Genomic DNA, 72,089 nt, shown 5'->3' with positions numbered 1-72,089 from the left:
TACTCATAAAAGAGACGGGTTTTAATAGATGACCATGTACAACTGCATATCGTACTATGAATGACTAACTATTAATCAATTTTCCTCATCAGTTTGATTTTGTATGTCTCTTACATATGTTCTGCCGGTGTAATGACATATAGACAACTATAAATACAAATCAAACGCTAAAGGGCTTGTTTGTATTTTGATCATAACTGTTAGGTTTTAAATTAAGGCTATAGTATGACTAATGGGGGTCCTGAGTCGCATAATGATTCAACGGCTGTATTTCTCTGCTATAGTACTTGTTTAAGGCTAAAATGAGTATTAACTTCTGATCAGACTAATCTAATACTCATGATAAATGATTACTCGGCTAAGTGGGAGAATGTGAGATTAAATATAATTATTATATTTATATTTAATTGTGTAGCCATTATAATCATTTATATTATTTGGATCAAAATATATTAAAACCTATAATAAATTAGTTGGTAATTGTTGATGGGCCAGATTACCCTAACTAACTAATTGGGTTTCCCCTTGGGTGTATATAAGGAGATTACTAGAGAGGGATTAGGGTTAGACATTCATAACATCACATTCAATATCGCCCCTCCTCTCTCTCCATCACTACGAGTTCTTCAACCCTAAAGAACTCGGTACTACCATCAAGAAGATACATCCTAAAGGGGAACCAGATCAAACTGACAACTATGTCAAACTCCGTGGCTGCGTCTCTGACTGGATTCTCTGCTGGTCTGTTTGCTGTATCAGGTATTATTTACATGTTTTCCCTTATGTTTAAACAGAACTGATCAACAATTATTATATATGGGGTAAAGTTAGTTACAAAGAAAAAATGGATCGTAAGTATAAGCAACAAATAACACAATGCCAAGAAATATAATACAATGTCGAAGAAAAAAAGACACAATGACGAAAAAAAAACACAATGCCAAATAAAAAGACACAATGATTTAAACAAACATTCAAAAGTATATATGCTAAAAATATAAAAGTGAAAACTTAAATTTAAGATCGTAGAGTTCGATTGGACGGTTCCAATGCCGCTATAATTAGTTCAATAAGAGTACGTTGGATACCCTTCTTACGACTTCCTTTTTTTAGAAGATTATGATGTTGTGATGTATTTATTTTTAATCTAAGTTTACAAATAATACTCAAAACCGAGTTGTGAATAATAATATACAAATGATTGAAACACAAGCGTACATGTCATCAAAACTACCTAACGATTTAGTGTTTTTTTTTGGTATAAATGACATCGTGTACCCTTTTTGTTATTTTAATACTATAATATGTAACACCCCAAAATGGGTTAAATACCCCGACGATTTCCACTCGTTAAGACATAGAGTCCACTAAGCATATCTTGAGTTGGTGCAGAAATGGGATCTCCAATTTGATAATTTAAACTCGGTTAATATAAAGGAATCAGGTAAAATACCGTTTAGGGTAAAAGCGAAACCGTAAATTAAAGTTGACTAGGAATATTTAACCGAGTGGTGACATGTATATGAGTAACAAGATAATGAGTGTAAGTCTCATTATTAATTGAAACGAAATTTGAGGGACCAAAACCGTTAAAAAGGGAAACATGATTTATTAAATTAAAGGAAAACACACACACACACACACACACTAGGTGTGCGTGGGACGATCAGGAAGAAGAACAAGGGTTCAAACCCTTGTTCTTGATAAATCTTCAAATTGAAGGGTAGAATGAAGTCCAAATTCACAACCGAACATGAATTAACGATCACCTTCACAAGGGGATCATAAGGTATGTCTTGAAACTCAGATTTGATGATCTTGTTTGAAGTGGGTTATGATCAATCCATGAATTTGTATGAAATTAAGCATGTAGAGGTGATAGAAACACCAAATAGAACTTGTGTTATGAATAATTTTAAGTAATTGGGTGATTTAGAATAAAACCCATTGCATGAGTGTGAAGATGATGATCATGATGCATTTGAAGATGTTATAATGTGATCTTGTGATGTATAGGGTGTTGTATGATAGGCTAAGATAGATAAATTTGATGTGGAAATTATGATTTTGAGATTTTGCTTGAATGTAATAGTTCATAAGATGAAATAAGGAAGAACATGCTTAAAGAACTTGTACATTATGCTTAGGAAGTAGTACGCACGCCAAGTGTTTGATAAAATGTCTAAAAGACAATGATAAGTGAAATTGAATGCAAGTAATGGGTAAACATATATAGTTCATATGAAGATTATGTGGGGATGATGTCGAGTATGCTTTAAGCTTGTTTAAATGGATTAATGATGTTGAGTATGCTTTATGTAGGTCGTATGTTAGATGTGAATTTGATATGGTTGTTCATAAGTATAAGCATATATGCTAATAAGAATGTGAATGTAATGACATGAGTGTATAGGAATCATGTCAAGATGGATGGGAGCGTTGAAGGCAAACGGGCTACGAATACCCAATCAAATAAGCGAACGCAAATACGGGCGCGCAAGGTAAGTGAACTCCGAACTTACCCTTTTATTTGGTAACGTATTTATGATATATGTTAATTGTTGAATGTAATGTAAGAAGACATGGATCAATGCTATTACTAATTTAAGTTTTAATGGAATGGGTTGGAAGTGGTTAAGAAAGAGATTCGGTTAAGTTGGGTAAGAAATGGAACTTACATAATGAAATTATGCTTGAATGAATAAGATGAATTATTTGTATTTGAGGACATGTTCATATAAATGGAAGCTAATGTACTAATCGTTTTCTATTGAGAATTAATGTGAAGTATAGGCATGTTAACAAAGGAAGCGAAGGTTGACTCCATAATCCGATGCGAGGAATCGAATGGATGGATGAAGGGGCTAGTATAAGAGAAAGCATGATATGTTGACGCGCTATTATGCATGTGTTAAGATTTTGTATTATGTCATCGGTTGCTAATAATGTGATTGAATGTGGTGACTGCAGGTTATACATGTTTGGATGTTTCATCAAGAAGTGTACGCGGTTGAAGATCGAGTCAAGACATGGATTGTATGAGGGGGTGTACGTAGTCACTTAAATTGAGACATGTATGTTAGTTTTTGGATTAATTTATAAAGAGAGATTAATGTATTTAAATGAAAGAAAGAATATCATGAAGGAAATTTAAGTATGTATTTTCCGCTGCAAATCTTAGGTTAAAACGTGTTAGGGCGTTACATAATATAACCTTTTATAAAATTTTGAAATATCGTTGTGACATTTATTTATCTAGTTTCAATAAAAGTTTTATTCGAACGGGTCATATATATTTTATTTTTCTGTTCTTTACCATGAGCAAACGAACCGATACCGTCTAAACAACATCGTACCGGTACCATATTCGTTTGTATGGTTTTCTCGATGTGATGGTATAAAATTCTTTGAAAACGAAGCTGTATTCACAACATAGAGTTTTTTTATGTCGTAAAGCGTAAGCTATAACAAGTGCTAGTACAGTGGTACCGTGACAAACCGAAGAACTGATACTGGATGAATAACATCAGAATCGCAATACTAGTATTTTTTATGTTTTTCAATCGATGTAAAATACGTGTTGATATCCTATTGGGCATATCTATTTAAGTTGCTAGATCGAGTGCGAGTATCGTACGAACCAAAGCTATAACCATAGAAAGCCTGCTCCAAAGCGCGAATAGTCCCACTAGTTTAGTTAATAAAGAAATGATTTTTTTTTTCTTTTTAATTAGAAAAAAAAGTATATCTTTAACTAACTATTTTTTAAAGTAGAACCGGAATATTAATAAATTAGAGAGAAAAATGTCTGGATAGTTTCTATGGTTTACTCAGATTTCACCTATAGTTCCTAACTTTCTAAAATTACAGCATAGTTCTCAACTTTTGCTCTCTCGTTTCTCGGATAGTCCCTAGCGTAGATGAGGGTTAGTTACTGGTGTTAAGTGTGTGTCTGAAATGACTAAAATGCCTTTACATTAAAAAATTTATATAAAATAATTACCTATATAATTATTTTATGTTAAAAGAAAATGGGGCCCACCTCTAACCCACCCCCTCTCCCCTTTTTCCCTCATTGTGGTTGTCTGCAACCAAAATTACCAAACCACTTCCACACCACCACCATATCACCTCCACATCCTTGCCGAAAAACCGAACCACCAAAGCACCGTCACTTCATCACCCCAAGCCACCCTCACCTCGGTACACCGCACCACCCCAAATATGCCGGGCCACCCCAAATCCACCTTCACTGCAAGCATCACCCAACTCTTCTTCTCCGTTCACAATCATCGTCGCTTCCAACCACCTAATCAAACACTCCACCGCCTACAACCATGCCTCCACACTATACCACCACCACCACCATCTCCACCTTTCACCACCACCACCATCCACCTTTCACCACCATACCACCACAAAACGGCCATCGCGACCACTAAATACAACAAAACCACTTATCCGTCACCACCGCTAAACCGCCGCCATCACATCTTAGGGCTTCCGGACTCTATATCTTCTCTGTATCTCTAAGTTTGAGGTGTTTAGCTTCTGACGGTGGCAACTAACCTCGATGTTCAAGCGGTGCTTCGGGCATCGGTAAGTATTTCCAATCGTACCACCACAACACCACCACGAAACACACACGCTAATGGGAGCGGTGCGACAAATTAGCACCACAACGCCGACGAATGGCTTCCAGCAATGTAACGGAACAACGACATCAATTGGGATCGGGAACAGGGGACTGTGATAAAAAAAGGTTTGGTGGGCATCAGGGTGGTGCCCATTGGTGGTGTGGAGTTGGTGCGGTCGAATTTTTGTTTGAGCTTGATGGAGTGCAGAGCCGTCTCCGAAAATGTTTGAAAATTTTTAGGCCCTGTGCGAACAGAAAATACGGGCCCTTAAATATTTTTTTTGAAGGATGACTTTCTATTTACAGGACCTAGTGGTCACTGGGTTCATTTGCATTTAATAAACAGATAAGAAAAACAAAATTGTAACACCCCCAAAATTCCACCTGCGGAAACCCTGCGGGGCGTGTTACGCACAGAGTTCGAGCCACCAATCACATTGAACCAATGATAGATATTAAATAAGTCATGACATTAACTACTAATATAAAATGTCAACATGTTATCAATTCTCGAAAGTTGTGTAGCGGAAGCATGTATTAATTCGTTTAGTAATAGTTTCATGATAACATTCAAAATCAATGTAACGTTTATAAGTCACCCAAGAGTCTCGATCCATGACCACTCCAGCACTCCCAGATAGCAAGTCCATGTTCCAAACGTTAACAACCTACAAGCATGCAAACAAGTGTGTCAGACTACGCTGGTGAGTTCAAAGTGTTGCTTACGTGTTGTATTACCAGATATATGTTAATGCGATTCAATGTTGCGTTACAATGTTGCTCAAGTTAGTTACCCTAGGGACTACGCCCTTACGTAACCGAGGAGTGTGCCTCTTAGCAACCTACTATGTTGTTCAGTTAGTTACCCTAGGGGAACCGCCCTTACGTAACCGAGGAGTGTGCCTCTAAACAACCATAGTGAAACCCAGATAATTAGTACCTAATAGCGCTATCAACTAATCACCCCCATTGCCCTCCAGGCAATTACCAAAACCGATTAAGTTGTTTACCCAATGTTTCCCTTCCAAATGTTTACCAGTTGTCCCAAACCACCGGGACGCATGCTTGAGAAAAGTGCAGTGAACTCACCTGGGATTGCTCGGTATGATACACAAAAAGATTCAGTTAAGCTACAATGTGATCAACCACGTCCTAGCATGTTTATCATATGCGTCAGGTTTGATTCAAGTAGAGCACGTATAGTTACACGGAGTTAATCACGTTAAAGACACGTATAGATCATAGCAAACATGTATCACATATTGTCAGTCAAGTTCATATCATGCTAACACGTATACACAACCAAAGGTAAAGCCCAGTAACAAGCGGCCCAACCGATTGTGCGATCAGCCTTGTGCCCGTCCCAAATCATATGACCAGCCCAAACGGTACACCCGGCCCAACATATTAGCTTGTGCGATCGGAGCCCTTGTGCGAGTGGGCTCCCTTGTACGTGTGATCTTGTGCGTTTTGTTTACAATTTCCGATTAATATGCCAATCAGTTACACATTAATAGTTTCCAAATTTTACATTAATCAATCAACACAATCAACAATCCTACCCAACCCCATATCGATCAAACAAGCTATCCAACATTCAATTTACATGAACCCTAATCGAATCATAATTCATTCAACAATATCCATTTAACTAACAACCCGAATTCCTATGTAACATAATCGAACAGTTGGATTAATCTAGCAATCGTGTAACATCTCATCATATGATCTTACACAACATACGGCCGCTTATCAACATTTGGTTAACAATCATCTTTGAACAATCTGATTTATTAGTTCACCAATCAAACTAACAATCCGAGTCACCTATCATACCCACAGATTTAAAACTCGGGCCTTGAGTCATTATAAAGTCTTTACAATATTCGGAACATAACATGCCCAAAGTAAAAGAACTCGGTTATATACATCATTCATATGATCAAATCTATACTTCACATTCACATGCACTAAATACAAAAATGGCCGCCCACACATGATTGGACCAAAATTCTAGATTTTTGTGTGCACATACATGTATATGAAATCATAAATTTCTAAACCATTGCACATGTGATACACGCATATAACCGCCAATATGTATCAGTCCCTATCACACATGCAAAACTAGACAATGATTAAGCAAGCACATGCCTCTTCCATTAAATTTTTGATGTAATTGTGCAACATGTTTATTCTCGATTGGACCCCCTTTCACTAGCCAACCATTCATCCAATACCATACACCCATTTAACCAAAGTTGACTCACAATGTTATTTTCATAGAAACTGACCAACACATTGACATTTAACCAAAGTTGACACACAAATGACATGACAATATATATGTGATAGCCGCCATCCATCAACCACAAGACTCCCTGAACACTAGCAATAACCCAATCATGCATTCCTCTAACTGCACAATATCATGAAACCTAATATAATCATCGATCAAATAAGGTGATGAAAGACTATGCTATTATCAGTTTGATTAATACGATTACATGCAACCAACCCTAATCTACACGAGCATCACATATACACATACACATCTGTTATTCAAGTTCATGCATAAACAAAACAAATAATTTAGAATATCAACAGATGTAAACTACTAACCAGAGGGGCTTGACTAGGGGAGATGATGTTTGGATAAGATCTGCTGCCGTCACTGGTTTAGGGGAACATAGGGTTTTCAAAGTAAGGGACGATGGGTGGGGTCTTCTGCTGTTTGCAAGATCGAGAGAGGGGGTAGGGTTTCCAGTCGCACGCAATCCAAGTGTATTGGGCTTGGGTGTGAAGGTGCGGCCCAAACGTCAAAACATAAGTTATTGTACCAAATCAATTTTTAACAAGGTTACACGAATAGAACGCTTTAACATATTAGGGAAAAATAACGAGAAGTAAAGATCAAAAGATGCAACATTACCGACTTTGAAAGTTCGGGTTGTCACATCATCCCCAACTTGAAAGAAATTTCGTCCCGAAATTTGACAAGTAAGAACCGAGGAGTGAAGTGAGGAAATTAGGATTATTGCGGATTTTGCTCGGGTGTCACATCCTCCCCATGTTACAGAAATTTCGTCCCCGAAATTTAGGCTATATTATACTCTAGGCTCCAATTATGAGTTTGTCGATAATTCACTAAACACGTAGTTAAATACGGTTTCACGAAAGTTCATCAAATAATATATAAGTCATATAGCATATAAAGTCAGATAACATATAAATTCACATAAGTTATATTTCTTTATTTGTTCAGAAATAGTGTTTTAATTGTTCATCAACGTTCGAGTACAACCCATGTGTAATTCCGTAATTCCCCGAATTACCGTTATGTGAGTGTTATGCATGAATGAGTGTTTGAGGTAATAGAGTTTGTGTTAATTGTGTTAACCTAAAAATGTCTTGCTCTTAAGTAGAAACACAAGTTGGGTTAATAGGAACTTGATAATGAAGAATGTTGTGACAAGTTATGCTAAGCTCAAGAGATGCTCACAAAAGTTGAAATACGAGTGTGTCATACATCTGTATGGCATTGCCTGATGCATTCAACATGTGCGACCGGGGGGGGGGGTTGTTGCACTAAATATAACTTGGGGGAGCTATACGCCTTCGAATTTGGGGACTTGCAAAAAGGCAGTGTTTAGTATTCATGGATGTTGTATATTAAGTTGCCAACACTTCACGAAGCAAGTGTATCTAATGTATATCTAGAGCTTACCAGAATTGAGGCGAATTTCGTACATCATAAACGAAGGGTCGACGAAATAAACCGAACTGGAAATGTGTTAAGGTAGTTTGTTACAGGCTAAAATGCTCAACCCTAAAGTCACGTGTGTTGGGTGCACCACCCAGACTTACTCGAAGCAACATATGTGAATGTGATAAAGTGAGTGTAAGAGATATGTGTTTATATATGGTATCGCTACCGGCGATCAGAACTGGTGCAGTCACCCCTATCGAAGATCAAAGATGATGCTGTCGTATGTAAGAATTCGAGAAAGAAAATATAACTTCTTGGAACAAGTGATTCAAGCAACTCAATCAATCGATTGAATGAAAACTCAAGTTAGGCATTAATCCCTATTTCAGACTGGTATCATCTTGACTCGTTCGTCAGAGAGAAAAGAGATTTTCCGTTGATATTGTTCGTGATATACGATAGGTGCGTTCAATAATATCAACCATCCATCATATCAAACATAAAGTATAGTAGTTAAAATAGTTCATAAAACCCAATACGATTGATGTTCAAACCAAACTTTGTCTGAGTAGCGAAGACATAATAATGAAAACCCAAAATAAGTTATAAGTTCAAATATCGTTCATCGCTTCCCCTTGTCCTAACACGAAAGCTCGACCTCTTGCCTCGTGGCCATTGTTGTTGTTCCCAGCATTGTCGTTATTCTGGCGGTTGTTGTTGTTGGCGTTCTGGTTTAACTGAGGGCAATCCCGTTTGAAGTGACCCTCATCACCACACTGATAGCACCCCTTCCTGAAGCCCTGGTTCTGCTGGGGTGGTTGCCCCTGTTGTCCTTGGTTTTGTTGGTTCTGTTGCTGCTGGTGTTTGGGTTGTGAGGCCCTACAATCCCTGGCCTCATGGCCTGCCTTACCACATTTGTTACACGTCCGACCACACGGCCCCCAATGATGATAGCCACACCTGTTGCATCGTGGCTTCCTCCCTACATACGAACCCTGGCTGTGGTCGCTTCCCTGGCCTGGATTGACAGAAGACGACTGGCTGATGTTGCGGCTGCTGTTGTCTGGCCTTTTCTGAGTCTGACCAGCACTGGATGCTTTATCGTAATCACTCCACTTCCGCTTGTTGCCATTAGCGGACGCAGTGGCAGTGGGTGTAGCAGCTTTAGTGGCCGAGATACGCGGGGGTAACGAATCGCTTTCCACCTCTTGATCCACAATCTTGTGAGTCAGACGAACGATCTGTGTCAAATCATTGAGATGGGCTGCAGTGACCAAGCTCTTCACATGCGGGGGCAACCCTTTTATAAATAACTCAATCCTCCGGGACATAGGCCGAGACAAGTTCGGGCACATGTCGGCCAGTTCATACGATCGCTTCACATACGCTTCGACTTCAGATCCAACCATCTTCAAGTTGTAGTATTCATTTTCCAACTTCTGGACCTCGTCCCGGGGACAGTACTCCTCCCTGATCAGTTCTTTAAAATCTTCCCAAGTTGTGGCATTCACTGCCTCGATGCCCAACAACTGTACCTGGGCGTTCCACCACGTTAGGGCACCATCAGCCAAGGTACCCGCAGCATATTTCACCCTGTCCCCAGCGGGACAGTTACAGATAGCGAACACAGACTCTGCTTTCTCGAACCATCTTAGAAGTCCCACAGCCCCTTCAGTCCCGGTGAAGGTCTGTGGCTTACAGTCCATAAACATTTTGAATGTACACGCAGGCTGGTTAGGTTGAGGTTGCGCTTGTTGACCTAATTAACGGGAGGAAACACATTATAGGAATGAAAAGACGTGTACGTGGTATAAGAGTAAAAAGTACTTGGTACATTCCGTACCAGCTTGATAGGCTGCTAAAGCCTCAGCCACGCGAGTATTGATTAGGTCAGTCAACTCAGCCTGAGTCATGGTGATGTTACCACGTCCGTGTCCTCGTCCACTCATGTTTCTATAGTTGGGAATAAACCGATTTAGGAATCGAAACGAGATAGGAGTCAAGTATCATACTGATATTTACGTACTACCAAGTTCACACATAGTAAGGCAGAACCCTTCTCACGCTCGATAAGCCTCACTGGGACTTGCATGCACCCCGCGTTATTATTAAGTGTGCACCCATAATAATAAGGCAATTTGCATGCTTATCTCAGTGCCTCTTAGCTTGCGCTCAAAGCTTCCCCTCGTTCAAACAACACAACAGATGATATCACAGTTTTATGGTTTACATGAGTCAAAGAGTAGTGCCACACTATCGAGTCACTATGGTGTTAAATGTTTTAGTTCATGTATGCTGTGAGTGTGCGACTGCTAAGCAAGTAATGTATAAAGTGAGAGAGAGACGGACCTTGCAATCCGGAGCTGAGTGTCATGATCGATTTTTCGAAGTTGTTCGGTTATAGTCTGGTTTTACAAAACGTTTTAAAACCTAGTTCACTATAACCAGTGGCTCTGATACCAACTGTAACACCCCCAAAATTCCACCTGCGGAAACCCTGCGGGGCGTGTTACGCACAGAGTTCGAGCCACCAATCACATTGAACCAATGATAGATATTAAATAAGTCATGACATTAACTACTAATATAAAATGTCAACATGTTATCAATTCTCGAAAGTTGTGTAGCGGAAGCATGTATTAATTCGTTTAGTAATAGTTTCATGATAACATTCAAAATCAATGTAACGTTTATAAGTCACCCAAGAGTCTCGATCCATGACCACTCCAGCACTCCCAGATAGCAAGTCCATGTTCCAAACGTTAACAACCTACAAGCATGCAAACAAGTGTGTCAGACTACGCTGGTGAGTTCAAAGTGTTGCTTACGTGTTGTATTACCAGATATATGTTAATGCGATTCAATGTTGCGTTACAATGTTGCTCAAGTTAGTTACCCTAGGGACTACGCCCTTACGTAACCGAGGAGTGTGCCTCTTAGCAACCTACTATGTTGTTCAGTTAGTTACCCTAGGGGAACCGCCCTTACGTAACCGAGGAGTGTGCCTCTAAACAACCATAGTGAAACCCAGATAATTAGTACCTAATAGCGCTATCAACTAATCACCCCCATTGCCCTCCAGGCAATTACCAAAACCGATTAAGTTGTTTACCCAATGTTTCCCTTCCAAATGTTTACCAGTTGTCCCAAACCACCGGGACGCATGCTTGAGAAAAGTGCAGTGAACTCACCTGGGATTGCTCGGTATGATACACAAAAAGATTCAGTTAAGCTACAATGTGATCAACCACGTCCTAGCATGTTTATCATATGCGTCAGGTTTGATTCAAGTAGAGCACGTATAGTTACACGGAGTTAATCACGTTAAAGACACGTATAGATCATAGCAAACATGTATCACATATTGTCAGTCAAGTTCATATCATGCTAACACGTATACACAACCAAAGGTAAAGCCCAGTAACAAGCGGCCCAACCGATTGTGCGATCAGCCTTGTGCCCGTCCCAAATCATATGACCAGCCCAAACGGTACACCCGGCCCAACATATTAGCTTGTGCGATCGGAGCCCTTGTGCGAGTGGGCTCCCTTGTACGTGTGATCTTGTGCGTTTTGTTTACAATTTCCGATTAATATGCCAATCAGTTACACATTAATAGTTTCCAAATTTTACATTAATCAATCAACACAATCAACAATCCTACCCAACCCCATATCGATCAAACAAGCTATCCAACATTCAATTTACATGAACCCTAATCGAATCATAATTCATTCAACAATATCCATTTAACTAACAACCCGAATTCCTATGTAACATAATCGAACAGTTGGATTAATCTAGCAATCGTGTAACATCTCATCATATGATCTTACACAACATACGGCCGCTTATCAACATTTGGTTAACAATCATCTTTGAACAATCTGATTTATTAGTTCACCAATCAAACTAACAATCCGAGTCACCTATCATACCCACAGATTTAAAACTCGGGCCTTGAGTCATTATAAAGTCTTTACAATATTCGGAACATAACATGCCCAAAGTAAAAGAACTCGGTTATATACATCATTCATATGATCAAATCTATACTTCACATTCACATGCACTAAATACAAAAATGGCCGCCCACACATGATTGGACCAAAATTCTAGATTTTTGTGTGCACATACATATATATGAAATCATAAATTTCTAAACCATTGCACATGTGATACACGCATATAACCGCCAATATGTATCAGTCCCTATCACACATGCAAAACTAGACAATGATTAAGCAAGCACATGCCTCTTCCATTAAATTTTTGATGTAATTGTGCAACATGTTTATTCTCGATTGGACCCCCTTTCACTAGCCAACCATTCATCCAATACCATACACCCATTTAACCAAAGTTGACTCACAATGTTATTTTCATAGAAACTGACCAACACATTGACATTTAACCAAAGTTGACACACAAATGACATGACAATATATATGTGATAGCCGCCATCCATCAACCACAAGACTCCCTGAACACTAGCAATAACCCAATCATGCATTCCTCTAACTGCACAATATCATGAAACCTAATATAATCATCGATCAAATAAGGTGATGAAAGACTATGCTATTATCAGTTTGATTAATACGATTACATGCAACCAACCCTAATCTACACGAGCATCACATATACACATACACATCTGTTATTCAAGTTCATGCATAAACAAAACAAATAATTTAGAATATCAACAGATGTAAACTACTAACCAGAGGGGCTTGACTAGGGGAGATGATGTTTGGATAAGATCTGCTGCCGTCACTGGTTTAGGGGAACATAGGGTTTTCAAAGTAAGGGACGATGGGTGGGGTCTTCTGCTGTTTGCAAGATCGAGAGAGGGGGTAGGGTTTCCAGTCGCACGCAATCCAAGTGTATTGGGCTTGGGTGTGAAGGTGCGGCCCAAACGTCAAAACATAAGTTATTGTACCAAATCAATTTTTAACAAGGTTACACGAATAGAACGCTTTAACATATTAGGGAAAAATAACGAGAAGTAAAGATCAAAAGATGCAACATTACCGACTTTGAAAGTTCGGGTTGTCACAAAAATGAAAAACAAAACTGAGGACGCCGAGAGTAGAACCCGTGTCTTCTTATTATTAAAGTGACAAGAGCCGTCTCCGAGAATCCAACAGCCTTCTAGGGGCCTGTGCAAGTAGAGAAGAAGAGGGCCTATTTATAAACTTATAAAACATAAATAATATGACGATATATAGGGCCCAAAATAAACCAAAACTAAACATGTTTAAGATCTTAGTGCATTATAATACGCTTTTTAGACAAAAAGTTACTAAATTAATATTGTATATATAAAACTTAAAAGTATATTACAAATCTAGTTATATAAAACATCTAAAAGAGAACAATTATGTGTTTAACTAAAAATAGTGGGTGACATTTACTGAAAGAAAATTAAAAATAAGTGGCATATAGAAAATAAAAAATAAAAGAAAGCTATTGGGATAACTAAAAACAATGGGTGACATTTACTAAAGGGAATAAAAACAAGAGCCATAAAGAAAAAAAAATAAAAGAAAGCTGGTGGAAATAGAAAAGAGATTAAAACCTAAAGAATAGGTTGATGAAAACAAAAAAAAGGGTAAAGAATGAGTTTCGAACTTCAGCCTCTTATGTGCAATAATTGGGGAAAACCACCAGACCCTTAATCCATTGATGTTTAAGATTCTGCTAAAAAACTATATATACACAAAATCTATATATAATCAAAATTATGGGCCCCTTGAGAGTTTGGGCCCTGTTCGGTGGCCCACTCTACACTTGGCCCAAGCCGGCCCTGATGGAGTGTTACGGTTGTGATGGTGGTTTGATTGTGGTGGTGTGGAGTTGTTGCCGACAAAGAAAGAGAAAGAGGAAGAGAGAAAGGGATGAGGGGTGGGGTAGGAAAAATGTGGAGCCCATATTTTAAAAAATATTATAATTGGTTTATTGTTTTAATTATTATTATTGATAGTAAGGGCAATTTCGTCATTTTACTGACATTTAACTAACAAAATTAACCCCATCTACGCTAGAGACTATTATGTAACACCACAAAAATATTAAATTATATGTATATATATATATATGTGTGTGTGTGGTTAGTATTATAAACAGGACAACTAGGAACTTTGAGACTAGTTAGATGCATATGAAAATTTTAATAAAAGAATGTGTTATAACTTTTATAATGAAAACCGAACACGAGGGACCAAAACCGACAAAAAAGGAAACATATGTTTTAAAATGTGAAAACTAAAACATAACACACACATAGTGTGTGTGGGTGTCGACCTGGAGTAGAGAAAGAGAAGGGAGAACCTTCAAGTTTCATCTAACCCAACAATTCTTATAAAATGAAAGGGGAAAAATGTTAGAATCAATTGTATAAATTGAAATTAGTGATCACCTAAACTATGAGATCATAAGGTATGTTAAATTTCTGTTTTTGGTGAAATATAAATCAGAATGAAATATGAATCTCAATTCTTGGATGAGTTGTGGATTGTATGGTGAAAGTCATGACATATATGTGTTTAGGGTCACCATGTTTGCTAAATTTGAGAGAAAATTAGCTTAAAAGAGGTGTTAGGGTTTTACGTGTTCACATGAGGAAGTGGGTTTTTGATTTAACATGAAAAACCCTAGATTTGTTATATGAACTAGCTTGATATAATGATCTTGATAGATATAATTGCACATTGATTGAACTCTAATGAAAGCATGTTCATAACGTTGAAATTGGGCATAAGGAATTCATAAACTTAACTTAACTGAAATAGAAACTTGAGAATTATGCACGTAAGGTGCATGGCAAATTGCCTAAATGAAATTTTATACGCTAATAATGTATGAGAAAACTTGATGAGAACTATATGTAATGATTATTAGCAAATATAATGAAAATGGTCATCATAATGGCAATTTAATGATTACTCGGGTTCTACACTATAGGTGACTCAAGGGATAAGCCGGGAGTGATACGCGACTTAAGGGTAAGCTCTAAGATACGTGGCTATATGCTTCGTTGATTATTCTAGTTAGTTAATTCTAATATGTGAAGTTTAAATTAATTATATTGCAATTGAAGAAGTTTAAATTTAAAAAAATAAAATCAAAGTCAAGTTGGTGTCTTTTAACCCACAATTTTTACTTATTTTTTATTAAATTAATAATGAACATCACTTATTATAAACGTAGAAATAATTTTTTCATGACCTATAATAATAATGAATACCGAAATTTTCTATAAGTCACATATTGTATTTTATGACAACTAGTTATTTTCCGCCCGTGCGGCGGGACCCAATGACTACAAAAGGCGTGTTAGCAACGGCAAACAGATACCGAATATCAAAACATAAATAAAATGACGTGGTAAGGATAGTCACTCCGTCATAAAAAAACGATTTTAAATAACCTAGTATATAATAATAGGACCCACACGTCCTACACGTTGGAAATTCGGTTGTTTTCAGTTCAGTTATTACGGTGCTAACATGTTAAAATATGGATGAGCTCGGTACCGGTAACGGCAGCGAAAGTACCAATCCGGAAAATCATCGAAATTAGGTACCGGCACCGAAAATGCTCGGTACAATACGGTATGGTATTTGAAGGTAAAAATCAATAAATACAGGTATGGTGCTAGACCGGTGTCGAACTGAAAGTAACGATTCTGAAAACGCCAAAAGGTGGGTACCAAATTGGTACCGAAAATGATTTGGTATAGTAAATATGGTACCGATACGATACCAGTTCGTTTACAGGATTTGATACGATTTGCTCATCAATATTCTAAATATCCAAGTTAATTTTGCATGCTACAATTCATTCATTACAGAAAAAGACAAAAAAAAAAGCAAAATATGTTGTTGTGTATATAAAACTTCATTCAAACGAAATACAGTTTACTTACTGTGTGTATGAAAAGTAATCTAAACGGTGCAATTACTTGCATTGATGCGTTGCTACAGTATTTGATGAACTCGATACCAATCGTTACCGAAAATACCGTTACCGAAATCCCCAAAAGTGGGTACCGGTACCGAATATACCTAGTATGGTAGGGTTCGGTACTGGTATGGCACTGGTATTTGAGGGTAAAAACCGATGAATACCTGTGCAGAACCGGTACCGAAAATACACAGGTTTGGTAAATTTGAGACCGATACCTGTACCCGATACCATTTGCTCATCTCTTAATAATGTTACTATTCATTCCATTCTAATTTTAAATAATTCTAATTCTAATTCTAATTCTAATTTTAATTTAATATAATAATAAACACTGTTCATTTAGTTTAAATTTTATCATATATAAACTAGTTATTTTCCGCCCGCGCGTTGCGGCGGGACCCAATGACTATAAAAGGCGTGTCAGCAACAACAAACAGATACCGAATATCAAAACATAAATAAAATGACGTGGTAAGGATGGTCACTCCGTCATAAAAAAACGATTTTAAATAACCTAATATATAATAATAGGACTCACACATCCTACACGTTGGAAATTCGGTTGTTTTCAGTTCAGTTATTACGGTACTAACACGCTAAAATATGGATGAGCTTGGTACCGGTAACGGTAGTGAAAGTACCGATCCGAAAAATCATCGAAATTAGGTACTGGCACCGAAAATGCTCGGTACAATACGGTATGGTATTTGAAGGTAAAAATCAATAAATACAGGTATGGTGCTAGACCGGTGTCGAACCGAAAGTAACGATTCTGAAAACGCCAAAAGGTGGGTACCAAATTGGTACCGAAAATGATTTGGTATAGTAAATTTGGTATCAATGCGATACCGGTTCGTTTACAGGATCGTATCTTCGTTTACAGGATTTGATACGATTTGCTCATCAGTATTCTAAATATCCAGGTTAATTTTACATGTTACAATTCATTCATTACAGAAAAAGACAAAAAAAGAAAGCAAAATAAGTTGTTGTTTTATAAAACTTCATTCAAACGAAATACAGTTTACTTACTGTGTGTATGAAAAGTAATCTAAACGGTGCAATTACTTGCATTGCTGCGTTGCTACAGGATTTGATTAGCTCGGTACCAACCGGTACCGAAAATACCGTTACCGAAATCCCCAAAAGTGGGTACCGGTACCGAATATACCTAGTATGGTACGGTTCGGTACCGGTCGATACTGGTACGGCACCGGTATTTGAAGGTAAAAACCGGTGAATACCTGTGCAGAACCGGTACAAAAAATACATCGGTTTAGTAAATTTGAGACTGGTACCTATACCCGATATCATTTGCTCATCTCTTTATAATTCTAATTATATTATATAAATTTAATAATAAATGAACACTGTTCATTGAGTTTGAATTTTATTATATATAAATAATTCTAATTATATTATAATTATATATAAATTTAATAATAAATGAACACTGTTCATTGAGTTTGAATTTTATTATATATAAATATATATAAATTTAATAATAAATGAACACTGTTCATTGAGTTTGAATTTTATTATATATAAATAATTCTAATTATATTATAATTATATATAAATTTAATAATAAATGAACACTGTTCATTGAGTTTGAATTTTATTATATATAAATATAAATATAAATTGATATAATTCCAAATTTATATCCATACTTAAATTATCTACAAACTAATTTTCATTGTTATCTATAACTTTAGGTTTATGATTTAAAATTCTCCTATGTACCTCCAAAAGTAACAAGTTTACTACTGAATTTGATAATATGTTTAAATTATATAAAAAAGATATATAGTAAAAACTCAATTTAAAAAATAACAATCTAAAAAATTCAAAAATATTATATACACTTCCATTTCACATTGTATCATTTATTTATTCAGTCCAATTGTAATACATGAGATTAAAAAAAAGATATAACATTCTCTCGCTACATGTTTCACGATGAAAATAAATAAAATTCAAGGACAATTGTTAACCATAGTTGGCTTGTTTTTAAAATAATTAGTATTATCACATGGTCTGTATATGGCTTTTTCCAGATTCATAGAGATAAATTTAAACTATTAATTATTGATAAAAAAAGGTAATCTTCCATGTAGGACATTCAATGTTGTTTACAAAGAAGTTTTAGATATTTGTAACTTGTATTTGTATTAATATATTTGTAAACCATAAATTTAACATTAATTTGTATTTTTTTCATTATTACACGTAATGTAATATGTAATTATTTATTATAAATGTCTTTTTATTGTATCCTTTTTTGAACCTGGTCCTGTGTGGTATACGTGTTTATAACCTAGTTATGTTTATACAGGATTATAATTATTCTATGACAATATAGAGACAAGTTCATTGGGAATCATAAAAAAGAAAAGATCAATTAGTTTTACATTTAAAAAATTCATAAAATGTTTTTTTACATATTGAAAAAATGATTTTTACCTAACTCTTTTGGAGCTTTTGCATATAAACACAAGTAGAATCCGTTCAAATGTAAAAAAAATATTGTTATTACTATTGTTATATTAAAATGGCTTCTAAACGCGCTTATATATAAAAGCTCCGTAAAATATTAGATAAAATTATTTTTTACATGTAACAATGATATTTTATGAGTTTTTACATTTTTACTTATGGTACCTTAGTCCATTTTTTTATGATCCTCTAATGAACTCGCTCCGTGACACTATTAAAGGAACAAAATAATGAGTATCTAAGAATATAAGTAGAATCCGAGTTTGCAAAACATTTTTTTAACCGTTTAAATTTCACCAAATCCGTCGTCAGCGGCGCTCGAACCCTTGATCTCAAGGGGAGCAATACCTTAGTTTCAATGGTTTTGCCAATTAGACTCAAACTCCACCCCCAAGTTTGTAAAACTTAAACACTACTAACCAGCTTAACCCTTAAACATAAACCTTATAATTAATTGAGTTTGAATTCTTAACTATGAATTAAAGGAATCAAATGAATCAAATTTGACTTTCTTAGACTTGATTTATTAACTTTAAAACTTTTAAACAAGAAAAGCCACCTTACTTCGTGGCATGTATTATGGTTTTAATTTTAAACTAGTTTTTGCCCCGCCCGCGTTGCGGGGCAATAAACCGAAAATTTCTCTCTCATAATATGTTTGGATGTGTTTCAGTTACTTGTACATATCATTCATAACACGATCTCAAAAAAAATAAAAATATATCGAGTCAACCAATTAAAACAAAAACACTACTATACTTTTACTAAAAAATAACTAAAACGATGGAAAGACTATAATTTTAAACTGGAAGCAAAGTTGTAATTTTTCAGAACAAATGGCATGTACCAGGCATGCCTGGACGAATAAAAATTACACCTATGCCCGCCCGCGTTGCGGGGCGTTAAATCAAATATTTCTTAGTTTCATAACATATATGACTGTATTTAGGTTACTTTTACATACTACATATAACACGATCTAAAAAAATATATCGAGATAACCAATTAAACAAACACAGTACCATAGTTTTGCTAAAAAATTAAAACAATAACAGGTCTGTAATTTTGAGTCGGGGGTAAAATACTAATTTGTCAGGACAAATGAGCGAGTGTTAGACAACTGCATGACACAATAAAAGTTACATTGAATCAACCAAGCAAAATAAAACAGTACTATAGTTTTGCAAAAAAAAAAAAAGTAAAACGATGGCAAGATTATAATTTTTAACTGGGGAGAAATCGTAATTTTTGAAATGGGAGCGAAATCATAATTTTGAACAGTGGGCAAAATCGTAAAAATATTTTGAACTGGGGGCGAAATCATAATTTTAAACTGAGGGCAAAATCATAATTTTGATCTATGAGGAAAAACATAATTTTATTTTGAACTGTGGGCAAAAACATAAATTTGAGTTGGGGGCAAAATCGTAATTTTGAGTTAGGAGCAAAAACATATTTTTATTTGAACGGGGGCGAAAGCGTAATTTTAGACGGGGGGGGGGGGGGGAACCGTAAATTTAAACTGGGAATAGAATTAGAAATGAGTTTTTGAACTGAGGGCAAAAGCGTAAATTTTGAGCCAGGGCAAAAATATAATTTTATTTTGAATTAGGGGCGAAAACGTAATTTTAAACAAACGACGAAACCGTAATTTTAAGCTATGAATAAAATTAAATTAAAAATTGGTTGGTCCAACAGGGGAGTGCCAGACAAGTCTGGCACTATTCCCTCAACTCCTTTTTGTATATGCTAAAGGTAAAATCATAATTTTGAGCTATGGGGAAAACATAATTTTATTTTTGAATTGTGGGCGAAAACGTAAATTTGAGGTGGGGGGCAAAATCGTAATTTAGAGGTAGGGGCAAAAACATATTTTTATTTTGAACGGAGGGCAAAAGCGTAATTTTAGACGGAGGGCGAAACCATAAATTTAAACTGGGAATAGAATTAGAAATGGGTTTTTGAACTGAGGGTAAAAGCGTAAATTTTTAGTTAGGGCAAAAATATAATTTTATTTTGAATTAGGGGCGAAAATGTAATTTTAAACAAAGGATGAAATCATAATTTTAAGTTAGAAATAAAATTAAATTAAAAATTGATTTGGTTCAATAAGGGAGTGCCAGGCCATGCCTGGCACTATTCCCCGAGCTTCCTTTTGTATATGGAGAATAATAATAATGGTATTTGAAACACATGAATAACACAATTCTTTGATTTATATTTTCATTTACAATTCTTTGATTTATATTTTCATTTCAGACTAATAAAATTATCCACTAACTAACTTGTGAAATTAAATGGTTTGAAAATGTATATATACAAGTTAACGTCAATTTGCGTGTTGCAGCGGTTGTCATAAGACTGTGTTAAGTAGTAGCAATACTATACCATTGTCAGCGACTACCAACATCGAAAAAACTCGCAAAAAACAAAATAAATAAAAATGGGAGAAAAATAACGTCGAGCAAAAAATAGACGTAAAATCTTTGAATCACGCACGCTCATTGCTGAGAAATTAAACCGAAACATAAAACATAGAAAAAAATAACTAAGCCCATACAGGACCCGCGTGTTTGACGAACTTGTCAAGCGCAGAAAAATAGATGTGACGCGACGGGTCAGTCAAACGGAAAAAAAATATACGGAAAAATGTTGAACCCCACACGTACGTTGCGGTGCGTTAACTCACAAAATTTAGAACGAAACGAAAAACTTGAGAAAGATGAAAAGTATGGTGGACCAAAATTAAAAATAAAAAAGAGTTGGTATTAAATTGTAAAAGATGAAAAACTTTGATTTAAAAGTAAAAAAAACAAATGGTCTAAATTGCAAAATTGAAGTTATTTATTAATTTTAGATAAAAATAAGTGATATCTATATATTGATTATTAATTAATATTAATATCAAAAGAAATTTGTTAAACAAATATAAATAAAATTTATGAGGTTGAAGGAGAGAATGCCATTTGGCATTATTTGGAGTCTTTTATTATAAGTTAGATTATTAAAATGTGTATCGGTATTGGGTGCCGTTCAAATGGTTTAAACTAAATTTATACCGATACGTGTCGAAACGGCGTTGTCAGAATTTTTAAAAAATCCTATCAATCCTCTACATATTTAATGAAATTGTTGATGCTTGGAGCACACCCACAGTTGAATTCGGTTTGAATCTTTCCTTTATGGATCTAACGGCGTCAAAGTTCCCCACTACCACACATAAACCATCCAAAGGATCAATAGTTTGAGCAATGGCATCCCAAAATGTCGTTTATCCTAGAAGCCGTGTGAGCATATCCATTTGCAATATTGGGATACTTACCTGATCAATACCTAAAAGTTTCTATACTTGATTGTATTTCAACGTTTGTAGACACCTGGATCCCAAATGAAAATCAACCCACCACATCGCCCATCTGTGGTCGGTTCAAATTCTACTGGCTTGTTCCACGCACAGTCATTTAAATTTGTGTTTCAAGTGATTAATTAAATTCTTTGAAAATTAAAATTTTATGTGCGACTTAACTATTTTTACCTTCTTTGAAATTGGTGCTACAAAGATTATGTGATCGTATAAAAGTCATCAGATGGAGTTCATAAAAAAGTTTGGTACGTAACTTGATTCGATTAGTCAAATCTGAACAATATGTGTATAATCAAATTCAAAGTCACTTAGTTAAATCAAGCAAGTTCAAGTTGTTCTTCTTGGTTGATTTTCATAACTTCGATCATTCATCTTGTTCTTCAAAGAACAAACACATCTATAAACTTTTTTTTTTTTTGAGAAACAGCAAATTTAGAGAGATTAACATAAAGTCGGTGAAACCACTTATCAGAGACTTGCACCAAAATTTGCATGAAACTTTTCATCCTTACACGAAAGTCAAAATCTCTCTTTAATCGAACCGGCTTCATTGATTAAATGATGCTTTGCAAGCAACTAAAAGAAAGATGTCATTTTGTATCATGCCCCGCATGAACCGACACACCAACTCAATAATCAACGGTTTTGAGAGCATCACACTGTATCAAAGAGATTTTACGTAGCCTATATAGAACCACAATCGAATTGAATTTCGGCCTCATGATCTGTGAACCAAGTGGCGTGCTTGAGATCATTATTTTCAAGTGAATGGAGGTTCGCTCAGATCTGGATGGCAGATCTTTGATATTGCAATGTCACCAAACCACTCGGCGTTGGTTCGCTTCGGACACAAACCCATCAGATCTGGTTATTCAACATGACAACTCTAACCATCCCTCTTTCTTTCCCTCTTATTAAACTGGCGTTTCCATTCTCACACATACTTACCAATGCATTTCTTGTATGCATAATAACAATATATACAAAAGTAAGTAATAGAAACTTAAATCACACATCAATTTCAAACGCTAATCAATATTAAATGAAATATGGATGAATAACAATAGAGTGGTATAATTGTTACATCAAATACTGTTATTACACTATATATATATATAGGAACAAAATGTGAAGCGATGGAACATGAACGGAAAAGACACCAAAATAGAGTAAACAAAACCGTTGCGAGGAATTATTAATAATATTATCGTAAGATGGTGGGTTAATTTGAATAAGTGGAATAGTCGGGTTACATCCTTTATTCCTTTTCACTTTTTTTAAACGGTATGTGAAAATACTTAAAATGACAACCATACGATGTGTTTATTTAAAGTTAAATTTCAACTGCTATTTGAATTCATACGACGTGATGTTTCACAAAGGGGTAGATAACCCAAGTTATTAATTGTATATATATATATACACATATATATATGTATATATAATATAATGAAGGGTTGTGACTTCTTATAAATGTGTAATGTATTTAAAAATAGTTTAAAGGGATGTGATTTTAAATGTAGTTTGAAGGGTTGTGACTTTTTGAAGAGGTGTGATGTATTTAAAAGTTGTGACTTTTTTAAGAGATATGTTATATTTAAAAGTAGTTTGAAGGGTTGTGACGTTTTAAAGAGGTGTGATGCAAATCATTGTAATATAAAATGAAGGGGTATGAGTAAAATGAACTAAAGAGTGTGACTTTTAAACAAATGGGACATAACCCAAGTTGCTAATTGTATAAGGATATAATTTATTAAGTTCTTCTGGAATGATTTGGAGGGTGATTTTATGAAGATGTTTAAAGCATTTCATGAGACGGGGGAGCAGGGGCGTACCCACCCTAAGCCTAGGGTGGGCGGGCGCACCCCATGAAAAAAATATTTTTTAGTGTTATTTTTCGCTTGAAATCCCGACCGCACCCCTTGGAATTTTTCACCCGCACCCCTTGAAAATTTTCAACCGCCCCACTTAGAAAAAAAAATAATTATTAACCACTTATTCACTTAATTATTTAATCCAATCAAAGGCCAATCTGCAATCAATTTTTATTAACACAACCCTAAACCCAACCTAAAGAAATTTGAACTAAATAAAATAACACAAACCCATCCACCCATTCCATTTCCAAATCCCGCCCCCAAAAAAACTCCAAGCGACTTGACGCCACTGCTCACGACCCGGTGGTTTTTTTTACCGGAAAACCCAAAATCGGTTGGACCGACCCATATTACGTCAGAATTCCAATATAGAACTAGTATGGTTTATTTATGTATTTATTTATTTTGTTTTATGTGATGATTAGGAGAAAATATAGATGTGTAAGGGTTTAATCTTTTTATATTTTTTTTGATTTTTTTGTTGTTCTAGACTTGTAGTTAAATGATTTTGTTGTTTTATTTATAGCTTTGTTTGTTTAAATGATTAGTTACAAGTAATCAACATTTAATATTAGGGCTTAATGTTTAAAAATATAATTGAAAGTTACGGGCAATGGTTGAACATGATTGTTTATTTTGTTTAAGTGTTTAGTGTTGTTTTATGAACTTATGGAGCAAATTATATGTGCTAGGAACAATGAGTACAATGTAATGAACTTATGGTGTGTTTAGTATCTTTAGACGATATTTTGGATATATTTAAAAAAAAACCTGTAGGGCACAATTTTAAATATGTTTGTAATTTGTAATAATGTTTGACGTGTTTTTGATAATTTATAAATTTTAGTTTGATGTTCTTTTGTCTTACATGATCCGACCCGACCCGCTATAAACCGATATTTTTATAGAGCTAGAGGCCTAAAATCTTTGAAAATATTCCGCACCCCCAGGAAAAAATTCCTGGGTCCGCCACTGCGGGGGAGATTAGTAGGGGTTGTAGTACAGCTTTTATTACTTTGATTCCAAAAATCAGTTCCCCGGTTGGTTTAAAGGATTATCGGCCTATTACGTTGATTGGAGTCATTAGTAAAATAATCTCTAAGGTGCTTGCGGAAAGGATAAAGGGAGTTATGGGAAAGATCATCTCAGAGACTCAGACGACGTTCCTCAAAAACAGGTTTATTTTAGATGGGCCTTTAATTATAAATGAGTTATTTGGGTGGATAAAGAAGTCGGGGAGGAAAGCCTTCTTATTAAAAATTGATTTTGAGAAAGCATACGATAATGTAAATTGGGAGTTCCTTCTTTTGGTCTTAAACCAAATGGGGTTTCCTAGCAAATGGTGCCTTTGGGTTAAAGGGATTCTTCTTTCGGCGAGATCGGCGGTTCTAGTTAACGGGTCCCCGACGTTTGATTTTCAGTGCCAGAAGGGGGTGAGACAGGGTGACCCTCTTTCCCCTTTCCTTTTTCTGATTGTTATGGAAGCGTTCTCAAGTCTTATCAGAAAAGCTTGTGATTTGGGGGAAATAAAAGACATGCGGGTTCTTAATGAAGGTATCTGTTTTTCTCATCTTCTTTATGCGGATGATGCGTTGATCTTGGGGGAGTGGTCTAAAGAAAATATAGTGACAACGACTCGGTTGCTTAGAGTTTTTTATATGTGCTCGGGCCTAAAAATTAATCTTAAGAAGTCTTTTTTGTATGGCATTGGAGTCAATACGCAAGAGGTTATGGAGTTGACAGAGATTATGGGATGTAGGCTTGGAGAATTCCCCTTCGATTATTTGGGGATAAAAGTGGGAGCTAATATGAACAAAAAATGCCACTGGGAGGCGGTTATGGATACTGTGAAAAGGCGCTTAGTTTCTTGGAAGGCTAACACTTTATCGATGGGGGGAGACTAACATTGGTTAAGTCGGTTCTAGCTAGTCTTCCGGTTTATTACCTTTCGCTTTACAGAGCCCCGGTGTCGGTTACAGAATCATATTGAGAAGCTTATGAGGAATTTTTTGTGGGGTGGCTCGGGTGAGGATAAAAAGATGAGTTGGGTAGCCTGGGATACGGTCACGAAATCTAAGAAAAATGGTGGTTTGGGGATTACGAGGCTCAGGGATACCAATTATGCTTTATTAGCCAAATGGGCTTGGAGGTTTAAGACTCAATCGGGAAGTATTTGGCATAAGGTTGTGGAGGCGATACATGGGGGAAGAGGTAGGTGGTCTTTCTTGCCGGCTAATAGGCGATTCACAGGTTGCTGGTATACCTTGGTTCACACGGTTGAGAATAGGATTATAAATGGCAAGACGTTTAGAGATTTATTGTCGGTGAAAGTGGGTAATGGTCGCTCGGTTAAGTTTTGGACGGACTGTTGGGCGGGCTCGACGGTTCTAAAAGAAAGATGGCCTAGGCTTTTCTCTTTAGAGAAGAATAAACAAGTTTTGGTTGCGGATAGGTTGCTGTGGGAAAGAGGTGAATGGCGGTTGGCTTCGGAGTGGAAGCGGTGTCTTTTGTCTGTGGAGGAAATCTCTGAGATGCAAGACGTCGACTTCATTCTTAATAATGTTGATCTGACAAGCGGTCCGGATACATGGTTCTGGGGAGAGAAAGAGAAAGATTCGATGTCGGTAGCTAGCGTTAAACAATGGATTAAGGATGGTACAGAAGTCAAGCGGGATCATGTCATGAGGTGGGAATCTTGGGTCCCTATAAAGGTGAACATTTTCGTGTGGCGCTCAGAAATGGCCCGGATCCCGACTAGAGACGCGCTGATCAGACGGCAAATGAATATTCAGGATGCTTCCTGCCCTTTATGCGAAGACGGTGATGAATCGGTTCTCCATCTCTTCACTGGTTGCGTATTTGCGCATGGTGTTTGGTCGGCGGTGGGATCGTGGTGTCGGGTCTCGATGCTCTTGGTGTTCGATTTCAAAGATCTTCTGGAAGTAGCAGATCAGGTTAGTTCTAAATGGTCGAAAAAGGTGATTAGAGGAATTGTATATACCGCTGCTTGGGTTATTTGGAAGCTGAGGAACGATAAGGTGTTTAACAAGGTGAGACACAAGGTTGTTGAGGCGCTGGCTTTGATAAAGTCCTGGTCGTTTTTATGGTTAAGGAATAGATCGTCGTTTGGTTCGATAAAATGGAAAGATTGGTCTAGATATCCTTTGTATATGATGTAATTGTTTGGTGTGGTGGCCCTCGTTTTGAGGCATGCCCTTTTTTCTAATGAAGTTCTCTGTTCAAAAAAATAAATAAATAAATAAATAACAGAACTTGAAATTTGTACACCATATGAAAGTAATCCAAATTTGAGACAAGTAGAAGATGCCGATGGATAAGGACTTTATCCAATATATGAGATACCCATTTTCTACATTTATTTGTAGTTATCCATATTCCTGTTTTATATTAAATAAATCGATCTATAAAATAATAATATTTATTTTACTACTGTTACTATTCAGTATGCAGATTGGTTTTAAGCTGTAAAATAAAACATCTGTTTGTGTAATATCTCTAAAGACATCAAAATGTTTGTTTGCATGTTTGTCCAACAATGATCTTGATCATTAGCGAGGAGGGGAAAGCAAGGATCAAAGCCCCACACGTGGCCGACGAGAATACCCTTCACTTATCATCCACATATATCTGTGGAATTTTCTTCACTCATCACCATCATAAAACAAGCATATATCAAATTGTATACATTGTTCATTTGACTTTGTCTTTTCCTTTTTCTTTTGTCATAACAACTAGTAAATTTCTCACGCGTTGTGGTAGGTCCAAATTTAAAGTAACTCGGATTTGTATCGTGAAGATCTGAACCGTTTTCAAACAAAAGTTACATCAAAACGTAGATAAACTGAAGATGTACATAAAAATAAGCACGAAAACATATTATATTTGACCCGACTTATTTGCGAAAGAAATTTACGTCGAAAACCAATTTGAACTTATACCGACACGTACATAAAAATAAATACAAAATTATGTTGTTTTTAAGTTAAAAATGGTACCGCGCGTTGCAGTGGCGCCAAAACGTAATGTAAGTCGAATTTATACAGTTTAATGAAAACGTATTATATTTGACCCGGCTTGTTGTAAAACAAAATTTATGCCAAAACGTATATCAACTGAAAACGTACATAAAAAAACAAAAAGAACATATTATATCTGAACCTACCCATTTTCAAAAAAACGTAATCAACTTGAATTTATACCCACGCGTACATAAAATTAAACACGCAAAAATTATTATAAAGTTTTTAGAAAGTTGAAGTGTTGTAAGTGCCAATATTAAATGTTGAAGGGTATATAGATAAAAAAAAAAACAGGAATATAGTTCACGTAAAATTCAAGAAAACAAACTCTCTTTCGTAAGAGTGTGGTAAAACACCCAAAACCAACACATTATAAAGTGAATATTATTAAAACACCATATTCGAACCTTAGTGGTCTATAAAAACTTCAAACATACTATCATACAACTATATATGAATATAAAACGCCACATTATAATAAACATAAAACACCATAGTATCAGATATTCGATGATCAGAGCCATATCATTAAATAAACCCACATATTACATAGTAAAAGTTACTAAAACATCATATTCGAACCTTAAGAATCCATAAATTATTCGAGTCCAAAGGCCACATCACTTTTTACACTTTTAGGGGTTTTGGACTTTGTAGCCGACTCCTGACACACACACACACATAGTGGATGGTTCAAATGAGAATTTTTTTTTGTAAGAATATAAAGAATAAAGTTTTAAACCAATAGAAATGTTTCATTTAATATTGTTGTAAGGGCATGTATGTCAATTTACAATTTTAATTAATTTATTGTGCAAAAAAAATAGTTTACCAACACTAAATTTTAATTAATTTATTGTGTCAAAAAGAAGTAGTTTACCAACACTAAGAGGGAAAAAGAAGAGTAGATACATCTTCATATTTATAAAAAAAAAAAAAATAGCTTGTATGTGGGATGTTTCCACACCTGGCGATGCCATAGGACGTAAGGACTTCATGGATTGGATTGATTATTGTTGGATGTTCATACAAAAGTGTATACAAATCATTATGGTATAGGGTTTTCGTTGACAACTCATCTTTGTGGGAATCTACGGTTGTTCTAATGTACATATCCCCTAAAATAACCGACTCTCTAATGTAAAAGAATCTTTCTTTTCTGTGTTTTAGCGCATACGACACTTTCCCAACATGGGCAAGATATCCTTTTTACTTCTCGAATGAGTACTGATCGCCGACCTTAATGAGCATGTAAAAGACTCAAAACATAGGCACTATCAGCTCACCTTTAACGAATTGACAACTACACCCATGGTGGTAAATCTTGGCAAGCCAACCTTATGAGAAGTCCTGACGGGAAGAAGATGCTCTAGCTATTTTTTTAGAAGATGTTGGATGTTGGTGTGAGCTGTGAGGTGTGCCCATCATTCATTCTTGTAGTTAAGAAGTTAAATTGTGGTAGATGGGCAAAATGGGCTACCACGATTTATCAAAACGAACTTAGGTTAAACTATAAACACTTTTCTTCCGTCTATTTTTAAACAATTCTTTTTTGCATTAAAAGAATTGAAAAAACAATTTGTGACAATAAGAATCTAAATTTTCTAACAAGACCAACGAATGCATTGGAAATAGTGTTTGATGACATTGTAACATTTTTCCCTCAAACTCTTTTTTAGCTATCATTGACACACTTGAGCAAATCGACTCGATTCATATTAGAACTTGCTTCACCATTGTTGTGTATAACTAGTGGGATTTCTTGTGCTTCACAACAGACTTTCGGTCAGTATCAGTTCAACTTGTTAGTACTGGTACGATTCTAGCACTCGATATAGTAACAGAAAGAGATATGTTCAAAAAAATATTGACACATGTTTTACATCAATCAAAAATCAAAAATTCAAATAACGGTACCGATATTGTTCAGCGAACATTAGTCCTGTTACCAACACTTTTTATAGCTTAAAGTAGAAAGACTACTCTATTGTAACTAGAGATGGGATTGGTACACTACCTGTATCCATACCCGTACCGGTATCGAATTTGAATAAAACTGGATACCAAATACTGTACCAAATATATAGGTACGATACGGGTAATTTCGGTACGGTACCCGCTTTGGTACTATTTTGTTTTTATTTAGTTTTTGAGCACATGTACAAGTACTAAATACGTAAAATTGAGATGAGTACCAATATAGTACTAGTACCAAATAGGTAAAATTGATACAGTACCAATACGATATGAGTAATATAGGTAAAATCAATACGAGTAGTATAAATACCATAATACAAAATAAAACATAATACAAAAAAAAACTTTTAAAGGTCTACATAAAATTTGGTACCAGTACCCATTTTTACCCGTATCCGTACCAATACTGAAAGTACCGAATACCAAAATCAATAAAACTAGGTACCAATACATGTACCAAATACTTAAAATTGATACGAGTACGAGTACAGATACGTGGGGAAAAAAGGCTCATCCCTAATTGTAACACGTTGAGAAAATAGAGTTGTACTAGTATCAGTTTAGTCACATTAAAGGAAAAAAAACTATCCCTTTTGGGGAGCAAATAATTATTAGATTAGATGGTTAATAATTGATTCTAACCCCCTAGCTTGACTAAAGAACAACAAAACAAGGATTTAATCATTTAAATTTAATATATATATAGCGTTAATTACAATAATTGAAATTGAAGAAAATTCTAACTAACACAAAGCTGTCAGAAAACTGACTGATCTTTGATCCCCCCCCCCCCCCCTCTCAATCCTGTACATACATACATACATATTATATATACACACACCCCCACAGCCACACTCTCAAGAATCAAGATCACACAAACCCACTTCAATAAAAAAAAAAGTAATCTTTTTGATGGTGGAACCCATGGAGCTTCCGACCCGAATTGGGATTCTTCCATTCAGGAACAAAGTGTTGTTACCTGGAGCAATTATTCGGATTCAATGCACTTCTCCAAGCAGGTATCTTTATAATTTCTAGCTCAGTTTTATTGTTTAGTTGTAACTATTTGATTGGTGGGAGTTAGTTGAGTTAGTGGTTTTAGTTGTTTATGATTTGGTTGTTTGATTAGTTGGTGTTTTGGTTTGGTTTAGTGTGAAATTGGTGGAACAAGAACTGTGGCAGAGGGAGGAGAAAGGATTGATTGGTATTTTGCCGGTTCGAGATGCTGCAGAAGCAATGGCAGTTGGTTCTGTGGTCACACAAGGTGAATTGTTATGAATTTTATGTTTTTTTTTGGGAATTAGTGGCGTAATTACTTGACGCTGAGCTTTTCGCTCAGTAGTGTTATATATGTAGTTTTCGTATAGAAATTTTTGGGTATATACGTTTTCGACACTGTTTATCCCTAATTGATAAACACCCCCCCCCCCCCCCCCGGTCGAAAACGCCAAGCTTCGCCACTGTTTATCCCTAACTGATAACAGAATGTGTTTAACAATACATAAGGTGCCATTTTGTGGATTGATAAATTCGACAAGTTTGCTAAATTTTCGAAATTATAAATTAACTCAAAGTTATTGAAATTATAAGTATAAATATAAATAAAGACGTAAAATAAGTAAAAGATTGAATATTACAAAATTTGGGGAAAAATCTTTTTTGGGAATATCGGAACCCTAAACGGTGGAATTTGGGTCCGACAGCCGGGCAGATGATCCGTCTCGTCGAGACCTTTCCATCCACTAGTTACGGGCCCCGTAACTCCAATCGTAGCCCAAGTTATGCCCATTTAAAGTTTCCTTTTATCGAGTTGGTCTATATAAGAAACCGTCAACTCTTGGATCATCTCCTCATTGCAACTAACTTTTAGTTCTATTAAACGTAGGGGTTGATTCAGGTGATAAAATCTCCAAGAATCAAGCATCGGAATCTAACAAAGTTGACGGGAAAAGTCAACATGAGCCCTTGTATTGGCATACAAGGTATGCATGAAAAGTTTCGCTATTTTACGACCATAAATTATAATAAAATGTCTTTTCGATTACGTCTAAAGTTGAAATTTGTTCTTAAGAGGAGTTGCTGCGCGTGCATTACATTTATCACGAGGAGTTGAGAAACCGAGCGGGAGAGTAACATACATAGTTGTTCTAGAAGGTTTGAGCCGATTTAACGTTCAGGAGCTCAACACAAGAGGCACATACACCACTGCAAGAATTTCCCCTATCGACATGACCAAATCCGGTATTCTATACAACCACATTATTAAATCATTGAATGTTATGCAATCTAAGTAGGGCTGCAAACGAACCGAACAAACACGAACAAGACCTTGTTCGTGTTCGTTTGTTAAGAAATATATGTGTTCGCGAACCGTTCACGAACACTTATCGAACAAGATTTTATGTTCGTGTTCGTTTGTTATAGAAATGAATTTTTTCGTGTTCGTTTGTGTTTGTTTGTTAATTTTAGGCAACGAACAAAAACGAACGTTGACGAACACAAATGAGCACAAACTAATGTTCATGAACACAAATGGAAACAAACGAACACAAACAGTTGTTGATGAACAGAATATATAATACACTGACACTTATTAGATATTTAATTTGTCGGAATTTTGAAGTATTTGAAAAAATATAAAAACTAAAAAAACTAATGAACTATCAAACACAAACGAACACATTACCGAACGAACACGACCTCTGTTCATGTTTGTTCATTTAACTAAACGAACGAAATTTCTTGTTCGTGTTCATGTTCGTTTGTTTAATAAACAAACGAACACAAACGAACTTCCCGCCAAACGGTTCACAAACTGTTCGTCGAACGTTTGGTTCGTTTGCAGCCCTAAATCTAAGCGCTTAAGTTTATGTCACTCGTAACTGAGGGATTTAACTTTAACTTTAACTTTCAAATTAAGCGTCAAAATGGATTTGTGAACAGTTTTCTAATCTTGATTAGAGATGGAGCAAATAGAACAAGATGCGGACTACATCGCGTTGTCGCGTCAGTTTAAACTAACCGCCATGGAGCTTATTACCGTTCTTGAGCAGGTATAATTAATAAATGGTATTTTAAATTTTTAAAATTTTTAAAATTTTTTTATTTGAAAATAATGTTATACAAACTGCATGACTTTTGGCGTAGAAACAAAAAACCGGGGGTAGAACTAAAGTTCTTCTCGAGACCGTTCCCGTGCACAAACTGGCCGATATATTCGTCGCTAGTTTCGAGATTAGCTTTGAAGAGCAACTGTCTATGCTAGATTCTGTTGATTTAAAAGTACGGCTTTCGAAAGCCACGGAATTAGTTGATCGGCATTTACAGGTATGTTTGATATATTCATTTTTTTTACTTTTTGTAAATAGTAATTACGAGTCCTACGATGACGTTTTTATTACTTGTGTCAGTCTATTCGTGTGGCGGAAAAAATTACGCAAAAGGTGGAAGGGCAGCTGTCTAAATCACAAAAGGAATATCTTCTACGCCAGCAGGTAATTTTTTTCTATGTTGTCAAAGACGCAAGGCGCAGCCGAGGCGCGTCGGCCTCGCCCGGAGCCTAGGCGCAAGGCGCAAAAAAAGCGTGGGCTTTTTTTTAAAAAAAGCGCACTTAGAGAAAAAAAATATAAAAAATATGTTATGCTTTGAAAATAAATAAGATTTCATTCCACATATAAAATTAAAAAAACTATTATATATGCCATTTAAGATCATGTAGCTCCGAAAATGAGTTTCTGAGCTGGAATTTGGTTGAACTCATGCGTGCCCACACGCATGCAGCTCCGAAAACCCGGGCCCGCGTGAGGCAGTTTTTGCACGCACTCGGTTTCGTTTTTAACCTTTTTTTCCTGCGCCTCAACAACGTTTTTTGCGCCTAGGCGCGCGCTTTTTGCGCCTTAGCACCGTTTTTTCAAAAAATCCCATTTTTGCGCCTAGGCTACCACCAGGCGCTATAGGTGCGCCTCGCTGCGCCCGGGCGCGTGCTTTTGCGCTTTTGACAACATAGATTTTTTTATAAACCGGTTTTAGTATTTAAAGTTGTTTTTGTAATTATCGAATTTGAATCAGATGAGGGCTATTAAAGAAGAGCTTGGTGACAACGATGATGAAGATGATGATGTGGCAGCCCTTGAAAGAAAGATGCAAGATGCCGGAATGCCTCCAAATATCTGGAAGCATGCACAAAGGGAATTAAGGTAGTTTTGTTTAATCTTGACAGTTAATATTTCTTGTTAGTTTTTTTTTTTTTTTTTTTTGAGTAAAATGCCATTTTTGTCCCTGAGGTTTGGCCACTTTTGCGACTTTCGTCCAAAGGTTTGTTTTTCCGCATCTGGATCCAAAAGGTTTGAAATCTTGCCATTTTCTCGTTAACTCCGTTCATTTTTCTCCGTTAAATGAGGGGCGTACACTATAAGAAATAAAGATCACCTCTGTTGACTTTCTCCCCACCCAAACCCTTTAATCATCACAAAAAAAAATGTCTAAAAAGACGAAAATACCCCTGTCTTAACGTTAAAAAATGGATGGAATGGAAAGATTTTAAACCTTTTGGATCCAGATGCGGAAAAACAGACCTTTGAAGAAAGTCGCAAAAGTAGCCAAACCTCAGGGACGAACATGGCATTTTACTCTTTTTTTTTTCATGAATTATGTTATTTACATGTTTTATTTTATCAGGAGACTGAAAAAAATGCAACCGCAGCAACCCGGGTATAATAGCTCTCGTGTTTACCTTGAGCTTCTTGCCGATTTGCCATGGCAGACAACCAGTGAAGAAGTTGAGTTAGACCTAAAAGCCGCAAAAGAGCGGCTTGACAGTGATCACTATGGCTTAGTCAAAGTCAAACAAAGGATTATTGAATATTTAGCCGTCCGCAAGGTTGACCATCTATCTACTTTATTTATTTATTTATTTATTTATTTATTTATTTATTTCACAGTATAGTTATTATAATCTTATTTCATACGTTATCCTTTTGTATAGTCAAAGAAATTGACTATTAAGTTTGACGGATCGGCCCAGTCCAACCAAACTTATTTAACTAGCCTTAAAACCATGCTTGTAAGAATCCCGACTAGCCTCCGATTAGTCGCCGAATAATCGCTTGTCAGAGGTTCACCAAGTAATTTTTATCTAATCGGCCAATTAATCAGTAGGCGGTCATTAGTGTTCAAATCCAGTCCTAATTGACGAAACTTGATTGGAAGTAACTAACTTAATCATCGAAATGCAGCTGAAACCAGATGCCAGAAGCCCTGTATTATGCTTCGTGGGTCCGCCGGGTGTCGGGAAAACATCTTTGGCGTCGTCTATAGCTGCCGCACTGGGTAGAAAGTTCATACGGATATCCCTTGGTGGTGTGAAGGATGAGGCTGACATTAGAGGGCATCGGAGGACATACATTGGAAGTATGCCCGGGCGCCTTATTGATGGACTAAAGGTGAAATTGAATTTTGAATATCGTTTTCTTTTTTCAATTTTAACTATTTACTTTGACATACTATATGAAGCATGGTTGTAAAAATCCCGACTAGCCTTCGATTAATCGCTAGTCGGAGGTTCACCGGGTAATTTTTATCTAGTCTGGCAATTAATCAGTAGGCGGTCAACAATGGTCAAATCCAGACCTAATTGGACAAAAATCGGTGGCAGTCTAGGGATTTCGGCCAAATTCTGGCCAGATTCTTGACCAAAACATGTAAATTCCGGTAGCTAATCCTATCTACTTGAAAATACGGGTCGAAAAAGGTGTTAAAACATGTCTACTTAAAAAAATTACATATAAAAATGCGTATATATACATATAAAACTGAAAATTACATATAAAATCCCAATCTGATTAATTGCTAGTCGGTTCCCCACCGGCCAACTAGCGCCTAGCGATTCTTACAACACTGATATGAGGTAGAATATATTAATTTACCGAAGTTCATGCTACCATGAGTTAGTTGGTGTGCATATGGTATATTTATATGTGGTTGGTATAAATGAGGTTGACTGCATAGTGTTATATTAGAGTTAAATGCCATTTTAGTCCTTGTGGTTTGGGCCATTTTGCCAGCTTAGTCCAAAGGTTTCATTTTTTGCCTGTGGGTCTAAAAAGGTTCCACCGTCGCCATTTTAGTGCACTGGGTTAACTTCATCCACTTTTTCTATTAACGAGAAGGGCAATTCGGTCATTTTAAATGGCCGAATTGCATTTCTAGTTAACAAAATTACATATAAAATGACCAAATTGCCGTTCTCGTTGTCACACCCCCAAAATCCACCCGCGGAGTACCACCGCTTGGGAGCGTGACTGACCAGGATCAAGCCATCAATCATATCAAACATAGCATTCAATAATAAAAGAAATTAATGTAAATCATCATGACATGATTGATGTTTCAAAACCAACATCGTTTAAGTAGCGGAAGCATAGTAATGTATCTCAAAATAATTATAAGTTCAGATAACGTTCATGATCCGTATCCCACAACGACCTGCTCCTCCCTGTGCAAGCTCCTTAATGTACCTAAGGTCCTGCAAGGCATGCAGCAAATAATCAACAAACTAGTTGAGCGAGTTCACAGAAAGTAAGTTCATAACATAGTGCATAAGTTTAGCTAGTGGGGGCTTCCCATACTAGTGTGTACTAAAGGTGGGGGCTTCCCACGATTATCCTTACTAATGAGGGCTTCTCATTAACGGTACTTACTAGACTAACTTCCGACCATGTGTTCTTCTTTACCGAGAACAGGAAAACGTACAGGGTCACGTAGGCTTTACGTGACGTGTCCTTCCCCGAGGACAGTGGTACGCGTGGGGGCTACGTAGGCTTTACGCAGCGTGGCCTTCCGACCTGGAAGCCAGTAGATGGTATTGGGTTACGTAGGCTTTACGTAACGTGTCCTCCCGACCCGGGAGACATATGGCAAATATACTGGGTTACGTAGGCTTTACGTAACGTGTCCTGACTAACCTGAGGACGATGGTCTATAGTCTGGTATATGCGTAAGTACGAGTAACTCCTTTTACAATAACATATCCAACCCAATTCCCAACCCGGGAATCCCATGCCTTGGCTGTGTGAACTCACCTTGGTTTGCTCGGCAGATACACGGAAAGTACAAGTAGCAAGTAAATGGTCACTCACGTCCTATCATGGTTATTACGCAAGTCAGGTTTGTATAAAACACGTAAGTTACTAACACGTATTGATCATGGCAATGAACACGTATCCCAATAGCAGCCCAAAGCAAAACAGTTAAACAAATAGCCAAGTGTCCGGCCCAATCAGTTGGGCCTGTAGTAGTAAAAGTCCAATAGCAAACAGTCCACAAATTCAATCGTTGGACTCAATAGATTGGGCCTGTAACAGTGAAGGCCCAACAGTGTGCGTGTAAATGGTGGTCTCGAGTCGCAACGGAGATCTCGAGTCGCAACCGGAGATTACGAGTCGCAACAGCTGGTTGCGAGTCGCAATGGTGATCTCGGTTCATCATGGTCTGGTTACGAGTCGCAACGGGACTCGCAACCATGGTCTCGGCTTGTGCTGGCTTGGTTACGAGTCGTAACCTGACTCGCAACTAGGGTCCCGACTCGCAATCATGTGTCGTAACCGAGTATGTAACTGATTTCCTTAATCTCCATCAATTAACACCGTGATTTCAGCAAACATAATCAGCAATTCGGAGAAACAGATCAAATCAGTTTTAATTCCAATTTCAACCGCATTCAAACAGTTTCCTATTATCATCAAGAACAATAGCAATTAAATCAAACAAACATGCAATCGGGTTATCAAACCAGCCGATTCTAACTAACATACACCCTAGCCTATGCGTGATTACTTCTGTTAATATGATTATCAATCCGTTTAAGCTATAACAACACTATCAGATCTATACATGAACCGATTACATGAACATCTTCAATCACATACAATAGCCCTAGATTATCATGAGATAAACATCATCATATGACATCATGTATAAACAACCAACCATAAACACTAACCGATTCTAGGGTGTGCACGAGGGATGATCCGATTACAAGAAACTTCGAGACTTGAGAGGGTCGGCTGCCTTGGGTTCCGATCGAGAGAGAGTATGTGTGTGCTCTTGGTTGCAAAGGTTGTAAAAAAAACTAAAACCCTATGATGTGCATGTATAAATATATGCGTACAAGGGATGTGGGCCGAAACCCACATGGGTTTTCTCATGGTCTCGAGTCCACTAAATGGACCGAGTGGGTTTTGTAAGCGAATTACTATTCGGTTTAAGTAACCATATCTCGTAATCACATAAACATGTAACACATAGTATTATTCACTCAATATAATTCACGTAAACACAGCACAAGTAGCACATGATAACATAACGTTCATTTAAATCAAGCCCGTATAATCATAACACGTTCACATACGTTACACAAAGTAAGTCTAAAGTTCGAGTTGTCACACTCGTTAACAAAAAAAATGGATGAAGTTAACCCAGTGGGCTAAAATGGCAACGGTGAAACTTTTTTGGACCCACAGGCGAAAAATGAAACCTTTGGACTAAACTGGCAAAATGGCCCAAATCACAGGGACTAAAATGACATTTAACTCTATTATATTATAACCTGCCGTCTTTCTTCCAAGCATATTCAGTGAGTTAGTGAGTTAAATGATATTAGTGATCTATTTCTTTATTACTTTGACTTTTTAACATTGTTTTGACTTTTAGAAAGTAGCTGTTTGCAACCCCGTTATGTTGCTGGACGAGATTGATAAGACGGGATCTGATGTTCGCGGTGACCCTGCATCAGCATTGCTTGAGGTTCTCGACCCCGAACAAAACAAAACATTCAATGATCAGTATCCTTATATCTGATTCTTTTAGCTAACGTCGTCACTGATTGTGTCAAAATGTTATATACGTAACGGTTTCCTTTTGGCTTGACTTATATCTTTGTAGATGTGGAAATAGCTATAACGTTTTATTCCGATACGTAATTCCTTAATTTGTACTTTAAAGCTATTTAAATGTTCCGTTTGATCTATCAAAAGTGATATTTGTGGCCACTGCAAATAGAGCACAACCAATTCCGCCGCCGCTCTTAGATCGAATGGAAGTCATCGAGCTTCCGGGGTATACGTCTGAAGAGAAGCTTAGAATCGCGATGCGCCATCTAATTCCACGAGTTCTTAATCAGCATGGCTTAAATTCTGATTTCCTTCAATTTCCCGAGGTATGCAGTGATTTTCATTTTTGTTATATGTTCATGTCAGCAACGGTCCCATTTTCAACCCATTATGTGAAAAAATGGGTCAATTTCGGGAATGTGGCTAGCAGGCAATGTTTTGAAAACCGGACCGGAACCGGGCGTCTAACTTGTCCGGTTCACCCTATCAGACCGGTTTTGAGTTGGACCGGGAACCGGCGTTCTAACCTGAAAACCGGGTGGTCGAACCGGATTTTGATTATTTTTCAAATTTAACGTATTATAATATTTACTGCATAACCCGTTTTTACATCCGATCCGGACTTGTAAGGAGACCGGTTCGACGTCCGGTCTCCTTACAGGTCAGGTCCTCAAAACATTGCTAGCAGGTGATGTAGGCAAAATTATAAATTATGCAAAACATATTTAATTTAGTAATTTATTTTCAAATAAATATACATACTTTGACCCGTTTTCAACCATTACCATGATAGGCAATGGTGAAACTTGTTATTGAGCAATACACGAGAGAAGCTGGTGTGAGGAATCTGGAGAGAAAGCTAGCGGCTTTAGCTCGTGCAGCAGCGGTAGCAGTGGCGGAGCAAGAGCATAATGGTCTTCCGCTTAACCACCCGATTTCTTCACCGTTATTGGAAAGTAGAATTTCCGCTACAGGGGGAGGAGGAGGAGGTGAAGTGGAGATGGAAGTCATACCGATGGGTGTTAACAATCATGAAATATCAAATGTATTTAGGATTATGTCTCCATTGATTGTCGATGAAGAAATGCTCGAAAAAGTACTAGGGGTAAGTTAAAAAATGTACCGTTTTAACCTGCCCATCTTGCCACCTCTAATGTATATATGTGTGGGCCATCGGGGGGGCAAAAGTGAAAGTGCACTAATTTTAACGTTATTTTACTAATTTCGTGAAAATAACGTTAAAAGCTGAGGACGGTTAATCATGCATCATGTGGTGGCGTTGATAGCTGAAAGACAAAAGGGTACATGCACTAATCGGTCTTTGTCCCGATTGCTGAGTGTTATGTGCCTTATGTCCAAGGCTTGATGCAAAACTACTATCGAGCCGGGGGTCTCACTGGAAGCAGCCTCTCTATTCTCTATTCCTACGGGGTAGAGGTAAGGTTGTCTACATGTAAATAGCGAGATTTTATAGAGTATAATTTTAGGTTTTTTGTTAAGCATACATATAAAACAGCGTATAAAACAACTTATTTGGATATAATATACATATAAAATATTTCTAAAATGTTCTCCTAGTGTGTCGCTAAAACATAGAACAGCGCCCGCCTTTTCATCGCTATCGCTACGTAGCGTATAGGTAGCTTATCGCTATCGTCCGCCATTCGCTATCAATAACTATGGTCTAAGTGTATGTTTACTCATTTTCTTGATTTCTTAATTTGGGTGCAGCCTCCAAAGTATGACGACAATGAAGCGGCTGAGCGGGTAGTGACTCCCGGAGTTTCTGTTGGGCTCGTTTGGACCGTGTTTGGCGGAGAAGTCCAGTTTGTGGAGGCTACGGCAACACCGGGAAAAGGGGATCTACACCTCACCGGGCAACTGGGTGATGTCATCAAAGAATCAGCCCAGATAGCACTCACATGGGTATCTTATCTTCATTAGTTTTTAACTTTTTATACACCTTAAGTGGCAGTTAAAGTCGAATGCCGCTAATGCGTTTTAACTCTTATTATTAGGTAAGAGCTAGGGCAAGTGAACTTAATTTGGCGGTTGTGGAAGAAAGTAATCTTCTAGAAGGAAGGGATGTTCATATACATTTTCCAGCAGGGGCGGTGCCGAAAGATGGACCGTCAGCGGGTGTGACACTTGTCACGTCGCTTGTTTCTCTTTTCAGTCGCAGAAGGGTCAGATCAGATACAGCAATGACAGGAGAGATGACGTTGCGCGGTTTGGTTTTACCCGTTGGGGGTATCAAAGATAAGGTTAGCAACTGCTTTTTAACTGCGTGATTACCAACCTGCGCGTTTTTCTACAGTTATATAAGCGACTCGATTCCGGTTTTGTTCTTTTTTTTAACAGGTGCTGGCTGCGCACCGGTATGGGCTTAAGAGAGTTATCCTACCCGAGAGAAATTTGAAAGATTTGGCTGAAGTTCCTTCAGCTGTTCTTGCAAGTTTGGAGGTAAATACAATCCACAAATATTTTGATTTTTTTATTCCGTAGAGGGGGGGGGGGGGGGGGGGGGGGGTATTGCACGGTCCTCCCAACCGCTGGAGTGATCTCACTCCACAAGCTAGCTTAGCCCCATAGCTGCCTGGCGGTTACTACCCAACCGGAAGCGATAGCCTGGAGGGTGTGCCTGCCAGGATTCGAACCTGGGTCCTCTGGGAAGAGGTGGGTGAGGCTGGCCACTGGGACACCCCAAGTGGTTAAACAAAGCGTTATATAGGTACAGTTTGACTATTTAAACCACTTCAGTTTGACTTATGAGGTCAAACATAGTGCAGTGATGCTTTGAAAAGTCAGGCACTTTATTAAAAATTCAATAAGTCAACAGTTTGACTTCTTGGGTCAAAACAAAGCGTTATGGTGTCTTGAAAAGTTAATGTGTGTATTATAAACTCGATATTGGTAAAGTTTGACTTCTGAAATCAAAACATAATGGTATTTGGATTGTTTTGATATTTACAGATACTACCTGCTAAGAGAATGGAGGATGTACTTGAACAAGCTTTTGAAGGTGGCTGCCCCTTGAAACAGCATTCAAAGTTATAGAAACTGATCTAACATACAAATTGAGCGAGCAAATTTGTTATCTTCGGACTGGTTAACTCCTAGACTCGGAAGCAACGGTCCCACATGACAATTATTCCACGTTTTCTTTTTCGGCAAAATGTATCCTTGAACTCTCCTCAAGCTCATCACGCGCAACATGACGATTATTAATTATTTTCTGTGTTTTCTTTTTCAACAAAGTGTATCATTTTCTGAATGTGTAACGATAACTTTTCTTTTTAATCAGAAAGTGTTTAAATCTCGGTTGAAAAGCTGTTGTTTGGATTTTCTGAATGATACTCGATGTTATGTGTTAAATGTGTACTATGCAGTTAATGCGGTAAAAAATTAGATATCGGTCAAGGACTGATATTTGAAATATCAATAATCGCGATGAGATATCGAATATCATGCATGACACCAATATTTTACCATGGGGACCAATAACTGATATATCACCGATATTAACTGCATAGCATGGGCATATGCGTACCTCCCAAGCTTAGACGTACATTTTTTGGTATGTTAAGATTTCCGCCTTACATCTAGAATTGCTTTTAGATGAACAAACGAGGAAAATATTTTCAAACAAAAATTTAAGTAACAACTAAAAACATGTCCAAACGCGGTATTGTAAAACATGGATCTATCGGTCCCGGTCCCAAATGATGGTATCAAGTCCTAAAATCACACAGTTGATAAATATATAAACCAAATCCAATTTCAAATCCACACTTCTTAACCTCTACACAAACATCATATTATTTATTTAAAATTCCATTCATTAACTAGAATCACACGCTAACACCCCCTACTAACGGTTATATATATAGCCCGAAAGCAAGCATCCCTGCACATCACTCGTTCAATGTATCTTCTCCCAACCAATCACCAACAAAACTAAATCCATGTATTGTGCCTCCTTACAAAATCTCTGATGGGGTTATGAGACAATCTCAGCCCTTGATTCACCATATGTTCAATCTGATCCCATGTCCATTATTTTGATCTTTTCTGTCATCTTAAGGGAAGTAGATAGATATAGTGATGAAAATCAAGTTGCTGATTGTATAACCCTTCACAAGATCGAAATCACCTCTTAACCCTTGTAGTGGGAAGCGTGTCCCTGTTGTGTTTGCTGTTGCTGCTGCTGTTGCTGAGTTGGCATGTTTAACGGTTGGGAGTTGTAATGCGTAAATGGCTGGGAGTATAGAGGATTCATCACACCCTGTATGTGAAATCAATTTAAGTATAAAGAAACAATAGTTATCTTTATTACAAATTAGGGGTGTGCACGGTTCGGTTTTCAGTTTTTGAAAACCGTTCGGTTTCGGTTTTAGCAATGATTCGATTCGGTTTTTCCAGTTTTTGAAACAAATTAAGTAAGATTTAAAAATAAAAATATAATTCAAAGTTTAAGAATCTTTCTTAGATGTTTACATTCAAGTTAATATATTTATAATCTTTTTAATTAATATTCTTCACATAAATCTACCCTTCTAAGCTATTTTAATGTTCTCAAAGTTTTTATTAACATGTTTTCTTTTATAATACTTTAAAAATTATTTAACTGTTATATTAATTTTTGTTATTTCTTGCAGACAATAGATAAATCATCTGAATGATAAATAAATATGTTAATGTTCTTATTATAAATACTCAACACTAGCATAAAATTAATAATTCCTAAATCAAAATATAACATAAATTAAGAAAAAATGATGTTTAGGTTATTGGGTTCGGTTGGGTTTTTATAAAATGCAAAACCGTAACCGAACCGCAAATTTCGGTTCCGTTTTTTCGGTTTCAATTCAGTATTTTTTTTGGTTTTCTGCTCACCCCTATTACAAATTAAAGATTCAGAAAAGGGACCTGTGTCTGAAGGGAAGAGGTGGGGTCCGCACTGAAGTGGGGCTGTGAAGAATCATCTTGTGATGGATCTTTAAAACCAGCTTGCGTAAACAAACCCTGTGAACCATGACCCATGTAGTCCTATAATAAAACCCAACGTGTTTAATACAGTAAAGTAGACAATTAGACAATATCTTATTATAAATCAGCGTGCTAACCTGAGACATGAAATCATTTCCGATACCGTAACGAGAAAATCCCGCTTGAGAATTCTGATTCAGGAAGCTACCCGGAAAACCCGCTTGGGTTGCCGGAGCAGCATAGTCCACACCATATCCACCTTGAGAAGCCTGAAACAGATGCAATAGTTTCATAAATTTGTGTTTGTCAATTTTGTTGTAATAAAGACAAAAGTATCTAAGGTAGCAAAAAGAGCTACTGATAACAGTTACCTGTGTGGAAAGATCAGCAACGTTATATGGAACATGTGATCCTTGGCTTTTAAAATCATCACCCAAGAAATCCTGCTTTGTCAATAAAAATAAGATTATAGAAAGTGGCGCACATAATTATAGAAATTTTGATTTTTGCTTTAACATGAATTGGTTGATTCAGTTTGCATTCTATATATAATATGTAAAAATAACAGAGCAGGTTGAAAGGATACAGGTTGTACGAGTCCTAATACTTTTTTATTGCATAAACAGGTTTATATCATTCTATTCCATTTTCGTCCCTGAGGCTAGTTTTGCAACTTTCGTCCAAAGGTTTGTTTTTCCGCATCTGGATCCAAAAGGTTTGAAATCTTGCCATTTTCATCCGGCTCGTTAACTCCATCCATTTTCCTCCGTTATGGCAGGTGTATTTTGGTCATTTTTGTTAACTTAAAGGGCAATTAGGTCGTTTTCACTTAATGTACAAGCATTAAAAATACCCCTGACCGAATCCGTTACCGTTTTGCCCTTTAAGTTAACAAAAAAACGAAAATACCCCTGATTTAACGGAGAAAAATGGATGGAGTTAACGAGCTAGATGAAAATGGCAAGATTTTCAAATGCGAAAAAAAAACAAACCTTTGGGCGAAAGTCATAAAACTGGCCAAACCACAGGGACGAAAATGGCCTTTTTCTCGATATTAAAAGTTGCGGCCCGTTTGACCCACCCATTTTGCCACCTCTAATTTAAACTTGGGGAAGTTATAGTTCAGTTAATAATGATGATACTAATACCTGTGACATGCCGCCAACAGAAAACCCATCACGAAAGGCTTGACTAGGGCCTTGAGTCATCTGTCAACACGCAACAGAAGTTTCAAAAACAAATCCAGAACTCTAAAAAAATCAAAGGGCAAAATAGTAAAAGTACTAACATTAGATACATATCCAGGCTGAGATAACGGACCGCCAGGGGACGGCTGGCTATTTGGATTTTCCATAGGGAAGTTAAAACTCGAGCCCATGCCTGCACCTATCGGTTGCTGTGAACCTTGTTGGTGTGGAATATGACCAGCATTCCCCCTGCCACTACCAAAACCGCGGTTTCCGGGTGGTGGGACATGCGGAACACCGCCAAAGGGTCCGTGTATTGCACCGCGAGTTGGTATGGCGTAAGGCTGAGGACCACCATGATAAGATGGAATAGGCACACGTGGCATTGGGTACCCAGCAGGATGCAGACCGGGTTTGTGAGCCCCATTAGGTGGGCCAGGTGGCATGTACGAACCTGTATAAATAAAGCAATGATGCGTAAAAAACTTTGTAAATATATGCTGAGATAGATTAATATTTGAGTTTTGAAAATCAGTTGTTCAGAAATTAATATACCCCTAGAACGACTGTTTCTTCTATCGGCACCGGGATTTGTTGATCCAAAGTTGTCGTTAGGTACGATACCGGGCCCGCCACCAAAGAAAAACCTTCGGTCATTGTACATCTGTGTCAAAACGAACACAGACATCACTAAATATTACACTGTTGATATTTCTTGACCAGTTGACTGTATACTAGACAGACAAAAAAACGATACCTTTTTTGGCTTCTGAAACTGAACCATACTCTGCTTCAGGTTGTTCAAAGGTCCTTCAACCAAACACTCATGCTCCTATCAAAACATAAGGAGTTATATACATATGACATATCTGAATAAAGTTGAAAAATAAATTATACGGCAGCATAAGTAAGAGAGACAGCATGTATAGAATACCTTATAGTGTGTGAGTAACCCATTCCACAATGGTTGTTTGCTAAGAACTTTAGGGTTACCAAGAATTACAATACCATAACGAGCACGAGTAAGTGCGACATTCAGCCTGCGTGGATCATTTAAAAATCCAATACCCTAACCAAACACAAACACAAATCATTGTCATTTTGTAAACTTAAACTAATAACCAAAAAAAACTTGACCAATAACATTAACGAACCTGATGTTCATTACTTCTCACACATGACAAAATAATGTAATCTTTTTCCCTCCCTTGAAACGAATCCACACTCGCAACCTGAAAAGAACTAGTTAAAAATCTGAATCTACCATAAAATATATAACGAAAATACGAAATGTGAATTTACCTCAATGTCCTTGTAAAGTTGTTGTCTAAGCGCACCATTTCTTGACATGTAGTTAACAATGTATGCACGTTGACCTTCATATGGTGTTATAACCCCAATCTACATTGTATTTATTTAATTTAATATGTCTGTGAAAGTCAGAAAGTCAAAGAAAAAATATGGTCAAACGTATATACCTGACTTGGAACTACACCACTTCTTAGGAAAGTGGTCACTATTTTTTCAACATTTGCAGCCTCAGTCCTATTAAGATACGACGTCCCACTAGCACTGATTTCTTCTTGCCCCATCTACAACAGAAGTGACATTATATGATATACGGTTATATTTATGTTAATAAAAAAATCGATTAAATGGGCATACCTGAACATAAAAGAACATGGGCCGGTTTGGAACGGGCCAAGGAAAGTCAATGCCCGTTGACTGCCTTTCGTTTATGGTCACTCCGTTTTGAAGGGTGCCTTCATAAAAATTGTTAGAAGGGAATTCCGAAAGTGACGGATGCATACGGTACTGAACCTGTAATCTAATTGGTTTTACACCAAGAAGCACAAGCCGCTCAAATAAAGACTGAGCTAAACCAGCTCGTGCTGCTTTCTTGCACATGATGACTGGACCAAGCTGACAATGATCACCAACAAGAACAACCTAGTACAAGCAATATCCATTACAACACATAATAATCACAACAAAGAGCTTCATTGTATAACTTGTGTAAATAACTAAATATGTACCTGTTTTGCCCCAAGAACAAGTGGGATAAGGCACTCAGGCTCAGTTGATTGAGTAGATTCATCGATAAGCACCTACATATGGTTTTACAGAATGTGTTAATCACCAAAAAAACGAAAGTAATAGAATCATATTTGTTATGACATCATGACAAGTCAACCTGACGAAATCTAAAATTTGCCAGCCGAGGATCTCCAGCACCAACACATGTGCAACAGATGACATCAGCACTCTGAGAAATCTCCCGTTCTGTAGCCCGTTTTAATGCTTTATATTTCTTCTCATCACTGCTTGATAACTCCCCTGTATAAATTTTCAATAAAAAAGAAATAACATGTTATAATTATCACTTACCTACACACACACACATACATATATAATGAGGAATGCATAATATAACTCGCTAGTGTACATGCTTAAAAGATGAATAGCTTTGAGTATTTGACCCTCACCTTGTTCATCTTTCAGTTGCTGCAGCTTGTGAAGCTCACTCTTTTCAGATGTATCAAGATGCCGAACCTTAAATAATAAAAATGAATTCAAACAATTAAAAAATCAGGAAGCATGTAAAGGTCATAAATGCACATATTTTGAAGCATTATAAGACAAACTAACCTGATAATGAAGTGTCAAATGCTCGACAGGTGAACTTACAGCTTCCCTTGATTTTGCACACAGCCTTACAACCTGATTATATATATTGAGCTTTATTACTAAAATTTCAAAGAAGCAAAAATAAGTGAATAAGTTACCTTTAAGCCAGTAGCACTTATCTTCTCTGCAAGTTGGTCTACAGCCACATTGCTCGGAGCACATACCAAAACCTAAGTTAAGTTGAATAATCATCGATCATCATCACAGTTATCATCACTCATCATCATAATATCATCATGCAAGGGATAATACCTGTCCTTGGCCTTGTTTGGCCATATGGTAAACAAGTGCAGCAGAAGTAACTGTTTTACCAGTGCCAGGTGGCCCTTGAATCAAACTTATTGGCCTCTGAAGAACACTTTTTACAGCAAAAACCTACCAATAATGCAGTTATGCAGCTAGTCAACAAATATATACACATAACACAATTAATTATGTGTATGTACACAATAAAGAAACCATACTTGAGATGCATTAAGCTCGGGAAGACCAGGTGCACCAAAACGACGTGGTAATGCATTACGAACCATTTGCATCTCAACCTCATGGCCTAACAGATGATGGTATATATATCTGCATAACGTATTTTCCATATTTAAAAAAGAAAATACTCAAAAAAGGCATCAATATATGCATGTAAAAATTCATATGCAAGCCAATTGTATATAACCTACCCACTGACACTTGTCTCATCAACAGCAAAGTTCTTCATAGCCCCCTGCATCCGGTCAAAACTTGTGCTTTTCCATACAAAGTCAACGCTAAAACCATGATTCAGGTCAACAGGAACACCCTACATATAAAACCATAATAAGTCAACGCTACCAAGTCAACGCTACAAAGTCAAAACTTGTGCTTTTCCATACAAAGTCAATGCTACCAATGAGCTTATAGCTCAGTGGTACCCACTACCAATGAAGTTCATTGCCCACATGTGAAGCTGTAGTGGCGCGGGTTCGACCCTTGTGGTGCCCAGATCATGTGGATGGTGTGCAGAGGTAATCTGCCGGCATCATAACCCTTGTGGGGTTGGATGATGGGTATCCTATGGGGTACCAGGGACAGGGTTCCTTCCTTAACCTTTTTTTTCATAATAAGTAATGCTACTAACAAAACGGCTATAGCATATCACAGATCATGATACGTTAATACCAATATACAACTACCTACCTGACTTGCACGAAGCTCGAGTGCTACTTCCTCTTGTGCAGTTAGCTTTATCTGCAACAACAAAAACCCACAATATCATAAAGTTTCATAGAAAATGCATTCCACGTGTCCACTAACTGGCAGCAAGCACATACCACATGTCCAACAGACTGCCACGCTGGATGTGCTGGGTCCCCCGAGTATCTAAGTCTTAACTCATCACCAGGTACAAGACGTAACTCATTGTCTTCCTACAGTGTTAACAATACTTGGATTTTTATCAAACTGAAGGTTAGTAAGCTAATAAACTTACACAGAATATAAAAGGCTTGATGTGGTTGTAAATAATAAAAATAATGAAGCACCTTTGGGAAAACAAAATATGCAACGCGCTTCTTGTTAAGACCAATATCCCACCGAATCGTGAGATTGTCTTTACTTTGAGATTCTTTCATCATCTGTCAAGCACAATATCATACATTTCAAATTTAAGTTAACAAAGTTGTACCACCGAGAAAACAATTAAAAGTACAGCTTACTTTATCATAGTCGGCTTCAAGCTTGATAAGTGGGGCGAAAACATTTTGATACTGCAATACAAGAACATCAAACATGCACCATTACTATTTGATCAACTCTAAAGATGAATGCTTTAAATTGTTTTTTGAAATCAATATCAGGAATCAATTCAAAGTCTAGAAAATTAGAACCTGATAAGCATCTTCATACTTTATGGCTACAGGCTGAGGTTCATCATCCACACCAGGCTTCTCAAGATCTTCCAAAGTTGCATCCGGGTTCGTCTTCCAAAGTTCTTCTACCTTATTAATTTGCTGAGCACTAATCTGGCGAGCCCGCAGCTGCTCTGTTTCAGATGGAACCTACACGAAACATGCTAAACTTCGTATTTCCATTACATAAACATAAACACAAACATATACAATAAACATAACAATATAGCAACCTTAACAAGCCACTGCAGAAAGCATCTATCATCAATAAGCGGACACCACTGACTCAAATCCCAATTCATATCTTTCAACGAATTCAAATTAAGACAAGGCTCCCTACAAAGCAGCACAACCACACTCTCCGTCTTCGCAGATATAAACCCCAAAATAAACACATTTCGACATCCACAATTATAACACTCGAGAATCGTCTCTCCCAACGGACTATCCTTATGCAGACATACTTCCTTATGCTTCGCCCGAACCTAGACACAAACACACCAACACATAACTTACAATATCAATTTCAAACACAAATTAACAAATCAATTACTTATAGCTAGTTAAACCATACCAAATGATTAACAATGTGCGAACCGGACGTATTCCCTCTCGAATTACAAAACCATTTCCGACACGACGGCACGTTACACCGAACAACACAAGCCGGATTCTGCACACCACAATACCTACAGGCATGCTCCATAAAATCCCCCTTTGAATACTCATAACCTTCATCATCCCCTGTTTCTTCGAAATTCAACCCGCTCATACCCGCAGCTAGGGCATCAACAGCCGATGCCTGATTATTATTATTACTACTACTGCTATTATTAATATTATTATGATTATTATTATTATTGTTATTGCTGTTGTTGTTGTTTAACCTAGCACCACCGGCGCCTTTGCCGGAACTTACAGGTGAGGCGTTGGTGTCGGAATGATGATCGACGGCGTCAACGGAGACGGAGTCTAACGGCGTAGGCCAGACGGAGGAAGACGGAGAAGATCTAACGGCGTTAGGTTGAGAAAGCTCTTGAAACTCTGGATAATCAAAGTCTTCGTCGCCTTGTGTGTTGAATTCGAGGAATGTGTAGGCGTCGTCGTGGCCGGTGTCCGGTTGCGATGCGGTGTCGTAGAGGTTGTTCGGTTGTGAATCCATTGTTTCTGATGAGAATTGATGGAGAATTAGGGTTTGTGAAGGAGGAGATGTGAGGATGGTGGTTAATTAGGGTTCTATGGGATGGAAGAAAGCGGTTTTGGAGTATGAAGGATGAAAGAAAGAGGGGCGATTTTTGTTACAGACTTGTGTATGTATAGGTGAGTGAGAGAGGGCGTGTTGAGTTGACTCGTTTGGGTTGGGTTCGGTTGAGTTTGCACGTGAGGTGCACATGAGGTCATTGGGAATGGTGTTTGTTTGGCTTGTGCAACAAGTTTGGATTATTGTTTACGGTGTGTAATGCACTTATTAAGTAGTCTAAAGAGGCGGATAGACGGTGTAATCATAACAGCTACATGGGAGCCCAAATCAGAGTCAACCTTACCATAATGTTAGTCTCTGCCGACAAATAAGAAGAAAAACCACACCCATAAAAAGTAAAAGTAAAAGTGTAGGTGTGCGGGAGAGTAATGTGTTTTAAGTACTTTAAAGAGGCGATTAGAGTGCAAAACTTTTCAGGTCCATAATGTTGAATTATAGCTATAAGGTGTAATATATGTAAACCCATATGTTACTTATAACAACCCCACCACAACGTTTGTTCTGTTACCGACAATGAAGAAGAAAATCACATTTATTAAAAGTAAAGTATATGTGTAAAAAAAAGAAAGAAAAAGCATTTTAATTTTTTTCTTTTTAATGACTTGTACATTTGTGTTTTGTTATCTCGTACATTATCACGCAAAACTCAATTTGAGATTAGGAGTGGATGTTACGAGAACAATTTACTACGTTTCACAATGAGATTGGTCTTTATTCATTACCTACTCTCAATTGGATGTGGTTACAATGGACATAGTTGACTGGTGATCTACTTATGGTGCATAAACACCAGAATTAGCTTAAGTGACGATGAAAAAGATCTTGCTGCAACCTATATGTAGTTCCTCAGCCTGTGAAGAGGAATCAGCTCAACTGTAAAAGGGTGGACAAACTTGTTTATGTTCATTCTAATATCCGCTTGAGTTCAAGGTTTTTAGAAGCATTTGAAGGAGGACTATACAAGAAGTGGGATATGGATCTCGAATTTACGGACTTGGAAAGCTTAAGAATAGAAGACATGGTATGGGAAGATCTAGAGAAGGATGAAGACAACGCTAATGGTAAAGGAAAAAAAACAAAGAGTGGACTAATGTTTTGAGTTTTATCATGTCTTGTTTTTTTAGTACTTTCAAGTTTTATCGTTTATGTCTTTTAAAGTTTTAAGTTATCCACCAAGGGAGGAACCAAAGGGGGGTCAAAAGGGTCCGCTGACCCCCCGGACATCGAAATTTGTAAGATTTTTATATGTACAATCTAAGATTTTTCTACGAAAAACCATGTTTTAGACTTTCTAGTTGTAGTCGGTAGAAAAATGATGACCCGTGACAAAGAAGTTCTGTTTCCACCAATGTTATCCATTATGTTTTGACTTTTGAAGTAATTGTTTTGGACGTTAAAGTCTTGAAGTTACTTGTGTTGCAGAAAAATAGCATCAAGTTTAACTGGTGAATTGTGATTTGAAATGAGACTACCCCTCCTTGTACTAAATTTTAGGGACTTAGCGAATTGTGACCCCCTTCTACGTTCACGTACCAGAGCATACCGCAAACCATGTGACCATGGGTTTTACAATCAGCAACTTGATTTTCATCACTATATCTACTCACTCTCTTTAAGATGAAAAAAAAAACCAGAATATTGGCACAAGTTACTACATTTGTAGATGCAACAAATCTATAAACATCACTGATGGTTGCTATGAGACATTAGAGCATCTTTAGCATGTTTCTTCTTAAGACCATGTGTAGTGGTGAGTTAGTTTCAAGCTTCTTCCTTGGGCATGAACTGACATGTGGCAGTCCAATCAGCAATAGGGCATTATGAGGCTTAAAGTTAAAATGAGTGTAGCGGTATAAGAGCATTCACAATGAATTCTTTATCCCATATCCATATAATTACACTAAAAACCATTACTTTTTTTCTCTTGTTTTCAATTAAATAATAGTTTTTATACCTTTATCATTACATTTTATCTCTCCTCCACTCACAACCACTTTCAAAAATATTAAAGAAAATATTAAGGGTGAACAATGTTCCCATATATTTACAGATGAACACTAAGATGTTATCTCTCTCATTCATTCACAACCACTCAAAACCACTCACAACCATTCCTTTTAGTATAACTAACTCACTCACATAAATTTAAGAAATCCATTGTAAATGCTCTAATGCCTCATAATGCCCCATGCGTACCCAGTTATTAGTATTTTTAAATTAAAACAAATAATATTTCATTAAATAAAAAAATTACATTATCACTAATTAAAATACTAATAATTAAATACGAAAATGCAAAATCTAGATATAAAGTCCGTATTTGTCACGGATTTGTTGTCTACGCATTTGAGCTAGGATCAACGCATCTCCTTAAAGGTAATCCATCGGTTTAGACAGAAACTCGATATCTTTCTCAATTTGCCTCGCTTCTTGTAGCGCGACCAGGGGCGAAGGTTAGTTGGTGTCTGGGGGTGCACCCGCCCACCCCAATATTTCGGTTAGAAGTGTATAGGTTCTGATTTTTTGTCCGGAAATTTTAAAAATTATATAGGATCGCCTCCCCTCAATTATTTTTCCTAAATATTTATACAATATATAAATTAAAGTAAAGTTTGTTACCACCTTGTATATCCTAAATATTTATACAATATATAAATTAAAGTAAAGTTTGTTAACACTTTGTATATAAGTGATGGGTAGTTTTGTATATATATATTTTAACTCTTATTTGTATAACCCTAGATTACCCACCACACAATAAACTTAATCGTAAGTTTTTATGTGTAAGAACGGGTCCTTTTAATGAATGAAATTTTTAGTTTTATTTGGAACTATTATCATTTGACCTGACCCGAATCGATAGCCGACCCGACCCAAAACATAACGATAGGAAAAAAAAATTGGGTCCCATCACTTTACGCCCCCTCGAAAATTTAGTTTTATTTATAACCGGTTTTTTTTAACCGCCGGTTTTTATACCGGTTACTATTCTTGACTTCAAAAACCGGTTATTAACCGAATCGGTTATTAAAAAACCGGTTAAAACCGAAAAAAACCGTTTTTTTTTTTTGAAAAAAACGGTCCCAACCGGTTATACCGGTTATTTTTTTGGACCTCAAAAACCGGTTAGTAACCGGAACCGGTTATAAAAAAAACCGGTTTTTATTTTGGGTAAAAAAACCGAAACCGGTTAATAACCGAAACCGGTTTTTGAAAAAAACCGGTTTTTGAAAAAAACCGATTTGTACACCTCTACTGAGCGCGACGAACCTTTTGTTTTCGACGTTTCTTTTTTGCATTGTTCCATAACACCTATGGCCAAGGTCTCGTATGTCTTGTATTCGTCGGTTCATCTCTTCAAAATCTTGTTTCATTTCGACACCCGCCGAAGACGATTACACCCTTCCCCCCTTTTCCCACTTCTTTTACCGAGCGGTTGGGGCAACTCAACTTCCTCATCCTCGTTAATGTTAATAGGATTGTTTAAATCGACGAGCGTCTGAAGTGGGTGTTTCCGGATCGACCGAAGATGAGGTCTTGGACTGTTTCACTTTACGTCTACTACTAAACGTTATGGTTGGTACGTTAGACCATTTAGGACTTCAACGTAAAAGTTCCCAACACTTCATGTACGTGAATACCCCTCTCGTTACATTGAACTACTCCAACGCTTTAGTTAATATACCCGCATCACTTCGACCGCCACCCCAATTATCATTCGTGCGTTGGAAAACTTCTTGAAAAGAATGACATTTAGAATTTATATATCCCCATTTTGTAACACCCCGTGTTTTCCCAAAAGTCAAAGTCAAAGTCAAGAGTTGACTGTTATTGGAATTAAAGATCAATAAAGATTAATTTTATTTTAGTTTCATTTTGATTTTCATATTATTTGGAGTAAGTGTTGTATAATCAAACTAATCGGCCGATAATCGAACTGTGAATCAACGACCGATTGTGAATGATAGGAAGTAACAATGCAATAAAGCTAGTCAATCAATAATCAAGCTAATCAAATCAATCATCGAACTCAAGTGTGGATAATTTTAATGCTTTTATACGTGTGTGTGTGCCTTACGTGTTACTTGTGCATGCTTACTTTATGTTAAAGTGTGTGGTGAATCAATCAAAATCAATCAAGAATCGAAGGATAATCAAACTCAATCGAAACCGACTTTGAAAATAGGTTGTAAGGATGCTTGTATGTTAGAAATAGTAGTTGGGACTGAAAGTAATTTGAATAGAAACTCTATCCTACCCTACTCCTCAATCTATCGAAATCGAAATATCAAAAATCGTCGCGAAACACTCAAAACCAGGCAAGCCGATCGGACGGGGCAACCTGATCGAACAGGCTAGCCGATCGAACAGGCTGTTCGATCGGGCAGCCGCTCGATCAGGGATGCTGTTCGATCAGCTAACCCTTTCCACTTTTGGAAGCCTATAAATAGGGTTGTCCTTGTCAAGCTTTCCACTTTTGGAAAAGCTCTGACCGACCAGCCTTCTATTCTCGCCATTTCTCAGATTTCTCTCAAACCTGTAAGTATTTTACTCCAATCTTTGTACGTTTTTGATCCTTAATCGATTCTCCATCTTTCTATCTTTCAAAATCTGAATTCCAACCGTGAAATCACCAAGATCTAGGTGTTCTTGGGTGATGTCATCATGGTGTTCTTCAAGAACACTAAGTTCGGCATCATTCCACCATGAATAACTTAGATCTAACCGATTTCCACATGAACAACCTAAAATCTACCAAAGATCTTAACATTTCACGGTGGAAAAGGATTGAAAGACGGGTTTCCATCTATCTTTCAACTCTTTTACACTCAAACCGGCGAAAACGAAGCTTGAACCGACCTATAAATCATTCTAAACAAACACATGGTTCAAGATTCGGACTTCACCACGAGATTACCGATTACGAGTTAAACGTTAAACTTAGGTCCTTGAAAGCTCCCTGACCGAGCTTGGGTGATTCCAGCCGAGTCAGTGAGTAAAGTAAAGGCTGAGGTTTTTATGTTTCAACTTGTGGTCCAACTATCTCTAAAACATCAATAAAATAACGGGAAATAACCAAGTGCTAGGCGATGGACTAACCAGGTCAGGGGCTGGCCGAACGGTTAGGCTATTCGAACGAACAGCCCAACCGAACGACTACGCCAGCCGATCGACTAGGCTAATCGATCGACTAGCATCTGGCCACAAACTCATGAGGTGTAGTATTGACAGGGTTCTGTTCGATCGATCGAGCCACTCGATTGTAAACATTACTCATCGAATCATGAGATACTACACTTCAACGCTAAACCTCTTCGAAACATTGGGATGTCACCCGATCGAGCATGCCACCCGATCGAGTGACAATTTGCCAAGTGTGCAATGCTAACCGATCGGTTGGACCAACCGATCGAACGGACTGTTCGATCGGCCAACTTGAAAGGTAATACAAACCATCATACACAAACACATCCTTCACATCAAAGGAAGAAACAATCCACTTGAAAGAATCAGCCGATCGAGCCAGCCGGCCGATCGAACGGGACGTTCGAACGGACTTTAACCCAATCGAACAGCCCACTCGATCGAACAGCCGTCCGATCGAATGGTCTATCCGATCCAGTTTCCACTGTTCACTTTTTCCGCATTACTCATTGTATTGTTATCGAACTATTCAGGCTAACCTATTCTCAGTGCTCCTTTCAATCCACAACCAACCACTGTGAGTATACTCGATCCCTTTTTGCTTTCCGCACTTTTGGGTGTTACATACGTAATCTATCAAATTCACAAACAACACAAACTATTTGAACGCTAACCTACTTGCATGTATTACTTGTCTAAATGATTGCTGTTTATTATGTTTACACGTGGAGTACTATCTGCCTGCTTTAGCAACGTAGTACTATAGTTTGGACTCAGCACCCGTTCACACGGGGGTTGCTAAGGACAATTACTTGCATGGATTACGGTGGTAATCATGTATTGCGAACTGTCTCGGACAGTCAACTCGAAGTCATTGGTATCGATGGTCCCATGTTGATAATTTACATGCATCGTTTGCCCTTGTGTACGTGCTTGGTTATGCGTAAACTTTCGAACTTTATATGCTATATCAAACTTGTGTACTCACCTTTACATTATATGTATTGACTTTTATTTTAACGTATGTGACAGGTGTTTAAGCTACTAGCGTGCTAGGGAAGCGAGGCAATAATAAGCTTCTAGGAGCCTGTGACCTTAGGACAGTGTCCACATACCTGCTCCAGGGCCATAATTCTCTGTAGATCTTGTACTGGCACCTGTAGTCAGTAAGATCTACAGTTAGCCGTCTAGAAGTCTTAAAACAATATTTAATTCGGTCTGTAATAATTAAGAATTTGAGTTGTCGGAGCAGTTCCCATATTGTTTAGTTGATTTCTATGATAACTTGTTATTATTTGGGACACGGTATGGGACGTGTTATATAACTGAATTGTATGATAGTTGTTATGGAAACTTCTGAACAATCTGTTTCGCTCAGTGCCGCGCCCCGATGATTCCGCCATCGGTTGGGGTGTGACAGATTGGTATCAGAGCCATAACTATAGGGAATTAGGTTAGACACGATCTAGTCCGGATCGCTGTCTTAGAGACCTAGACTATAGCTAGGAACCAAGAGACCAAGTTTATGTGCTTATTTTATGTTGTTTCCTTCTATTCTATCATTACATCCGAACTCCGAGCCAAATTTTGTAGTTTGGACGGGATTAGGAGTGAAACCCGCGAATTTCTGCCTAAATTACAAATTTTGCCAATTACTTTGTGCAAATTTCTATCAACAAACGGGGGAGAATTATACCAAATCAGGGCTGAAACCCGTAATTTGATGAAAACTTTCCTCTAAATTTCCTTAAAACAAGGAAGAAATTGCTGAGCTAGGGGTGAAACCCTAACCTTGGCAGTTATTCCAACTTTATTTTATCTCGCCAAGGCAATTGACGGACTCCAACGACCTGAACTCACGAGTATGGCCTAGAATGCGCATGCATAATGCCCAAGAATCGAGGCAGAAACATGTCCCCTAGAGTCGAAAGTGACGACAAGTCAACTGTGAATAGTTAAATTGCCATGGTTAGTCAAAGTCTAGTAGCCGCAGACAATCCATTTTCCGATTTTGAGTGTTGCTTCGTTGATTTTATATGATTTACCTGTTTACGTGTTTTAAGATTCGTTGACTGCTCCATTTGTTATCAATCTGCGTGACTTTTGTTGCTATCCTATCTCGATTCGAATCCCTGTTGATGTGATCTAAACGAACCCAGTGTGCTATGCTACGCTATACGACTAAGTTAAACGATACAATGTGATGCTATCCGATATGCAAAACGAACGACACTCGACTTGTGGTTATAGGTTTCTGTTTTCTGACAGCCTCTGTGATAAAATTGCGTACGTGTTTAGGAAATTAAGTGCTCTATTTGCTTAATTGCTTATGTGCGCTAATTGCTTCTGTGCTTATGTGCCTCTATGATTATGTGCTTATGTGTTTATATGTGATACGTGACGTGAGATGCGACGTGATTCTAAGCTTTAGTGAACTAAGACGTGCGAGATTCGAATTCGTTGTGTTGAGCCCTATGGCGATGTCTATTGCAGACCATGTCGTCATCATCAAGAACTCGCCAAAACCTTTCCCGTCAGGAAAAGAGAGACCGACGTCTCGCCAAGCTCATCTCGAGGTCTGTAGCGAAAGCTGTCAGTGAGGTGTACGAAAACACCAGCAAGTCGTCGGAAGAATCCCGAACCCTCACTGAATCCAGCAAAGCTCCGTTCAGTTTCAAGCAATTTAAGGCGTGTGGACCGAAGGAGTTCACCGGTGAAGAGGGCCCTACAGGCTTATTTCACTGGTTTGACTCTGTGGAAGTTACCCTTCGTCAAAGCGGATGCCCGGATCATCTTCGAACTCTCAATGCTACCGGTGTCTTCCAGTCGCGGGCATTGGACTGGTGGACAGCCGAAAGGAATAAGCGCGGGAACGACGCTGCCTACGAGCTGACGTGGGAGGAACTGAAGGCTATCATGCTGGACGAGTTCTGTCCTCCCCATGAACGCCAAAAGTTGGAGGATGAGTTCTGGACCATCAAGCAGAAGGAGGGCGACAACGCTGGTCTCACCGCCCGTTTCAAACAACTGAGCATTATCTGTCCAGACCAGGTCAAGACTCCTGAGATGACCATCAAGAAATACATCCGTGCTCTTCCGGATTGTGTTGCAGATTTTGTGTTCGCCGCCAAACCCGCATCAATCGAGGAAACCTACCTACTCGCTGCCGAGATTAACGACAAGCGAGTTAAGGCTGGTGTCTGGGATAAGCCATCCAAGTCGTTGCATCAAGTGACTGCCGCATCAACCGACAACCCTACTGCTCAAGCCTCCAAGTCCTCGAGAAGAAGAAAGAAGAACAAGAGTTGCGCCGCCGCAACCAATGCTGCTCCTCTTCAGTCAGTACCGCCACAACAGCAACAACCACAGCGCGCTGCGCCAGTGATCAATGCGCCGCCGGCTAAGCGTGCGTACACCGGCCCCCACCCACTCTGTGCTACATGTTCTTATCATCACCCGGTGGGTGTGGCCTGCCGTTACTGTGCCCACTGCAACGTTTACGGGCATTTCACTGCGGATTGCCGCTATGGTCCTCGTCAAACGCAAGCTCAAGCCGCTGTTAACCAAGCCCTGCTACCTGCTCCTCAAGCTCCTCAAGCTGCACGGGCCCCGGCAAACAATGTTCGGACCTGCTTTGTATGTGGTGACCCTAACCACTTCGCAAACCGGTGCCCGAACAGAGTGGTGAAACAAGAAGCCCAACAACCCCAGCAACAACAACAGCCTCAACAACAAGCCGCTCACGCCAGAACTTTCAACATCAACGCACGCCAGGCTCAAGCTGATAACAACGTGGTCAATGGTACGTTCCCTGTGAATGGTATATATGCATCATGTTTGTTTGATACTGGAGCCGATAACTGCTTTGTGTCAATTGAATTTGAGAAGCTTCTTAGACGTAAGCGCTCTTATCTTTCGTCACCCTTCGAAGTAGAAGTCGCTACCGGAAGAACCATTGCTGTCAACTCTGTGCTCCGTGATTGTACTCTCGAGCTCAACAATCATATATTTCCGATTAATCTCATTCCAATGCAGCTCGGAAGTTTCGATGTCATAGTAGGCATGGACTTTCTTCGTGAAAACCATGCTGAAGTTGTGTGTTCCGATAAAATGATTCGTTTTGTGCTAGCTAGTGGTGATATTCTATGTGTTTATGGTGAAACTGCTGCAAAAGATCTCAAGCTCATGTCATGTCTTCAAGCTCGCAAATATCTCCGCAAGGAATATCGAGCCTTCTTGGCCAACATTGTTGTAGCAGAAACGGACAAGAAAAGGAAAGTTGAAGTCAAGGATGTTCCTGTTGTCCGAGAATTTCCTCAGGTGTTCCCTGATGATCTTCCTGGATTACCTCCAAGTCGTGATATCGACTTTCGAATCGACCTTATTCCAGGAGCCAACCCAGTGGCCAAAGCTCCGTATCGACTCGCTCCATCCGAGATGCGAGAACTCTCAAACCAACTCCAAGAGTTACTTGAAAAAGGCTTCATTCGCCCGAGCACTTCTCCATGGGGCGCACCAGTCCTTTTCGTCAAAAAGAAGGACGGGTCGTTCCGAATGTGCATCGATTACCGGGAATTGAACAAGCTGACCATTAAGAACCGATACCCCTTACCAAGAATCGATGATCTGTTTGACCAACTACAAGGTGCTCAGTGTTTCTCCAAGATTGATCTACGTTCAGGCTACCATCAGCTACGGATTCAAGAGGAAGACATACCCAAAACCGCTTTTCGAACCCGATACGGCCACTACGAATTTGTTGTCATGCCTTTTGGTTTGACCAACGCACCCGCGGTCTTTATGGATCTGATGAATCGCGTGTGTAAACCGTTCTTAGACCGTTTCGTCATTGTATTTATCGACGATGTCCTGATCTATTCCAGATCGAGAGCCGAACATGCGCAGCATTTACGATTGGTTCTCGAGTTGCTTCAGGGAAACCAACTCTACGCCAAGTTCTCCAAGTGTGAGTTCTGGTTGGAGGAAGTTCAATTTCTGGGTCACATTGTGAATAGTCGGGGTATACACGTTGATCCTGCAAAGATTGAGGCAGTCAAGGGATGGGTTACGCCAAAGAATCCGTCAGAAGTTCGCTCTTTTCTCGGATTAGCCGGTTACTACCGGCGATTCATCGAAGGGTTCTCAAAGATTGCTGTACCGCTTACCTCCCTTACTCATAAAGACAAGCCTTTTGTGTGGGGAACCGCGCAGGAGACTGCTTTCCAAACCCTCAAACACATGTTGTGCCATGCACCAGTTCTTACACTGCCGGACGGAAGCGATGACTTCGTTGTCTATGGTGATGCTTCAAACCTTGGACTTGGCTGTGTTCTCATGCAACGAGACAAGGTTATAGCTTACGCATCTCGACAGCTCAAAATCCACGAGAAGAACTATACAACCCATGACCTCGAGCTAGGCGCAGTTGTCTTTGCCTTAAAGATTTGGCGACACTACCTGTATGGTACAAAGTGTACGATCTTCACCGATCACAAGAGCCTACAACATATCTTTAACCAGAGAGAACTCAATATGCGTCAACGCCGATGGGTAGAACTTCTCAACGATTACGACTGTGAGATCCGTTATCACCCAGGCAAGGCGAATGTAGTTGCAGACGCCCTCAGCAGAAAGAATTACGTAATAGGTGTTCGAAACATCCAGGCTCAGTATAACCTCGAAGCTCTCATCCGCGAAGCACAACACGCTTGCTTTAACGAGCGTACGTTGAAGAAAGAACGAATCTATCACGATGGAACTCAGCTCGTGAGCAAAGCCAACGGGATATTCTATTATCTGGACCGAATCTGGGTTCCGAGGAGGACAGATTTGCGAAAGATCATCATGAACGAAGCCCACAAATCCCGATATTCCATTCATCCCGGTGCGGACAAAATGTACCAGGACCTTCGCTACAAGTACTGGTGGCCTGGGATGAAAAGGGATATTGCTCTTTATGTTGGTAGCTGTTTAACTTGTGCAAGAGTCAAGGCTGAACACCAAAGACCTTCAGGCTTACTCGAACAACCGCCGATACCCGTATGGAAGTGGGAAAGCATAGCTATGGATTTCATAACTAAGCTTCCGACCACGCCATCAGGTCACGACAGTATTTGGGTTATAGTCGACCGTCTAACCAAATCAGCCCACTTTCTGCCAATACGAGAAGACTATAAGGTGGCCAAGTTAGCCCAAATCTACACCGACGAGATCATTAAGAATCATGGTACGCCTCGAGACATCATTTCTGATCGCGATGCTCGGTTTACATCGAGATTGTGGGAAACTTTTCAAGCAGCTCTTGGTACGACGCTGAATTTGAGTACCGCATTCCACCCGCAAACCGACGGGCAGACTGAAAGAACGATTCGTACTATTGAAGACATGCTCCGTGCGTGTGTTATCGATTTTGGTGGTAGTTGGAGCAAACACCTACCGTTGGTCGAATTTTCGTACAATAATAGCTATCACTCCAGCATTGAAATGGCACCTTTCGAAGCCTTGTATGGTAGGAGATGTCGCTCGCCTATTGTATGGCACGAGGTCGGTCACTCACAATTGACTGGGCCCGAGATTCTGCAAGAAACGACTGACAAGATCCACCAGATAAGGGAAAACTTGGTGAAGGCCCGGGACAGACAAAAGATGTACGCCGATAAACGACGCAAGCCCCGCGAATTTGCAGTTGGCGACTACGTACTCCTAAAGGTATCACCTTGGAAGGGAGTAGTCCGATTCGGCAAAAGAGGAAAACTTGCGCCTCGATTTGTTGGACCTTTTAAGATTCTGGAAAGGATCGGTAAAGTTGCCTACAAACTCGAATTACCGGAGGAACTCAGCAATGTCCACCCGACTTTCCATATTTCAAACCTTCGAAAATGCGTAGCCGACCACGACGCAATAATACCACTCGACGATCTTCAGGTCAATGAGACGCTACACTTCGTGGAAAAGCCTGTCGAAATCATGGACCGACAGACCAAGCAACTCAGACGCTCTCGCATTCCTATTGTAAAAGTACGATGGGAAGGCAAACGAGGCGCGGAGTTCACTTGGGAACTCGAAAGTGACATGAAGGCCAAGTACCCGCAGTTGTTCAGATAGATCTGAAGCATCAAATTGGTAAAAGCACACGGCGATGTACGGTTCTCGGTCTAATTTCGGGACGAAATTCCCTAAAGGAGGGGAGACTGTAACACCCCGTGTTTTCCCAAAAGTCAAAGTCAAAGTCAAGAGTTGACTGTTATTGGAATTAAAGATCAATAAAGATTAATTTTATTTTAGTTTCATTTTGATTTTCATATTATTTGGAGTAAGTGTTGTATAATCAAACTAATCGGCCGATAATCGAACTGTGAATCAACGACCGACTGTGAATGATAGGAAGTAACAATGCAATAAAGCTAGTCAATCAATAATCAAGCTAATCAAATCAATCATCGAACTCAAGTGTGGATAATTTTAATGCTTTTATACGTGTGTGTGCCTTACGTGTTACTTGTGCATGCTTACTTTATGTTAAAGTGTGTGGTGAATCAATCAAAATCAATCAAGAATCGAAGGATAATCAAACTCAATCGAAACCGACTTTGAAAATAGGTTGTAAGGATGCTTGTATGTTAGAAATAGTAGTTGGGACTGAAAGTAATTTGAATAGAAACTCTATCCTACCCTACTCCTCAATCTATCGAAATCGAAATATCAAAAATCGTCGCGAAACACTCAAAACCAGGCAAGCCGATCGGACGGGGCAACCTGATCGAACAGGCTAGCCGATCGAACAGGCTGTTCGATCGGGCAGCCGCTCGATCAGGGATGCTGTTCGATCAGCTAACCCTTTCCACTTTTGGAAGCCTATAAATAGGGCTGTCCTTGTCAAGCTTTCCACTTTTGGAAAAGCTCTGACCGACCAGCCTTCTATTCTCGCCATTTCTCAGATTTCTCTCAAACCTGTAAGTATTTTACTCCAATCTTTGTACGTTTTTGATCCTTAATCGATTCTCCATCTTTCTATCTTTCAAAATCTGAATTCCAACCGTGAAATCACCAAGATCTAGGTGTTCTTGGGTGATGTCATCATGGTGTTCTTCAAGAACACTAAGTTCGGCATCATTCCACCATGAATAACTTAGATCTAACCGATTTCCACATGAACAACCTAAAATCTACCAAAGATCTTAACATTTCACGGTGGAAAAGGATTGAAAGACGGGTTTCCATCTATCTTTCAACTCTTTTACACTCAAACCGGCGAAAACGAAGCTTGAACCGACCTATAAATCATTCTAAACAAACACATGGTTCAAGATTCGGACTTCACCACGAGATTACCGATTACGAGTTAAACGTTAAACTTAGGTCCTTGAAAGCTCCCTGACCGAGCTTGGGTGATTCCAGCCGAGTCAGTGAGTAAAGTAAAGGCTGAGGTTTTTATGTTTCAACTTGTGGTCCAACTATCTCTAAAACATCAATAAAATAACGGGAAATAACCAAGTGCTAGGCGATGGACTAACCAGGTCAGGGGCTGGCCGAACGGTTAGGCTATTCGAACGAACAGCCCAACCGAACGACTACGCCAGCCGATCGACTAGGCTAATCGATCGACTAGCATCTGGCCACAAACTCATGAGGTGTAGTATTGACAGGGTTCTGTTCGATCGATCGAGCCACTCGATTGTAAACATTACTCATCGAATCATGAGATACTACACTTCAACGCTAAACCTCTTCGAAACATTGGGATGTCACCCGATCGAGCATGCCACCCGATCGAGTGACAATTTGCCAAGTGTGCAATGCTAACCGATCGGTTGGACCAACCGATCGAACGGACTGTTCGATCGGCCAACTTGAAAGGTAATACAAACCATCATACACAAACACATCCTTCACATCAAAGGAAGAAACAATCCACTTGAAAGAATCAGCCGATCGAGCCAGCCGGCCGATCGAACGGGACGTTCGAACGGACTTTAACCCAATCGAACAGCCCACTCGATCGAACAGCCGTCCGATCGAATGGTCTATCCGATCCAGTTTCCACTGTTCACTTTTTCCGCATTACTCATTGTATTGTTATCGAACTATTCAGGCTAACCTATTCTCAGTGCTCCTTTCAATCCACAACCAACCACTGTGAGTATACTCGATCCCTTTTTGCTTTCCGCACTTTTGGGTGTTACATACGTAATCTATCAAATTCACAAACAACACAAACTATTTGAACGCTAACCTACTTGCATGTATTACTTGTCTAAATGATTGCTGTTTATTATGTTTACACGTGGAGTGCTATCTGCCTGCTTTAGCAACGTAGTACTATAGTTTGGACTCAGCACCCGTTCACACGGGGGTTGCTAAGGACAATTACTTGCATGGATTACGGTGGTAATCATGTATTGCGAACTGTCTCGGACAGTCAACTCGAAGTCATTGGTATCGATGGTCCCATGTTGATAATTTACATGCATCGTTTGCCCTTGTGTACGTGCTTGGTTATGCGTAAACTTTCGAACTTTATATGCTATATCAAACTTGTGTACTCACCTTTACATTATATGTATTGACTTTTATTTTAACGTATGTGACAGGTGTTTAAGCTACTAGCGTGCTAGGGAAGCGAGGCAATAATAAGCTTCTAGGAGCCTGTGACCTTAGGACAGTGTCCACATACCTGCTCCAGGGCCATAATTCTCTGTAGATCTTGTACTGGCACCTGTAGTCAGTAAGATCTACAGTTAGCCGTCTAGAAGTCTTAAAACAATATTTAATTCGGTCTGTAATAATTAAGAATTTGAGTTGTCGGAGCAGTTCCCATATTGTTTAGTTGATTTCTATGATAACTTGTTATTATTTGGGACACGGTATGGGACGTGTTATATAACTGAATTGTATGATAGTTGTTATGGAAACTTCTGAACAATCTGTTTCGCTCAGTGCCGCGCCCCGATGATTCCGCCATCGGTTGGGGTGTGACACATTTGCTTGATAACAAATCTTTGTCCCGATATTCACCTTTACCCATCTCCTTAAGAAAAGTTTCTCAAATTTTTATCCAAAATAGAGGTAGCGTTTGATAGTTGGCTAAAAAATACCACATATTTATTATTAAACTTGAAAATAATAGTACCAAAAAAAAAAAAACTATTTTAAAAAATGAATACAACTTATAAAAATAAATACTACTAAAAAAATAACGCTTACCAACATTCGGATTGATGTGTGCAAGTGTCTATATGTTTTAGGTATATATTTTAAACCCTTTTTACACTTTTTAGCCAAGTTTTAAATTTATAAAACACGATATTTACTAAGACTACACACACATATGGGCAAGTGCACCCATCGTGGACGTAGTATAGTGTTGGTAAGATACCGAGGTCGTCCAAGGACACAAGATCTTTTAGTACCGGTTTATCCTCAACGTCTAATCAAATCAAAATGTTAGAAAAGATTTTTAAAACTAAAAAAATAAAACTAACTAAATGCTGAAAAATAAAAATAAAAATAAAAACAGATAGACAAGATGAATCACTTGGATCCGACTCGTGTATAGTGTAACCTTTGATTATTTTCGCACTTTTGCACTTGTTTAAGAAATTATCTTAGTTATTGTAGTAGGCACCTCTTTTAAAGGTGACGTTACCCTCAACCCAGTAGTTTGAGTCAGCAAGGATACAATCCTAAAGGGTCGGATTATTGAAAGATAATTAATTAAGTTATTAATGCAAATTATGGTAGGCCCCTCTTTTGAAGGTGACGTTACCCTCGACTAGTAGTCTGAGTCAGCAGGGATACAGTCCTAAATAGTCGGGTTATAGTATTAATAGTAGTTTACTTATGATGGGGTCAAAGAGTTTGGATCCCCGCCATCCAATACCTTTGTGTATTGAAGGAGACCCTACCAAATTTGACCCAGGTCCCTTGCAGGACCTCTAAACACTGAACAAGGGCAAGACTCTTACCAAACCATTCCCTTAACCCCCGACCAGGTAGCCAACATACCTCCATATACACCGTGGAGATATGAATGATGAAAATCTTTTATTTTATATAGACAGTAAAATAATGTCAAGACACCATGGACAAACGATAAGGAAGAATCACCTTCAACATAAAAAACTAGTTATTAAAGTCATTAATACAAAACCAAATAAAAAGTGCAAAAGATTAAAAATAAAAAGTAGAGTAAACTGCCATTTTGGTCCCTGAGGTTTGGTTACTTTTGCCATTTTAGTCCGAATCTTAAACTTTATAAATCTGGGTCCCTGTGGTTTCACTTTTATTGCTATTTTAGTCAAAAAATCAAGTTACCTGATATTTGGGTAATAAAGTCTGATTATTTTGTCTTTTTCCTCAGGGGCAAAATGGTTCATCTAAATTTATTATAACCTATTATTAATTAAATTAATTAAATAAATATCTCTTTACATCATTAAACACCCAGATTTAATTTCATCTTTCCCAAATTTCTTTATCTTCCCCCAAATTCCATCCTCATCAGTGAAATCACAAACATGTGTTGGAGATAATCACCACCATGTGTTGGAGATCGCCACCTTACCTCTACTTTTATCGAGCGCTTTCCGGTCATCTTTCTCAAACCTCACCACTTTTGCAAAGATTCTTCTTCCCAAAAAAAGAGATTCTGTTTAAGGCCTTAATAAGCTTTTCCATGTCTCTGATTCTGCTAAACCTCACAAAAGCAAAAAGTTTCCCATACACATCCCTTTTCCTTGCCAAGTATGAATCTACCAAGAAACCACATCTGCCACATTCCGCCCGTATGTCGCTATCTTTGACCCCATCTGGAAGATTAGATAAGAAGAACGTTGTAGTTTTAGAAGCTTCTTCATCTCCGGCGCCGTCTTGGAATTCCTTGTCTTCTCCTTCTCCTTGCCCCTCTCTCTCCATCGTATTAGCCCCCAACCGTTTTTAAGTAATTTGGTAAGTTTTGTTAAATCTTACCACCTTTAGGTGAATCAAAGTGTTTAGGGAAAAGGTTTAAACTGAAGTTGGGTTAGGTTAAGATCCGAAAACGGGATGTGAAATCGAGCATGCCTGGCTCCCTGTATACCTCCTGCAGGAAAACAATTGTTGGGGGTATGAGGGTTGACTGAAAAGGACGGTGGAAGGGCAAAACCGTCTTTTGGTATATCTGGTGATCTTGGTAGTCTTAGCTTCTTTCTGTGTGGAGAAAATGGTGAGAGATGAATTAGTGGCATGCTTGAAACTAACTCAACTAGCCATGGGCTTACGCGCTTCACATTTTGTAACGGCTCCGGCTCATCCCAATCAACCTACATCATATTTTATTTATTTGTTATGATTGCTGTTGATGCAGACCATGGTGGTGATTTCCCTGATGAGGATGAAACTTGGGGGAAGATAAAGAAATTTGGGGAAGATGAAATTAAATCTGGGTGTTTAATGAGGTAAAGGGATATTTATTTAATTAATTTAATTAATAATAGGCTATAATTAACTTAGATGGACTATTTTGCCCCTGAGAAAAAAGATAAAATAATCAGACTTTATTATCCAAATATCAGGTAATTTGATTTTGGACTAAAACGGCAATAAAAGTGAAACCACAGGGACCCAGATTTAAAAAGTTTGAGATTTGGACTAAAATGGCAAAAGTGACCAAACCATAGGGACCAAAATGGCGGTTTACTCTAAAAAGTATTACACTAGACACTTGTCTTCACCAAGTGATGTAAGAGACTTAGGTAAACATGGCCTTTGATTGTCAAGAACTCTTATGATCAATCTTGGATCCCGAGACGACTCACACACTCTATGATGGACAATGGATGATGGTGGTGGATGATGGTGTTATGGTGGTGGTGGGTGGTGGGTGAAGTGTGAGAGAGGTGGTGTGCCAATGGATGAGTTGAAATAGTTCCAAGCACTCCTATTTATAGGCTGAACAGAAGCCTGGGCACGGCCCCGTGGCCGTCTGACACTCTCTTTCTTCATTAATTGTAATTCGCAATTACAATAAATGCGCCTGCAGTACTCTGACCACGCCCCCGTGGTGGGCAATAGAAGCTTCTATTAGTTTGTCTTTTCTGTTGCTTCCTGGGCACGGCCCCGTGTTCGCTGAGCACGGGGCGTGTTCCGTCTTCTGCTTTCTTTGTTTTGCTTGGGAGCATGCTGTCGAGGGGTCGGGCAATCCACTTTTGTCCCTTTTCTTGTATTTATGTTAGATTTTGTTGTCTTTTTGCTTCTTTTGTCAATTTGAGCTCATTTAATCCTGAAAATACAAAAGGAAGATAAAAACACACTTTTTCCAACATTAGTACTAAAAAAGGCTTAGTTTTATGCCATATTTGATATAATTTATATGTTGCATTTTGCGCGTATCACGGATCCTCCGAGATGTTGAGCCATGCCTGTGTTAACGTATACTCCTCGTCTTTGGTACAAGCTAGATAGCTTCTTTTTAGTACGCGGTGCGTTAGGATCTTTTTGTTATGGTAGCGGTTTCCAAGTTGAGAACCGCCCTCGGCTTCGAGCATCGGTTGTGTCTCCGGCACCGTCTCGATCTCGGGTTCATCTTGAGTACCATGCGTACCACACATGCTTATGTTCATATTAGATGCAAAACCGAGTGGCCCTTGAAAGTATTGGTGTGGTATATTTAATAGTTGTGTGTAACCCATCGTATTCGGGTCAGTATTTTGATAATTGAAAGTTGGTAGCGGTTGGCTGGTGTTCGGGTGATAAGAATTTGGACTCATAGGCCGAGACGAAACACCAAAAGGGGGGCGTAATGGATGCATGATTTTTTTATAAAGAAGAGAAAGAGATTTATAAGAAGGGTGTATGAAAATCGGATAGAGTTGGGGTTTATATAGGTAAAAAATGATTTTAAAAATTTGAAAACAATTTTTTTTATTTGACCGTTGTCTGACGGTACTATTATGAAAACAATCAAAACTCCGGCATTTTCATGGAAACAGCCAACCAAAATTTGCCAAAAAAAGGCCTTAGGGGGCGGTGTTAGACTATGGGGTATGGGGCGTGGGTTGGGTACAAATGCCCAAGTCACCACTCCGGGTGGGCTTGGGTTTCGGTGTGGCCTCTTGGGCAGGGGTTTTAGCCCGGGCGTTGGGCGTGGCTAGCGGTCTTCCTTGGCCGACTCTCATTGGCTGGGTTGACTAGGTCATAGCGGCTATGTTTAAAATTTAAAAAATAACCGTTTGGCCAAGCCAAACGGTTCACCCAATTCGAAATCTACCAACGCTTTAGGTTTTTTTTTTAAATTTTGTAATCTTTTTTTTTTGTAGAATTTTGTAATTTTTAGGAAATTTTAATAATAATTTTAGGCTTTTTTTTTTTAATTTTGTGTGTATTTTTTAATTTTAGGTTTTTTTTTAATTTTTATAAAACCGGCAAACCCACGCGGGCTAGCCACGCCCCGCCATACCGACCCAACACGTCACTCACCAGCGAAGGGGGGGGAGGGGGGGCTCGAAGTTCACGTGTCAACCCATGCCCCAAACCCCCGCCCCAACATACCCCACGGTCTTACCATGTGAACAGGGCATTTTTTTGCCCATCCACGCCCAAACAAACCACCAGTACAGGTGGTCTAATAATTTTCATTACAAGTGGTCTAATAATTTTCATTTGTGATAGTTTTTATATATTTTTAGTAATAAATTGGATTTAATAATCCCACATTTTGATAGTTGGCCAATAATAATCCCCACCTTCAAAAGTCCCAACTAGCAATCCCGTTTAAAAAAAATATCACTGGATCTCCGTTGATGTAAAACTTATCTTGAAACGGTGTTTCAAACGACTTGATTTTTGTTAACTGGAAGTTTAAATACCCGAATTGAAGCACCCTTTCACCGTTTAAAACATCTTTCAAGGTAACTTTTACATCAATCGACTCGTCTCATTTTTTTATCAAAATTCTTAAAATATTAGTTTAAAATTCGAAAAAAGAACTTAACTAACAAAAGTCCAACGAGAAAAAATAATTAATAGGTGGGACAACAGGTAACAGGTGAGAATTTTTGTAGATGAGATTATTTTTCACAACTATAAAAAAAACTTATCACATCAACCAACGTTTAGAATTTCCACAAGACACCCCTAAGTAACAATGGTATTGCATAAAACCCAGTAGATCTCATGAGTCATGACTACCTTTTTGCCTTGACCACGTTTGTTCTTTTTGACTTGTGAATTACTCTAGATTCAAGAATTTCATCACTGGGAAGAAGGAAAACCGAAACTAATAGTTTTTCAACGGAGATTTAAAACATTTTTCTTATTGATAAATAAAGATTAGAGTTAAATGCCATTTTAGTCTATGTGGTTTGGGTCATTTTGTCAGTTTAGTCTAAATGTTTCATTTTTCTTCTGTGGATCCAAAAAGGTTTCACCGTTGCCATTTCAGTCTACTGGGTTGAATTCATCCATTTTTTCTGTTATCGAGAAGGGCAATTCGGTCATTTTATATGTAATTATGTTAACTAGAAGGGCAATTCGACCATATAAAATAACCGAATTGCCCTTCTCGTTAACAGAAAAAATGGATGAAGTTAACACAATGGACTAAAATGAAACCTTTTTGAACCCACAGAAGAAAAATGAAACCTTTGGACTAAACTAGCAAAATGACACAAACCACAGGGACTAAAATGACATTCAACTCTAAAGATTATTGTTACACGTTTAGGAGATGATACAGTTTAATGAAAAAGAAAACGTGAAAAAATAATTGAAATTAATTATCATGTGGTACCCGTTGCTTCCATGTCTAGCAGTTGAGTAATACATCCATGACGAATTCTCTTGCTTGATTTTCAATGATAATTAGATCCATTTTTTATACAACTTTAAATGATGTTTCAAGGGGCAGCCACCTTCAAACACTTGACAAATACCATTACCATTATGTTTTGACTTCAGAAGTCAAACTATACTTTTTAAGACATAAAAAAAAAGGTAGGAGCT

The 72,089-nt window shown here is 38.1% G+C and overlaps 2 protein-coding genes and 1 long non-coding RNA gene across 6 annotated transcripts; 2 read left to right on the top strand and 1 right to left on the bottom strand.

The window, feature by feature from the left end:
- The first annotated feature begins 1,676 nt into the window (after positions 1-1,676).
- On the top strand, positions 1,677-3,102 carry LOC110928247. Its single transcript, XR_002586239.2, has 3 exons — positions 1,677-1,789; positions 2,414-2,501; positions 2,971-3,102. It is a non-coding gene; the product is annotated as an uncharacterized LOC110928247 (long non-coding RNA).
- Positions 3,103-30,784: 27,682 nt separating this feature from the next.
- LOC110930520 (lon protease homolog 2, peroxisomal) lies at positions 30,785-42,281 on the top strand. Of its 4 annotated transcripts, none has more exons than XM_022173835.2 (17): positions 30,785-31,092; positions 31,225-31,337; positions 31,959-32,055; positions 32,145-32,314; positions 33,035-33,126; positions 33,221-33,400; positions 33,484-33,567; positions 34,142-34,269; positions 34,751-34,952; positions 35,308-35,514; positions 38,783-38,913; positions 39,074-39,287; positions 39,755-40,066; positions 40,693-40,887; positions 40,980-41,225; positions 41,323-41,424; positions 41,935-42,281. In XM_022173835.2, exons 1-17 carry the CDS (start codon positions 30,986-30,988, stop codon positions 42,016-42,018), a joined length of 2,664 nt encoding a protein of 887 aa, XP_022029527.1. In that variant the 5' UTR covers positions 30,785-30,985; the 3' UTR covers positions 42,019-42,281. The 4 variants fall into 4 exon arrangements, with proteins under 4 accessions (XP_022029527.1, XP_022029528.1, XP_022029529.1 ...); XM_022173836.2 differs by having other exon boundaries at positions 30,885-31,092; positions 31,971-32,055; XM_022173837.2 differs by having other exon boundaries at positions 30,890-31,092; positions 33,017-33,126.
- Positions 42,282-42,649: 368 nt separating this feature from the next.
- On the bottom strand, positions 42,650-51,057 carry LOC110930521 (regulator of nonsense transcripts 1 homolog). Its single transcript, XM_022173838.2, has 28 exons — positions 50,280-51,057; positions 49,939-50,190; positions 49,685-49,855; positions 49,514-49,564; positions 49,340-49,432; positions 49,130-49,225; positions 48,996-49,046; positions 48,500-48,618; positions 48,290-48,398; positions 48,078-48,200; positions 47,924-47,995; positions 47,787-47,858; positions 47,624-47,690; positions 47,332-47,474; positions 47,174-47,245; positions 46,803-47,087; positions 46,616-46,729; positions 46,440-46,538; positions 46,292-46,369; positions 46,072-46,206; positions 45,895-45,969; positions 45,693-45,801; positions 45,239-45,591; positions 45,099-45,158; positions 44,322-44,393; positions 44,088-44,219; positions 43,891-44,010; positions 42,650-43,246 (listed from the first exon to the last, which is right to left on the bottom strand). Exons 1-28 carry the CDS (start codon positions 50,865-50,867, stop codon positions 43,118-43,120), a joined length of 3,840 nt encoding a protein of 1,279 aa, XP_022029530.1. The 5' UTR covers positions 50,868-51,057; the 3' UTR covers positions 42,650-43,117.
- Positions 51,058-72,089: the final 21,032 nt, after the last annotated feature.

This window comes from Helianthus annuus, chromosome 3, assembly GCF_002127325.2.
Source record: "Helianthus annuus cultivar XRQ/B chromosome 3, HanXRQr2.0-SUNRISE, whole genome shotgun sequence".
Lineage (NCBI taxonomy): Eukaryota > Viridiplantae > Streptophyta > Magnoliopsida > Asterales > Asteraceae > Helianthus > Helianthus annuus.
The sequence above is the reverse complement of the archived record's forward strand: the minus strand, read 5'-3'. Positions and strand labels throughout refer to the sequence as shown.

Excerpts from the sequence above, each read along its gene's own strand:
- LOC110930520 (XM_022173835.2), top strand. The coding sequence starts at position 30,986 with ATGGTGGAACCCATGGAGCTTCCGACCCGAATTGGGATTCTTCCATTC. Across the intron at positions 31,338-31,958 it reads TGGTTCTGTGGTCACACAAG|GGGTTGATTCAGGTGATAAA; the intron begins GTGAATTGTTAT and ends TATTAAACGTAG. Across the intron at positions 32,056-32,144 it reads CCCTTGTATTGGCATACAAG|AGGAGTTGCTGCGCGTGCAT; the intron begins GTATGCATGAAA and ends TTTGTTCTTAAG.
- LOC110930521 (XM_022173838.2), bottom strand. The coding sequence starts at position 50,867 with ATGGATTCACAACCGAACAACCTCTACGACACCGCATCGCAACCGGAC. Across the intron at positions 47,088-47,173 it reads TTGTTCTTGGGGCAAAACAG|GTTGTTCTTGTTGGTGATCA; the intron begins GTACATATTTAG and ends TGCTTGTACTAG. Across the intron at positions 45,592-45,692 it reads AAGAAACAGTCGTTCTAGGG|GTTCGTACATGCCACCTGGC; the intron begins GTATATTAATTT and ends TTATTTATACAG.